Genomic DNA, 72,089 nt, shown 5'->3' with positions numbered 1-72,089 from the left:
TTAGAAAAGCGAGGTTTTGCCTGCAGTGTAACAGAAACTCATTAGCTCGCAGCTCTTACAGATTCTGGCGATGGGGCTGGGAGGACGATGCAGTTGCATTAATTTGTAATCAACGCTTTGACAACATTGTTTTTTTTTCTTCGTTATTTCTTTGGCATAGGCTGAAGAGTTTCGGGTTTTGCAATCCATTTAGAGGAGCGTTCTGCTGCTGTGGTTTGGGTCTGATTTTTGGTCCTTTAATCAGAGTAGGTCCTATTTATGTTGCAGCTCTGTTGTTTCAAATGTACATTAATTTACACTTCACAAATGTTGTTTCTAATTCTGAGGAACTCTGTCACCACTGCAAGAGACGGGAGAGTTGTGGACGATGGTCGACCTGCTTGGGACGAGAAAAGTGCAGATGACTGGAGTCATACAATCATTGCGAGAGCTGTAGTTGGTAGAGAGGATGGAGAATCTTAATCAAAAAGCGAAACATTATGCAGTCTTCTTTGAATCATTTTTGGACTGGAAATTATCTGACAGGAACTGTTTTGATGAAAGATGATTCCTGCTGAGGAACGTAGGAATGTGAAATTCTAAAATAATTTCAGTAGAAACACAAACACGTGTTCGGGTGTGTTGGGGATCGCTGTGAACAGAGATTATTAGCTACGGGCCTAATTTGTTTGAATATACAAGCAAAGAACTGTTTTTGCCTGCCCCACATTTGTTTTTCGAACCGCTGACATGTGTTTCACCTTTGACACAAGCGCGTGTTCACAAGGGCGCGGTACGTCCACCGAGCGCTGTTTGTGTTGTACCCTCGAGGGGAATAAGTGATTAGTGGTATCCTCAATATAAGGTGAATGTTTATTAGATTTTTAAAGAGTGTATTTTTGTTACAGCATTCCTGGGTTTTATCACAAACGTGAATACTGGCCCCAGGGGACCGGACACGGGGGCGAGAGTTAAACTCAGTTCTCACTACCCTCGTCAACAGAAAGTTGCAGGGGAACCACACTACAACACTCACACGTCCATCACACAGTTTACCACGTGGCTCACGAGCCCCCACCCAGAGTCTTGCCCTCTTGGCTTACGTAAACCCCTTCTGATGGGGTAGGAAGTGTTCAGGAAGGTAGGAAGTATACTATACTTGATGGTAAGCAGGATAAGAATTAAGATTAGTGCAAACTTAAGATAAGTCAACACACACACAATTCCTGGCTACGCAATCTCACGCATCCGCCCGTAACCGGCAGGTAACCCATACACTGACTCTATTCTCTCCCCTTGCAATGTAGTGAGTGTCACGTGTAGTTGGATAACTCTTGTGATTGTAGCATTCAAACACGTGATTCACACGTGATTTAAACACTCATTCAGGTGAAGTGTGTGTGTGTCCCTGGTCACCCTTTGATGTTGGACCGAGCCAGGCAAGCTATCACAACTTTAACATCGTCAGGGTCAAGATTTATGACCTCTCTCTCCGCTTTGACCATCCTTGCAGGTCATTAATGGAGCGGTGGCATGGTTATTGGCCCCAAACATGCTTTAAAAATAGAAAAAAATACTAAATACTTTTTCTACACCCTTGAAGACCAGCAGCCTTTGGCCTCTAACCTTTCTACTGTTACCATCCTCTGCACAGACATGGCGACCCCCAACAACTAATCCCTCCCTCACCCACCTCTCGCTTCAATTTTCATGAGAAAGCCAGCAGGTCCTTTCTTCTTCGTCTTAGCAAGATGAACAGCTTCGCTGAAGCGAGCCAGGCTTTGTTCCGCACGAACCGCATCGGTTCCAGCCCGTTGCACGCGTAACTCGCTCCGCATCACCACTGAACGCTGGGACTTCACTAAGCTCAGCGCCACCTGTCCATCGCCACTGGTCGAAGTTCCGGCGCCGATCTGTCTGACGAGAGTAGGGGGGACAATGGGTGGTGGTGGTGGTGGGGGGACAATTGGTGATTGGTGGGGGAACAGGGGTGGGGATGAGTGGGACGCAAGGACGATACACAGGCTGTCAGCACCCTTGAGGGCCTTGACCCCTTGACTCACTGGGGTCGTTGCGTGCAGGACGAGAATAATTAAACTTCATTATGGTGGTGCACGTGAAGTGGTTGCAAAGTTGTTTTTTTTTTTTTAAAGTCATGACACCGTTGTTCTTCTTTCCTCATATATTTCATTATTCAATGTTCAGTTCTTCTCTTCCCCTTCTCCAAGTAGAAAGACGAACGAAGGAACATTGATATGAAGCCAACCTCAAAAGGATTAAGAGATTGTTTGTTGAACATTATTTATACAGGAGTAAACACTCTGTTCAATCCATAGCTACCTTTCCAAGTTTTTCTCGTGGCCGTTGTGACTTTGCTCCTCGAAGTTGTGCAAAACATGACAATCGGAATAATATTCCAAATGTTGTCGCCTTAGTTGCGATCCTGCCGAGTCCGAGGTTGCTGGATGACAAGCTTGGCGCGACACCGAGTAAGTTCATTGGTGTATTTTCACGAGAGTTCTGGCTACTTGCTAACATTATCAGCGATAAGTACTTCGTGTTTTTGGTTGGTTGGATGGTTGAGTAGGAAAGTGCTTCCACCTTGCGGTGATTTCGCACTATGGGGGTTGGGGAGGGAACTGGAGTACCTGGAGAAAATCCCCAAAACCAGCCTTGAGAACAGATGTCACATACAGAGAGTGTGTCCCGAGACGAGATCTGAACCATGAGCCGCTCACTGCAGTGGTGACAAGCGATTGTTTTAACCACTTTACTACTGGGCACACTTGCACTTATAAGTGGCACCCCTTGCCATACTTGCACTTACAAGTGACACCCCTTGCCACACTTGCACTTACAAGTTCTCCCTCCTGCACACTGCCATTTTCACGTATTAACGTGAGCACTTCAGGCGGGAGGACTGCAAGGTTCAATACAATTCAATAATTTGTTCAGCGCATGTTCCCAGGAGGAGGCGAGCTCAATGTGCTGTAACCGTTCACAAATGTTTCCAGTTCAGAGCATGTTTCGTCCTAATGCTCCCCACCCACCCCGTACTCCCATGATAAGACAACTCTCTATAGAATGTCACGGCGGGTGAAGGCAGACATAAATTCTTGAATCCCGTTAACTGCCACCAGCTTCCGCCTCTAGCCCTATCTTTATCACTTATGGTCGCTTATTCTAGGGATAAAAAAATGTAAAAAAAAAACAGTTAGGAGCGCAACCCACATCAGTTTTGGTATTTCCACTCCTAGGCTACCCGCCTTCTGTCTCTCCAGTTGAGAGCATGTGCGATGGAGGAATCAACTGTACAGAACTGCTTTTCATTCAAACAGCCAACCATTGTACAGTGAGCCCCGGACAATGAAGGTGTCTTGACAAGCTTTCCAGGCTGATCCTGCTCCATCTGTCGGCAGCTCTAGACGAGAATTGATGACAGGCGAACAGAGGAAAAGTAGAGAGCGAGAGACGGACGAGGAACCAAACCACTACTTTGCACGTCACGATTGTACTGACATGGCTGCCAGCGGTCACGTGACTCTCTGGTTTTCATACCCGAAAGTAATGGATGGAAGGGTCTGTTGAGTACCTCCTCTCACGATGCATATCATATGTTGTTTAATTACTTGTTTTGAATAAAAGCAGGAGAGATTCGTTTCGTTTCATTTCGTGCTGCGTCGCGATTTTCTTGGTTCTTGTTACTTCATTCCTCTTTGCGTTTTCCTTATTTGTCTTGTATTCGTCGCGAGTACTTTTGTTTATTCTTCCGTCCCTAGTTGCTGTCCATGTTGTTCATGTCTCGTTCTTGTTTGAACGCTAAGAACGTGCTCCTTGCGAGTGTGCGCATGCGCTGTGCAAATCTTTCATTTATTATTATAATTTTTAAAGTCCTGCAAACTTATATTTCGAAAATGTCTAAAGTTTGTTATCAGATAATCTCTCTCTCAACTTCTGAGTGAAAAACTGTGTACTTTTCACTTAGTGCAAGCCTTTCAACAGAGTATAGTGATAAAATCACGCTCGCTTGTCACCATTGTCTAGGAAACCAAAAGGTCATGGGTTCAGACGTCTTTATGAATGTTCTTGAAACAGAAGCTTTTCCCTCCATGGCTACCTTTTTTATCTAACCTATGCTGGTGTTGTTGTATCCATTCTCAAACAAACCGACATTGTCATATTTCTTTAAATTATTACTTATACCTAATTAGATTAATTATACTTAGTTACTAAATATACAAATTGCTTCTGAAGTAGTTGTAAAATTCAATATGCTTTTGTTATTAACTCTTTGCAGGTTAGTCCATCTTTAGTCAAAAAAACATTTACACAGTGGCTCAGTAAGAGAATATAAAGGCAGCCATCCACCCTATGAGAAAAGTCTGAACTGTAAAGAACTGTAGGGGTTAATTTTAGATAAATTCAATCTTATTTATTTGATTTTTTTTAATAGAAGATTAGAGGACTTTTGTTTCAAAATCAAAAAGGTAATTTCTAGCTCTTCCTAAAAAAAAAATCTGTTTCGTGTTTCAGTCTCTAACAGGGTATTTCTGGGTGTAAACCTGAGATCATTTTACAGTAACTTTGCGGCAAAGTGCTGCTGACTGGCTTTTCTGCTCTACCTCAGGAAGTCAGCAAGGACACGAACAATTTCTACAACTGCTACACCACAAACTGCGAGTCAAAACAACGAAATAAAAATAATCAGCATAGATCATGTGACCAGCTGCAAGAAAGGATGGATAGGGACAACTGTGTGGACCTCATTAACGATGGCGTCCCTTGAAGCAGATGAAGGCTCACACAAACTACTAGAAGATATGATAAATAAGACTCCGAAAAATATCAGAAACTGTGGCTTTTGTTTACTGATTGCCTTTTTGCAGACAATTGTGCTTTACACACACACACAAAATGCGTGCATGTATCTACCATAAGAAGCCCAGGGTAACTCTAACCCACGAACAAGGCTTCGGTCTTAGGCGGACTCCAGACAAGAGCCTCCTGAGTTTCCCCGATACAAGGCTACAGTAATCAATGGCCTGAGTAACACACAGACCTGACAGCCAAACCACAAAGGCTTCAGGAAAAGCAAAGTGAGGAATATATCCCCCTCACAAGTCCATTACAGTAAGTGGCGAACACACCGACAACAAAAACAGCTGAGCGTGAAGTTTATTCATCATTACATCTGCATTCTTACCCACAGGAGTCTTTGGTTTTCTTTTGTCTGTGTGTCCTTTTTTATCGCATCAATTATTCCTTCCTTCTTCCTTTATTCTAGACTTGTATATCTATTTTTTTTAACTCTTTATTTTATTTACTCATGATGCCTATCCAAAAAAGTCCCACTGGAGACTAATAACTGCGACTGGTCAAAAGCTGTGGAGCTCTTGTGTTTGATGAATTCTATATCAAGGGTCTCCTAGTCATCAGGAATGAGTTAAACACAGGGGACATTACTAGAGGGTTTTTTTTTTTTTTTAGAAGAAGGGAGGAGGGAGTACATTTTTATCTTCATGAATATCTCTTGTCTCGTGAGATGGAAGATGGAGCAGAGACACATCCGGGAATATCCTCAGACTTGCCCACTTGACCTTAATTACGACTTCAACACGACATTGAAGCAAAGTGCTCTCCACTTTCTTCCCTTCGAGGCGTTTGTGAAAGGTTGCAGAAATCGTGTTAAATATTGAGCTACTGTACGCATCAGCAAGACATTACCCAGAGAGAAGACTACAAATGGCTGCGGCGAGCGAGCTCGGAGAATTCCCCGAGGTCGACTGGATTTATTAACCAAGGGCTCTGTGCCCCGTTTAAGCGCAGAAAGGATGCTGACTTCTTGTAACCTCTTTAAGCCCGTCGCACTGACCCTTATCTGCCAGAAGCCAGCAGCCACCGTACCAGATGCTTCCAGTCAACGACGACTCGATGACAAGCTGTCGGCCATATCACTGGGGCGCGTGCTGAGGGGTGCGCCTCCTGTACACTGTTTCACTTAGGCCGCTAAATGTTCTTAGCATAAGCTTTTCACTTTTTCATCAGCACTTACTTCTGGGAGAAGAATTTCTCGGTAGGAATATATAAGATCCCTCTAGTCCATGCAATTCCAAGAAAATTTGAGATACCTTTGATCTCCTTTCATACTTTATAACTTAAAAAAAAACACTTCCCCCTCAATAATAATAATAATAATAATAATAATAATAAAATGATGATGAATGCAATGTCTACAGCCTTACTGAACCAAGAATCTTTTCTGGACATGAGGTGGGTTTTATAGGATTCGATCTTTGCGCGAGTGAGTGCATAGGATGCTAACTGCCATTTTGGTTGACTTCAGGTCAACACATAGGTCATAGGAGTGATTGTGGCTATTTTGCATTCGTCTGTCACTTTTTCTCACCACAGACCTTTGTAGTCAATGTCACAGTCACTGATATTGAGGTCAAAGGTGACACTTCTCTGAGAATGAAGAATCGTCTCGGAGTTTGCTTCAGATACTGTGGACATAAGGATTAAGAACCATGTACATGTTTCTAGAAATAGCCTGCATGCTGTAGGCTTTAGAAGCATCCATGCAATGACATAAGCAACATATATCTGAATATTTTCTGTCGATATTTACGTTCGCTGCCTTTCCACCAACACCGGACTCGACCTTCGCAAAGCGAGGATAGGTGTAAGCGATATCTTGAATTTCAAATTCAGCCCAGTGAAAAGAATGGTTCGTCGGAATAATTCATTTGAAGTTGAGAACAGAGCGGCAGCGCAAGCTGTTTTAAAACTCAAGGACCATGCTAACTGCTTTCACGAGGTGGGGATATTTCTCTATGGCTTTGTTCTATTCTCACTACAGCGGACAGACCAGTGTGTGAAACTGAACGCGTAGCCGGTTCGATACCCTTATGACGCAGCGTTTTGTCTGGGCGTTCTGGGATCACATGGGTAAAGCGATTGTAACCACGTCAATAACAATCGAAGGATCCTGTGTTCAGATCTTTCTTAGGTTTGTTCACTGGATGTGAGCACACCTTTGCGCTTCATGACCCAAGTACCTCGCATCAAACCAGGTGATAGGACTGCGAAATTACGATGAAAGGGAAAATACTCTATAAGAATATGGACAGCAATGGGCATTAGTAGCATCCCTTGAAAATGTCCCCCTTTTTTTTCTTTTCTTTTTTTTTTATTTACATTGTTCCCATATGATCCTGTCAAGTACTATCTGGAATATAGCGTAAACAAAATTTTATAATATTATAGAATGATTTACAACTTGACATTATTCATGTTATTCATGTTCAGAGCGACAGAGCAAGAATTCAGTTAAGAAAAATATCAGAAAAGGGGAAATGTCGGCTATAATAATAATAGCAGCACATTGTGTAGCGCCTTTTTTCCAGCATCAGCCAGACTCAAGGCGCTTTACATATAGGCATGCAAGCACATCATATTAAATTATGCATATAGTAATAATTAAATAATATAATAATACCGGTATGTTGTTTGCATGTCTTCGAATCTTTTATTCGTCAAACCATATATGGTCTACTACATGTCTTCATGTCGAGTTGCGTCCCTTGGATTGATGGTGACATGGAAGCGAAACTAGCCGAGTACAGAGCTAAGAAAGCTAAGGAGAAAAATGATACTGACATCAACTACAGAATTTTGCAGAGAGCTTTTTACAAATCTTCTGAGATCAATGAGGTGAACAGTTATTATAAATTAGTATTTACATGTTTCTGTCTTATCGCTACATTACGTAAAAAAGTAACCAAAGAAATAACCCCAAGAAACTCTAATTATTATTCAGTGAAATAGCTTTCTCGAAACTTATTCGAAAACTTGTTTACCTTTTAGATACTATTACAAACATTTAATGAATAAATAATATGTTCTGTGCATTGGCTTAAATTTGATATAAGAGGACCATCAGCGGAAGGCACATTCTGCCCAACCGACTTTAGCAATGCTGCGGGGCTATGGAAACGAGCGTGATGACGTTTGTATTGCATAAGCCATGTGATCTTTTCTGTTAAGCGATGATGTGTTATCAGTTCAGCATTTTTATTTTTGTTTTGATGGGTAATGCAAATTCGTCTTCTCTTGTCAAAGATGAAGTATTAGTACATTTGTAGTGTTTATTCCTGATTTACTAATTAGTTTGGATGAAAGTGTGATGAAACCATTTATTCTCACTGTAATAGAGCATTCTGATCTATTTTTCAAGTTCCTTCTTCGTGGGATTTGTGTGGTATGGAGATGACATGGCGGAAATGTTATAAAAATTAGATGCTTGAATAAAAGGGAGGGTGAACAGATGGTAGTAGAGGGGCCTGAGGTTGAGTGTCATCAATGAGCTGCTTTTAATGAACCTGATGATAGGGATGATTCAGATTTTTGCACCAGTAAAAAAAAAAAATAGGCATAGGCCTTGTACAATCACTTTACTAAATTTTAAGCTCACCGATAATTAATAGGGGGAGGAACATTGGCTTTGACTGCTGGGGCCCTCTAAATCCCATTTGTTCCGGCCATTTTTCTTCATTGCTGAAATTTGGGGTTTGAAATAATGAATGAGTCTTTGGGACTTTTGGATTTTGAACTGTTTATAACAATGTAACAATCAAGTATAAACCATATGGACCGGCATATAAAATCCTAGATAAATTTTCATTTAACCAATTTTTTTTTCTTTGCGAGAAAATAATACATGTACTTTGCACAGTTCATCCTCTTGGGTATTTTTACATTTTACTTGTGTCCAGACAAATGAAACTTCCTGAAACCTTGCAAATTCTTACAATTTCAGAAATCAGAAGAGCATAGAACAGAGAACACTACACCAGCTTCATTCAAAGAACCAAACAGTACAAAAAAGGAAATGGAGACCTTGCCTTCAGAAGAAGAATGCAAAACAACAAACACACCTTTCTCTTGGCTTCTGCTTTTTCTCAAGATTTTGCTATGGATGAGTCTCTGGAGAATATTCATTGAACTTCAGTTTGGGGCTGTCTTCTTTGCTGTGTCTGCTCTTATTTTCATTTACTTTAACACACGGACAGGGAAAAGTAAATCCAACACTCTGAGTGCATACTCAGTGTTTAATCCAAACTGTGAACGGTTGCAGGGCACCATCACTGCAGAGCAATTTGAACGAGAATTACTACATAGACCAACCCAAGATACAGTTTCTTAATGCCATAATGAACCATTTTGGTGGAATATTGGAATCTTTCATGCTAAAGAAAAGCACATGATAAGAAACTGTTATATAGGTTTAAAAATTTGAATGTTCAGCTGAATTAATTGAGTATATGAGTTTGTCATAATAAAAAAATGTGTTACTTATGTATGCTAAAATGCAGATGCAGCTTGGTTTTCATAGATATAGAAACAAAAAAGTTCAGAAGCCAAAATGACATCAAACTTTCTCATTAACCATAGACAAGCAGGTCATTTCTTTCTTTTTTTATTATTATCTGCATTATCCCTCTTGTACAGGCATTGATGATATAATTCTTTATGTGGACCCACCAACGATGAGATGTGTAATATAGTCATTCTACTGGTAATACATATTCATGAGTAAGATATTCTTAACAAGATTCTGCCATTTTATCATAGTACAAAGTCTGTACCAAGGCTACTAAATCAGTTTCAGTATAATAATGTCATCAGAATGATTCTTTAAGTTGGAAGCAGATATTTCATTAAAAGTTTAATCCAGTCACAATAATTGATTGCAAAGTCCTTTATACCATTAAAAAGAAACTAATTTTATTAAACATGAACAGAAACTAGGTTTCCCTTTTGAACACCAAGGTGGTCAAATAATCTGTGTACAACCTATCTTTTTAACACTTAAAAAAGTAGTCTGTAGCATTCTTGCACTCATGTGACAATTCTGTGATAGAAATAATCCTGCCAGAATTAAACCAGTAGGATTTTAAATGTGGTGAGTGGGTGATATTTAAGATATGCTAGCAATGCCCTGTAGACTACACTCACTACATAAAACCTCAGCAAGCATCCTTGATAGGCACATTCTTCATGATCATCAGCTAACAAATATTTTAACAAGATTTACCTGTCAAATATTTTATCCTAAAAATGTCTAGAGAAGGACAATGCAAACAGTTGTCATTAAACCACCTATTGTATGTTGCCCATCTTTTTATTACTTATTTATGTAGAAAGATGATAGAATCTATGTAAAAAACATGACAGAACATTAAATGCTCTGCAACAGTAAATGAGAATAACAAATTTGGTCCGAACAACAACCAAATTAGTATTTGATTGTAGAAGTGTTCAAATACAACTGAATTAAAGAAGAAAGACTGCAATTTAACATTAAACATTATAATTTTAATAACACTCCCAAAATATGAAATACTGTACTCTTGAAGGGGTAACAACTTTCTTCATTTGCCTAACGAGGGATCAGGGCAAAATGAAACTATATACAGTTACTTTTTAAATAATCATAAACTTTATGTGAAAGATATAGCATAAATGTATTATTTTGTTCATAAGCCTGATGGTCATGAGGCTGAAAATGAGGTAAAGCTAATCCTTTATGTATAGCATTCTGTTCCTACCATCCTTGTTTAAAACCATTCTTGAAAAAATACTTGAAAACAAACTTTAGACATCATACTAAATGATAAATCTGTCCCCCAAAAATCATTTCCATGACAAATCAATATAATTTTCCCCACTTTGTACACGCGTAACAAGATTCTATAGATTGACAAAAGAATCCTATAACACAGTTCATGTAGTGGTCATTTCTGCTTTAGCCTCTTCAGCCAGACTCTGAAGTTTGGTGAAGCCTGAAATGGAGCTGGTATCAACACCAAATGCTCAACCTGCAATGAGAACATAAACATCACAACTTCAGTGCCAAACATGACACAAGTTATCATTTGCTAAGAGGCTAACTGATGAAATGAATACGAGTGTAAGTAAATAACCATAAAGTGTCCCATAGCCTAACCCCCACAGATAATGTGAATGTTAGTGGTTTACATATGTCTAGGGCACGGCATGTGGAAGATGGAACCCTACCCTTTCCTTCAGCTGCATTTACCTTCCCTACAAAATTGGACAGCCTCTAGGGCAGCGGTTCTCAACCTGTGGGGCGCGACCCCCTGGGGGGTCGCGACGTGCCTACAAGGGGGTCGCGAAGGTGGTCATTTTTTAAAAAAGTTTCTTATACTGTATTAGTGAAATTAGTTTACATGTGTAACCGAGTTATGAGGCGATCAAACTCAAATCTCTTCTCCCTATTCAAGTACACTGTCTCGGCATGCAGTGACTTCTCACTTCCAAAACTCAAACGACAATCCCCTCTCAACAATTAAGCCTCCATCTCCCTCTCTCACCTTTTGCCCTCTCTCTTCCCAATCTCTCATCGCTGATCCCCTCTCCCTCTCCAGTCACACCTCTCTTTTTTTTTAAAACATCTAAAAAGCACGCATTCAGGAAACGTCCATCATTACACCCTTTCATTCGCACGTGCTTAGTCCTAGTACTCTATAGGTCCCTGAAGAAGGCCATGACAGACAAGGGAAGGACACCACCATATTAAAACTGACAAGATGAATGCTTTCGTCCGAAACATTTCGTTGTGGACGCAGAAGATACTCCAAGAAAATATTTTTGATTATGTTTCCGTGCTTGTGTAAGTGCAAGGCTGACTTTAACTTGAATCTTGATCAGGTGAAGAATGTAATTATTGCCCCTAAGCGGACTGCAAGAAAGGTTTCAGCATTATTTCGCTGAAATTGATGTGACTAAATACGATTGGGATTCGTAATCCATTCTGGGCTGATCACCCACAAGCGGGTTTGTCCACGCAAGAAGAAGAGCAGCTCATCGACTTTCGAGTGACAATCCCTGAAAATGGTCTTCCAAACAACACCAGTGCCAACATTCTGGATTAGCATCAACGGTGAATATCCTCTCCTTTCTGAGAAAGCAACGAAAGTTTCTGCTGCCATTTTCAACTTCATATATGTGTGAGCAAGGATTTCAGCATTGGCAGCACTGAAGTCTAATACAGAAATCGCGTGGACGCAGAGGTGAGCTGCGAATAGCAGTGGGTACGAACATCGCACACAGTTCGCTTCTCTATGCAACAGCAAGCAGGCTCAACCTTCTCATTAATCAAAGTGAGTGTCCAATAAAATAATATTTATTAGCACACAGAATTTGCTTTAGTAAAATTTCATTAACAGTCATACTTTTGCAGATACGAACTTTGTTCTTCCGTTGTTTGAATTGCATTGATTTCCTCGACGCGGAGTTCGGGTAAGCTAAGGCTCCCCCCCCCCCTCTTCCACGCGACCTAGCTGCTAAGGGTCGCGGACGTACCGGTGTTCGTCAGGGGGGGTCGTCACATGTAAAAGGTTGAGAACCGCTGCTCTAGGGTTTTTTGCAGGCACAGGTCTACTGATTAATTATAACTTCAACTGTCATTTTAAAATAAACTGAAAGTGCTGAAATGGAGTATGAGCCCTTGTGTGGCTGACAGTACCCAAATGACAAAAAAAATGGAACCACTGCCCGAATTATCTTTTATAAAAAAAAATAAACCAATCAAGGGAAGCTACTGTTATCATATGACTACTTTTTTTCCTCTTCTCTCCCTTGTACCACTTTACCATAAAATCTACTGCGACCACCTCCCACTTACAAAATCAATGTAGGTGAAACTCCTACCTTTTTACCAAGTTCCTCAATGTCTAGTATAATCTGCTGGCGAATTTTGTCATCATCACTAAGCCCCTGGTTGGAACTGCTTCTCTCTGACCCTCGAACCTTTTTCAAACGCTTCAAACTCTCTTCCATTCTTTTTACTGATGTAAGCACCTCGCTGGTAACTTCAGAAAATCTGCATGAAATAAGCTAAAAATTACTTAACGATATAGTCTTCACACAAAGGTAAATGAAGCGCTTCCAGAATGCATTGAAAAGACTGGTCTATAACCATTATACAGCACTAAGATTTGAGGTATTGTGCAAAAATGCGAACTTTAAGGAGTGACATAATGTGCAAATAAAGACCAGGTACAATGAATTTTCACTGTCAATTCTAACTAAACATTATGAAAGAACTTTGTAATCTATTATCAGCAATACAGTGAGGGTTGGCTGTTCTGGGTTTAGCTCCCGTCTTAGGCACACTGTTCTTTCTCTGCATCTGCTTACAGGGCTGGCTGCTTGCCATTATATAGCGTTGCTGCTGGCTTGGCATAAAACACCAATCCCATCCCCCTTTCACAATGTATATGCAAATAAATAAAGAGAATTTCTTCTTTATAAGAGAGAATCTGTATTCTTCAAAAAAAAAACCTAACTCACTGGTCAATGAGGGATGAGAAGATAACATTAAGAATATGTGAATGATGCTTTGGTTCAAGGGTTTTCGAATACTCCTCACAAAAGGACTGAAGTGGTCGTAGCATTCCACTTAAATAGCCTGATGGCTTACTTGGAGCCTAAAAAATAAATAAAATGTTATGATAAAATTTTTCAATTTTAGAAGATACTTTTAACAAAACTCTCATGGTAATCTTTCAATTTACTCAAAGAACTTAAATTGTTCAGAAATATATTTGTTTCATATTTTATGAGGATATAAGCACTTCACTTTATGAAACTATTTTTTGAATATGGCACTCAGACATTTAACATACCTTCATCAATTGTTCTGGACAGACGATCACTGAGACTGACACAAAGTTTAGTGACTTTTTTTAATAATATTGTTTTCAATACTGCCTTCAGTGACACAAATTTTAATTCAGTCTGAAGTACAAAATGACATCTCACCTCACGATTAGTTCGTCGATACAAGCGAGGAATATCGCTGACTTGACGAATAAAAGCAGAGCACTGCATCTGAATTTCATCTGTGATGATAGCACAAAACTTTGGCAAATGCTCTTCTAGTGACAGCATGCTCTCTTGTAAACACTCTGCAAGAGAATATTGCCCATGACTTGTTACCCTGTTAATAACAACAATAAAAATGTGGAGGCAGAGGTCCAGAATGTTTGAAATAAATCTGTAATACACTCTTTTAACTACCTTTTAGCACAGCATCATTCTGAAGTCCAGCAGCAAGTATCTTTGGATGGACAGTCTGCTCATACATTACTGAAAGCTGTAAAAAATAAAATCACTCATATTTTTCCTGTTGCCATGATATTCAGTCTGACATAAATTAGACACATAGAGAAGGAAAGAAGTGATCCCTTAACCTGACATCTTGTTTGATGCAAACTCTTCACCATATTTGGCAAGAGAAAACACATCTGTTTGTAAACATGTTAACAAAACATCAAACCAGCACCCTTTTTTGCCTTTGTTTTTAGAATGAAATAATTAACCACATAGATTTATGCCAAAGATTCCCTGTAAGTGTTTCTCCAGTTTCTAGGTAAGCAGGTGTCACTACCCTAGAGTCCCCACATGTGAGCAGTATCAAATCCCATCCTTTCCTGAAAGTCCATAAAAGCAGACACAATATAAGTTGTTTTCAGCTCAACATAAATATTCTCTGTTTTAAATTTACCAGTTATTTCGATTTCTGCAAAGGATACTTAAGTCCTCAACAAAGGATGATATTTCCTTGTTTTATTGTCTGCTCATTACATATTGTACCTCTACAAGATACACGTGCCACTGCAATATAATCGTTCATCAAGAGCACAGGCAAGGAACAATGTCTTGTAACACATCAAGCCTTTGGTATTCCTGGAGTTTCACGATACTAAAATGAAGCTGTAGGTAAAACAGTTCTACTACACTTCATGTTGAAAGATCATCAAAAGCTGTGATTAGATATTATTAGATACTAGATAAGAATGTGATTCTTAGATACTGATTCTAGTAAATAGAGAACCTAATGGCTTGCTGTCTGCCTCCCAGGAAAGTAATGAACACTTGCTTCTAAAATGCTTGCTGGGTCCAAGAAGCTTGCCACCCATGTCACGGACTTGCTGCTCAAAGATTAAAGACTGACAGCCTCACACAGCTAGCAGCTCAGCCAGCATCATCTATCAGACCTACCTTTGCTTGCAGTGAGCAGGAATCGCAGAGCAGGAACACAATCTGACCAATGGTGATTGGCTGTTTGGTAGTAACTGCCTCCTGGTGATGCTGTGGTTGTGGTGAGCTAGAGCGTGGAACTGGTGACTGTGAACTTCCACTGTCACCAGCTCCTAGACTGCTAAGCTGACTAGTGCTGTAGGAGGATGTAAGTGTGTTCCTGGAAGGTTTGCTAGCTAGAATCTGGCTCCTGTGTTCCATCTGTGAACAAGTCAGACCATGTTTATCCTCAACTTTCTGGAGTTAGTTAAGTATCAAGCCCACACAGTTTCACCTTATCTGTCTGCTTCAGACTGCAAGCATTGTAAACTCATCATTACTGCAACGTAACACTCATTACAAGGAAGGTTGAAAAGAGCTAGAAAGATAATCTGCTCTTAGCTGCTTATTGTTAGCGACATAATTATAATCAGTCACTACAAATAAATCAAAAGTCAACTACCACATTGCTAAAGGGTATGGTGAACGCAGTGAGGATAATCTGAACATGTTTTTGTTAGGTCTTTGCAAAAACTTAATGAAAATGACTAAGTAACTTATTAAAGGAATTTTCTTAATTTTATGCATCCTAGTACTTTGCATCACATTTACTCTCAAAAAATGTAAACAGGGAAGCTCGCTCACTAGACACGGACAATTTACTGACCATTACTGTGCTATTGTGAAGTGACCAAAGGTCCCATGACAACAATAGATGCATGCAGGGGATAAAAAGATTATGGCAGTGGCAAAAAGAGATAAAGAAAATAACAGAACCTCCTCCTCATAAAGCTGATCAAGCCATAATGTGTGTCGTGACAGCTGCTGCAAGGTCAGTTTCCAGAAACGATGTACCAAAGCTGGTACATACACATCATCATGCCAACATCGCTCCAGTCCTGACCACAGAGTACTGAAAGCTTGAAGCTTCCATAGTCCATCATCTGAAGTCCAGACAAATGTGATCCATTTAAAACCATAATAAACAAGGTATTTGATATATTGCTGTCTGATGATTTGCACAACAAACGTCTAAAGCTTCTTCACAGCAACATCTATGACGGACAGTCTAATTTCAGGCAGTAAACAAATACCAGTTGCTACATGTTAATATGAAAGTACTACTTGTTTAGTTCATCTTCAGTTAAAGAGTGAGGGGGGGGGGGGGAAAATTGGTGTTTTACGCCGTGTCAGCAGCTAAGGCTATATTACGGCAAGCAGCCAGCCCTGTAAACAGATGCCAAGTGCAGAGAAAGATCAGTGCCCGAGACGAGAAATGAACTCAGGGCAGCCAACCTTCACTGTATTGGTGACAGGCGCTAACAGCGCTAACCGTTGCGCCACCGGACCGCTAGAGTTAAAGAGTGAAGCATTGCACAAGGAAGCTGATAGCAAAGTGAACACAGGTGAAAAGAACATTCGAAGTAATGCACCTACTTGTGGTAGTATTCAAGCCAGTGACCAATGCTGTTTCCAGCGCACCTGCAATTTCTTGGAATCTGAAAGTCACAATGCAGATTTCTCAGGATTTGTGTTGCCTGTGCATAACATGCTGAATATTCTTAGGGATATTTAATAGCAAGTGAAAAAGCAGTTCTATACTAAAGATTCTTACACACAATGTCCCCACACATCTACACAAATACAATGACATCCATGCACGCACAAACACCCATCATGCATGTGCACACACATATTACACATTCACACTCATCTCATCTAAATGATGACATCAGCATTAAAAATCTCAGGATGAAATTTATACCTGATCTGGAAATAGACTGGCAGGCTCCACTTTGTACAAAAGCTATGGTAACTTGGATGAGTTCGTAGGCGCTGTACGCTGGCTTGAGTTCCACACAAAGACTCTATGCTGTTCAGAAACTGGAGGCTTATCAAGTATTTCTGCAGAAAAACAGTTACGAAGGCTGCAAATTGGAGCAATTTTACATTTTACCTGATGCCTACAAGTGTTAGCTAAATGTAGTTATTGCTTATAGGATACTACCTCGACAGCCAACCCCCACAAAAACTTTTCCATCATCCCTTCCACTCATTTAAATATCATACACCAAATTGGCAGCAGCACTTGTTCCTTCTCATTCAGATAACCATCAAACTAGTCTCCAAAGTTCACGATATCATTAAACGGCCAAGTAGTTATAAATGGACTTTCACATAGGTTCTGTACATTAGTAAGGATGTCAAGATTACTTGAAATCAGGGCTTCAAAATCACCAATGATGCATACACTAGAACCCAAGGGAAACAACTTTTATCACTCATGCAAGCAAACATATATTATGCAAAAATTACCAAAATTAAAAATTAAATTCATGTTAATCATACCTTGTGGAATACTTCAGGATTACCAGGTGCAAATATAGATGGAGTGCGTGCCTCCAGGTTGCTGACAATTTCAGGCCACACTGCATTCACCAGAAAATCATAACCCCTGATGACCTCCCCTGATCTAATATGAATCACAGAAATAAAAAATATTAGTCTAGAGATGTATGTGTGTATGCTTTGTCTCACTCTGCCTACCTCCTCTTACACACACAATTATTTTTTTCTTGCTGTCTCTGATTTGGTCACCTACTCAAAAAAACATCATACCCTGAGCTAGGGCATGTTATCTTCCTCAAAGTAGAGCAGTGTGTAGGCACAAACTCAAGCACTTTAGCAAACATTCCCTCCAGACCTTGATTGCAGGACCGCAGAAATGACTCTGAGATCACCTGCAACATATAGAAAAATATAAACATGTAGCTACAAAGGCTACAATTGTTAGAGTTGGTGGGAAAAATAAGTAACCCAGACCACAGTTGTTAAAATGCAAACATCAAGTAACTGATGGCAAGCTGTTTCGCTTTGATTCCTTTTGAAAGTAAGTTGATTATAATAGAAATATAAATTGCCTGCCTAAATTATGAATCTACATCAGGAAGATTTATTCTTACCTCTTCCATGTAGGGTTTAACAATGTGCTGCCGGAAGAGATTCTCTGCATCGTGTATCTTATCAATAAGAGCATACGTGCGAAGGCACTGCCTCAGCATGGCAACATCTTCTTGCTCCAAGCCCTCTAAGAAGGAACCTTCTAGACTGTACTGTAAAGTTGTCGTGATGTTGGCAATGCGCTGAAACAGCAGTTTTGAATTAAAAATCCACAGTGAACACTTTCCTCTCTCTTTGCTGTTGATTCTGTTGAGCATTGGAGTAGATTTGCATGCAGACACCATGCAACTGCTATCGTTTCTCAATCAAATCTAATTAGTACAGTGAATTAAGAATAAACCACTTACCTGGCAATTAAAGATAAAGAAGGCCTAAATCTGTCATAAATTTATCACAAGGCCAAAGTAGCCCTTACCGGCTTTATCTTCTCCACAAGCGGCAGTCCTTGCTTTTGGAGACATAAAACTGCAACTTGTTAAATTCTGTGGCCACACGCTCAATCAACTGTCCACTCAGCTGCCTGGAAAGAACAACACTTGGTAGCTGGTACTCAAGTGGTTTATTAACATCTATAAGCAATGATTTATTTAGGTCTTTAAATGCTGTAAAAAGCTCTAAGATCTATGAAAATACATAGGCTAGTCAACTTTTTAAACCACCATAAAAATGTTGCTTTCACCTAAATCCCAAGCACAGGGTGGTACATAGACTGCAAACATCAGGACAGTAACCTTCACACTCAAGATTCTTTTTTTTTCAATAAACTAGCAGTCAAAATTAAACCATTTACAGTAAAAAATATCCTGTCTACAATCAAAAGCATGTCTTCTACAGAATTAGAACTCCATACATCATGCACAGAACAGCACATCTCGAAATAAATTAATGTAGGCACTTACCCTGCTAAAAGTGTTCTCTTTGTTGGAGAGCAGGAAGGGCTTCCACTGCCAGTGCTGTGTATACCAACCAATTGTTCAATTTTCTCTACAGAGTGTGTGATGTTGATCAGCCGTTGTAAGCATGCCTAATGCAGAAGCGGAAAAACACAGACACGCTTAAGGGGCTTCTTAACCAGACACCGGCAGATATGTGACAAATAAGGCAAATATTTCATGTGATTTTCATGTAAAAATGTTACAACCACTATCACATAATGTGTCAATATCTGTAGTTAAGAAGACTATCTGGGGTATGGAGTGCAAATAGATTAGACAGTTTTGTTCATGCATGTTCAAGACTGAAGCATTAACATAATGAGACAGTGTCTTTCCAGTCTCCTCTTTTAATCTCGTGAATACACAATGTTGTCTACATCTGTGATCACCTTTTTTTGTTGAATTTCTTTCTTCTGCTTCATCTTCTCTTCAACTGCCACCATGGCTCCATGCATTGCAGTACGCACACTCTGTGAATTGAATATAATCATCAAATGTCTGCTTTAGATAACTACTTGAAACTACTTATAACATGGGTCAAAAACATTTTATCAGCAAATGTACTCATGATTCAAGAAAAACTGAGGATGGATTTTAAAGTCCTGCTCTGTTTCCATAATCTATTCTCTACTTTTCATTGCAAATATAAAAAAAAGAGATAAAATAATCATGACTTATGATAATTACTTTGATTTGAATGCACTATCATGACAAACTGCAAACCCTTTGAATTAAAAGCAGTCAGTGTTTTCAGCAAAAATAATAAAGAGCTGAGTAATAAGTATGGTAATAAGTAAGCAATATGGTAATAAGTAAGCAAGTGTAAATATTCAGTCGATGTAAAAGCAAATGGCTACCATAGCTTTAAACTTTGCAATTTATATTCAAGTACAGTGATTCACATTGAAATGAAATAATTTATAAGCATCTTACCAGCACTTCTTCTCTCAATTGACCTAAAGGAACTGTCAAATTACTGATTGCCTTGTCCATTCCAACCTGATAATAAAGAAAATAAAACTGTGTAAATGATCTCTAAATGACAGCTTTATTCATCCATAATTTACAGAAACTGATAAAATTTGCTAGACATGAAAAATACCATTTGACTGTCAGTAAAATAAGTATTGCAGAAAAAAACTACACATGCATTTGTAAGATGTCTTCTCTGAATGTATATTGTAAAGTCTTTCCTCCCACAACTTCATAAACAAAATTCCACCACAAACAATAGTCTCACTTTGCTTAGGTATAGTACTTGATACAAATAAAAACTTCTGTCATCAGTGATAAATTCATCGTTTGGGCATTGGTCAATTCAACTTCTGACATTGGGAAAAGTTTAGGGGGGGGGGGTAGGTTGGAATTTTACGCTGAGCCAGCAACTAAGGCTATATCATGGCAAGGCGGCCAGCCTTGTAAACAGATGCCACATGCAAAGAAAGAACAGCGTGCCCCAGATGAGAGCTGAACCCAGGAGAGCCGATTCTCACTGTATTGGTGACAGGTGGTAACTGTTCTGCCACCAAACTGCCCGTCATTGGGACAATTTGGTTTTAAATGGGTAGATATTGTCTTGGTAGGGGCCGATTCATTTTAGGCTTGAGGTTAATATAGATGAGTTGGAGTCACACAGCCTTACCACCCCACCCCTCTAAAGGAATGAATGAATGTTCATGAATGTGTGTGAGAGTGTGCATGCGCATATGATAATTTCATTCTATCAAGATATACTTTAATTGATAATGAATCTGTGTCAAGAACATACCAAGTTAGTGGAGAGGTTGACAAAGTCTGCATAGTCTTTGTTGATGAGTTCTATCATTGCACTTTTAAGAATCTTGAGATAGATGCCGAGGTCATCCCGGAGAGTTTCCAATGGCACTTTCTTTCGGCAGTCAATAACAAACTTGTCGACATCAAAATCCTTCTGAAATTTATTTTATAAAAAATTTTCTTATTCCTTTAACACTTAAAATAACGAAAACAATAAATTATAGGAATAACTTTTGTAATTTCATCTAACCCTGAAGTATTTTATTTACTGGTTTTGGGGGATCGGTGGTGTAGTCGTCTAATAGGTATTTTGCTGCACACTTTTTTTTTTAAAACTTAGTTTGGCTTAGTTCTATTAATAATACGCAACTGCTTCATTAATTTCCACAATTCGTACAAAGTAATCGGCATGATATAGACGATAATACGTGGCTTATTGTATTCTTTTCTGTTAAGCTTTTTTACCTTCATAAATTCCTCTTTGTCAAAACAAAGAGAGGATGGCCCTGATGGCAAAGAAAAACCCTTGGCTACATCCACAGTCATTTTATTTGATGTATTTACTGACTGTTCGTTTCAAGATCACATAGTAAAGGGAGTTTGGTTATGGTTACTGACTGGAAACCATGTTGCTGCTGTAGACGACAATCTGAAAATCACAATAATCAAGAATTTTATAAACAAGAATCAAGCTATTTGAAGATAATTTCAAACGGGGTAGTTGAAATGAAAACTGCTTATTCACCAACCTTAATTTAAATGAAGGTGCGTGTGTTCATACTTAAGCACAGAAAGTGTGATCATGAAACATTTTTTAAAAGAAAGAACTCGAATTTAAACTTAATACAATGGAGTGTTTGGGGCCTTATTAAAACACTTTGCCCCAGTCAGCCCCTTCTTCAGTTCTTGTAAAAAAGATAAGAAAACGCAAAGGGATTTTAATAAAAATATATTTTAATACATTAATATAAATTTACAAAAGCTTGTTTCTACACTATTTAGCATCAGATCAACGTGCTTTAATTTTAAGCAATATTAAGCGAAAATCAGTAAAGGGAGACAAGTTCATATCTTCGCTAACGCCTTCAGTTGTGTCCCCTTAAACGTAAATTGGTACCTCAGAGGTTCTAATTACATGCATTCACTTGATATGTGGATGATTATTACTTATTCAGAGTTATTTTTCGGTTAGGGTAAGGGCTAGGGCTCATTCCTTCCTTCATTACGCGACGAACAAAACAACTTCTTTCAGTGTAAGCTCCAACACTATCAGGTTTGGAGAAAAGTAACGAGAATGTATTTCATCGTCAGACATTGCTTCCGCTGGTGGAGAGAGATTTGCAAGCGTTAAAATTATCATTGATGCAAGAAGATATATGTTAATAAATGTAGAGAAAAAAAAAGTGTGTAGAATGTTTTGTTTGCTGTCTCTACGTTTCTGCGATAACGTATTTGTCAGATCATCAACATATATGTATGGCTATAACAAAAAAGGAATTTGTTTTAATGTAGAAAAGCAATTTTACTAGTTACAAAACACATACACACACAAAGATAGTGGGGAAAACAGCAATAAGACGGGTGTCAATATATCATTTAAGTAGATGAAATATATTGTTAAGACACAAAGAAATATCAGCATCATTGCTTTAAACTAGGTAGGTCCTTGGCCATTGTTCTCGCCTACAGTTCTGCTTCTTTGCACGTGAGACTCGAGGCGCATAAAACTCATTCTCGCAAGTCCTCGCCATCTGTGAGATCAGCAGCAGTATGATCTAACGATGCCAGGAACACAGTTTGACTTCTGAAGGTAGGTCTTCGATAATTTCATGGAAGAATAGAAGCTTTACACATGTGTTAAATGTTCCACCCATGCGGGCTAACATAGACTTCCTGCCTCACCTGTCGATAAAATGGTCTGTTGGTGTTATTTAGACGGGTGGAATCGTGTGCTTATCGCACCCTTTGACAGCCTCCTCGTCCAGCAGTTTGATGGGATTTTCTTTCATTCAGGCGTTTGAGTTTTATTCCTGCACACGCATCTCGACTGCGAGGCTCTCAGGTCCCTGATTCCAATCAGCACCATGGTGCTGGTGTCGGCCATTGTTCGGTCAAGGATGACGGTTCACGGAAGAATGGCTCTGTTCGGGATAAATGAAAGAACAACATTTGATTGACATATTGTCCTTGCTGAATCGAACCGTAAACAGCGGAGACGAAGGCCAAGCAACGAATATTATGTAGCAATGAAAAGGGCGTATTATGGGCGACTATTATAACACATCACGGCGGAATTGACTTCACCTGGCCCATGGTGCGGACCAGCGAAGGCATAAACATGTATCGGTCGCCTGATAAGAGAGCACAATGCCTGGTAATTGTCTGTACACGGGTAGAATATCGATACAAACGATGGGGGAGGGTCAGGCGGAAGAGGTGGGTGGAGGATGTTTCATGCATCTGCAACCGTTGTCGTTGCAGCTGCACTGCTGTCGTTGTTCTGATCTGCGCAACAGTGAACGTCTCTCCTTCGTCCACTTCTTCTTTCGTCTCCCTCGTCCCCTCACTTTACTTACACTCTCTTTCTCTCTTTTCTTCTTTGGGGTGATTCCGTCGTGAATCGGTAAAGCGCACGCTTGTTACCAAACAGGTGAAGTTCGTGGTTAGAAGATTCGAATCTCGCCTCCGGCTCATTAATTTGTAACTTTATTTTGAGTTATAATTCTTGTAGAATTAGTCAGCTATACTTGCATGTATTGCAATTTAGTTCTTTTTAACTTATCTCAGGATGATCTCTAACTGATCTCTATCACACACACAAGCTTTTCCCTTTTTTCTCATCTCTCTCTCTCACGCACAAAGAAAGAAAGAGAGAGGATAGCTACGCTAAGTCTGTCAACCTTTCCAAGACTCGTGCCTCGTGCCATGGCCGCCCGGCGTAAACCCAATCGATCGTGACGTATACAAACAACACTTGATGAACGTCTTGTCAACGTCTTCCGCTCAGTCCACCTCCAACCCCCTTCGTGAACAGTCTTCAGGAGATTGCCGCTTTTCCACCCTCCAAACCTTTCTTTTTCCATGTAAGTGCCTCTCGCAGGTGCTTGCAGGTGTGGAGGACCGCCGAGTGTTCTCGAGAAGAAACCCACGTCACAGAAGCTTGCTTTAAAGGCCGAAGTTTTCTGTCAGGACAGAAGACAGTGGTATCGCCCGTGCGAGGGAAGGTAGGAGTACACGCGATGCTATTTGTGTCCAGTCGTCTCAAATTACTACTGTACCTGGACAAAGGCGGGGTAGAGATCAGAGACACCGCCGACCAGCCTGGCAATAAAACTTCTTCCTCCTCCGACCATTGTACTTGCCGCAGGGTCTGAGCGGTGAGGCGAAACGACTTCTATGTGAACCTACTGTCACAGGCTCTAGCCTAGCAATGCAATGTCTTTCTGAGCTGAGTACTTGTGTTGGCGGTCAGAAAGCTGAAGTGAAAAAGTTTCCAACTGAACACACTGTCAGGGTTCGGACTGAATGTATTCTCCACCAACAAACAAAACTAGAATATACAAAACAGAGAAGAATGAACAGCGCAAGTGACACAAACATAAAAACAACTGAATTTTCAAACAAATCAGTGGCTGGAGGCACTGCCGTACAGATTGATACATAACAAAGCAAAATCACCAGTATAACAATGGAAGCACAAAATTTAACACTATTACTCATCCTTCAATTGATATCACAGAATAACAAACATGTAAAGTGAACAAGATAAAATCAGCGATAACATACGAGTGGGTCTTGCAGTTTTAGACTGGAAGGAACATGTCTATATAGACAATACATTTATCGGTGTGGAGCTGTACCGTGGTAACAACAATTCAGTTTTGAAAGTACAAACATTGATGGTAAATTATTATCTCATTAATGAATGATGGTTGGAATTTGTTATTTAAATTATATTATTAATTTCCGAATCTTCATCAGAACTACTGTCTGTTTCAATTAACATATTTTCCTCATGTTCGGAATCAAATTTGTATTGTTCACGACACATCTCCAGATATCCTCTACTAAATTATAAGTTTTCTTTTTTAAAGTGCGTTGTCCAAGTTGTCTCCGATTGTGCTGTACACTTGCTTTGTTGTAATTTGAAGTAGAGTCTCTATCAACGTGTTCATTCCAGTCTAAAACAGCGAGACCCATGCGCATGTCATAGTGCATCGTGTTTTTAATATGAACACGCTTAGGCAGATACATCAGACATATATTATTAAAACTTTCAACATAAAATGTGTCCCTAGACATCACGTAGTCCTCAGGATGTTTATACAGGACATGGCCGTGTAGAAAGTCGCTCAGCAGCTTGACAGCAGCAGGATCAGTCAGCACTATTAGAGATGGTATATAGAGCGATTGCCTGCAAGGTGAGCCTTGGTTACACTTGTCATGGATGTTTTGGAAATGTGTAATACATCCATCCAACAAGTGCCTAAGTCTCACAGGGTCGCCATCGCAATGATCTATACACCAGTACACATGATCTCTGACCGCTGCTGTCTTGTCGCTGAGCTGAGGATGCACGTCTTGCGATGTTGACTTTACTACCTTGCGCCAGTTTTTTCATCCCAGCTTTGATACTCTTAGCGACGTGCCACCTCTCGTTGATGTTTCTAACACTTTATTTTTTACTAACTTATTTATTGTCACGTTACGATCGTGAACGTGTTCTTGAATTCTAACACCTGACTCATTCATACTTGCATACATCCTCTCGCATCCCACTGCCTCGTGCCGCTGGGTGCACACGTCGTCCTCTTTGGTGATATGCTGGAGGTTTACAACCTTGTGAGTCGACAGTCCTAAAGTAACATGATCAGTGTGATACGAATTTTTCCGACAAGCGTGCCGTGCATCTGTCATCACACTGATCCCGTCGGTCAGAGAAAACTGTTTTGTTTGAAGTGAAACTGTTACAGACTGGCGCTTTTCACAAATGTATCATTTACATGTCCCACATTGGCACAATAAACATTTTTGAAAATATTGAATGGCGATAATCCCCGATGTAGTGCAAGGTACATTCTTTCACTTGCAAAATAACTGTCACCTAGCGGAGACTAGTTACAAAATACAAACGATATTATGTCCGGTAGGACAACCAAAGATGATCAGCACGTGTCCACCCATTTTTGAAATGTTCACTTGAAGCCAAGAGGTGCACGAGACTGAATGTGCATGAACGTGACCTACAATTTTATTCACCTTGTACTCACCAACAGACAAACATGGACTCTGAGTTACAGGTGTTACAGGTGTTACAAGTGTGAATTGTTCCCCATTTGTAAAGGTACGAACATTGCACTCAAACAGATGTACTTTATGTCAGTCACCAGATGAATAACCTGAATATTGTGAATATTATCAACCCTTATGAGTGAAGAAAGATATAGAGAGATGAAAAGCATCAAAAATAAAGTTTTAAAATTCAGTTGTCTTTGTGTTTGTGTCATTTCCGCTGTTCATCTCTTTCTCCCTTATTTTCTTTTTATTTTATTTTATTTTTATTTTATTTGATGGAGAATACATTCAATTGCCGGTCCTAACCCTGACTGTGACAGTATGTTCAGTTGCCAACCGTTTCACTCGGCTGAGAAAGACGGTTTATCGCCTGCGATCTCAACTTTGCCTCGGGGCCAGGGTAGCAATTAGGGAAGACTGACCGCTGGTACTGACCCCGTGTACTCCTACCTTCCCTCGCACGGGCGAAACCATTTGAAAACACGCCCATTTCGACTTCGGCCTTTAAGCGCCACGCCAGGCTTGTTGTCCGGCTCTCAGCTGAATTCGCCAGCGACTTAGTCGTCCTCGGGCTTGTGCAACAGGCTTTACTCGCCCCGGTGACTCAATAGCGCCCCCTTTTGACACTCGTCAGGGGCACTTAATCAAGTGTTAGTGTCAATCGCGCGCACACGCACACATTCCGATGTCATGACGTCAGCTATGTCCAACCCATTAAAACCGATTTGACAGGGAGGCCAACTGCTTCTCTGCAAACGAGCATCTAAGCCACAAGTAACGAGTGAGTGAGTCACCGCGAGGTACTAAGCCGCCATTACACCAACGAACCTCTTCCTTAGCAACCATCTCAGAATTCTTCGTTTTGACACCAGCATCTTTCTGCTTGTACTGAAGCAAGCTGCGCTGTCATAAGAGATTATCCACCTCCCACCCACAATAGACTCAACCTTCCAGAAGATGTACCCTTTTGGCAAAGCCACCTGACAATCTTGTCACCAAGCTGTGACTTCGCCTGGATGTACCTCGAGAAGCAACTGTAATGGATTCAGTCGGACCTCCAGTGTGTGTAGCCCCAGGCACCGACACCAGCTAAAGGGGTGGAAGGGGTGCCGGGGGGGATGCTGGGTTCACGGCCGTAGCAGAGACACACCCCGAATGCTGTAACCCTTCTCCACCCCACTTCCCGAGGTGGCAGCACGTGCGGGCTGTTAGCGGACGAGTGTGAAAACGACGGGCCTGGAGGCTGTAGGAGAACGGTACTTGGGTACCCGGCAGCGGAGCGCTATTTGTCTTGCTTGACTGATTTTCTAGTCGTTCTGAAGGCTGTTTGTCATCAGCCTCTCGTAAGAACCACAGTGACAACAGCCAGAGGACTGTCGTACCTACAATGCACAGCATCAACCGGTGAAGACATAAGTCAGTGGGAATGAGGGAAGATGTCACTCGCCTTTGTTCTCTCCACGCGACAACTGATTTTGCCCGCAGAAATTTTATGAACACTGCGATAACAATCGGTTTAGTTACCGTGTAAAAGCAATAAACGATTGTCACACAGAAGCGTAGCGGTTTGATGGTGGATGTCATCCTCGCGCCGAGCTGTAACGATCCTTTAGCACAGCGGTTCTCAACCTTTTACATGTGGCGACCCCCCTGACGAACACCGGTACGTCCGCGACCCCCCTTAGCCAGCTAGGTCGGTGGAAGAGCGGGGGGGGGGGGGGGGGGCAGCTTTAGCTAACCTCGAACGCAGCGTCGAGGAAATCAATGCAATTCAACAACGGAAGAGCAAAGTTCGTATCTGCAAGAAGTATACTAAAGCTAATAAATATTATTTTATTGGACACTCACTTTGATTAATGAGAAGGTTGAGCCTGCTTGCTGTTGCATAGAGAAGCGAACCTGTGTGCGATGTTCGTACCCACTGCTATTCGCAGCTCAGCCTCTGCGTCCACACGATTTCTGTATTGAGACTTCAGTGCTGCCAATGCTGAAAATCCTTGCTCACACATATAAGAAGTTGAAAATGGCAGCAGAACTTTCATTGCTTTCTCAGAAAGGAGAGGATATTCACCGTTGATGCTAATCCAGAATGTTGTCACTGGTGTTGTGTGGAAGACCATTTTCAGGGATTGGTCACTCGAAAGGTCGATGAGCTGCTCTTCTTCTTGCGTGGACAACCCGCTTGTGCTAGGATCAGCCACAAATGGATTACGAATCCAATCGTATTTAGTCACATCAATTTCAGCGAAATAATGCTGAAACCTTTCTTGCAGTCCGTTTAGATGGGCAATAATTACCTTTTCACCTGATCAAGATTCAAGTTGTCAGCCTTGCACTTACACAAGCACGGAAACATATCAAAAATATTTTCTTGGCGTATCTTTTGCGTCCACAACGAAATTTTTCGGACGAAAGCATTCATCTTGTCAGTTGTTTGTAATATGGTGGTGTAATATAGGGGAGTCAGCGATGAGAGATTGGGGGAGAAAGAGGGCAAAAGGCGAGAGGAGGGAGATTGGAGGTTTAATTGTTGAGAGGGGGATTGTGTTTTGAGTTTTGGAAGTGAGAAGTCACTGCATGCCGAGACAGTGTACTTGAATAGGAAGAAGAGATTTGGAGTTTGAGCCCCCGCACCACTCGGTTACACAATGTAAACTAATTTCACTAATACCAGTATAAGAAACTTTTTTTAAAAAATGACCACCTTCGCGACCCCCTTGTAGGCACGTCGCGACCCCCCAGGGGGTCGCGACCCACAGGTTGAGAACCGTTGCTTTAGCAGTTCTCAATGTCATTTCAATTTTTTGTTGCGACATTACACAACTGGGGAACTCATAGATTCTTGACGATAGTTAATACAATTTTCTTTCTGGGTCTGACATCGAACTATGTTTATTTCATGTTTGCATCCTTCTCTGACATTAAGAAAAGAAAACAATCTGCGTTATACGCTCAACCCGGGAATGGCAAATGACATCCAGCTGTTGCCAATAGTGTTTTGGTGGTCAAGGATTTTCGAAAAATATTGTGTGTGTGCGCAATAGTAACAATGCATTTGTGTGTGGGGGAAATAGTTGACTTACTTGGAGCTGAATTTTTAGTAAGGCTGCATAACACTGGTTTTTATTGTTTTGTTATTTTTTTATTAATGTTACGGCGGACTATAGTATTGTTTTATTTGTCCTTTTAGCTCCCTGGCTTGTCACAAATACAGAGAGCGTACTAAGGTACCGGATGTTGATCTTTATGCCTCCACGCTGTTCATATGACTTTTGTTCACTCTACTGCCTGTCGGCTTATCTTCCCCCCATCTCTCTCTCTCTGAATATTCAGCTCTAAAATCAGTGACACTAACTATCAGCATGATAGACACACGAACTTGTATGACTGGACTGCTGGCAGACGATTTTTTTTCCAGTTAACTACTAAAACGAGGCATGAGACTACAAAGCTTCCGGTTTAGTCACATTCTTTGTTTAGGCTCGCCGAGACTAACGGAGAACTTGGCAAGAGGCTAAGCGTTGGTCTCGGCAGACAGACAGCAATCCACCTATACACATCCATGGGTAGACACGGCGAGTCACCTACATCTTCTAAGCCATTAACATGGAATCCTATACATCTTTCTTTTCGTTCTGATTCTTTCTCTCTACCATCATATCTTCTCCCCGTAGCTACAGGTGAATGCATTTTCCACTCAAAACAATTAGATCCGTCACCTCTACCTGGATTTCACCTTAGAAGCGCTTGTAACCGACAAATCTCATCCAAGAAGGACTAACCCTGCCTGAAGATATCCTCGTGTTTGTACAACGAGCACTTCCCATCATGCCAGCACCGTCCTTCTCAGTCTCAGAGCTCATTACGGGTAGAAACCACGCAGGCGGTGAATGGCAACCGAGGCGTAAAGGGACGCGGCTGGGGTGGGTATTACGAGGGCGAGAGTAAACACAATTGCCGCTAACTGGGGAGTCCACCCATCCGATTAGTGGCAAGCCACCCGGCCGATCTCCCGTGAGGAGCGTAGCAGCCACCCGATACCCCACAAACGCATAGAATCAGATGGGCATGCGCACCTGTGCGGGGTATACCAACAGGCCGACGCTGGAATGGAATGGGATGGCAAAACGAGGAGGGTGTGGATAGAACGAAGACGAGGGACTACCAGCACAACATGAAAGGGACATGAGAGTATCATCTCTCCTTCTACTCTCAGCTCTCATTCTCCTCCGCGCCTTTTTCGCGTTGATAGGAAAACTTAGAAGGTCGAACGATAAACTCTATCGGAGAGAAAGATAACAACCAGGGAGTGTTATCCGCGATAGCAGCCACCCTGGTGTGTTGGTGCATAGACGGGGAAAAGCAAACTGACATTTTGACAGAAGAGAAAGACCCCCTCCTCATCAAATACCTTTTGTTTTTAATTCCGTGTATTTACCAAAAGATTTACGATACTGTAAATATCAGATATAGCATCAGATGTGTAGTATCTACCAAACACATATCAAACACATTAAAATGTCAGAACAATTAATAAATGTTGTGTTGATGGTGTAGCATGCCATGTGTTGTGTCCTGTAAATAATTGCTGATATTTAGGTCCTGGAATATTTCTTTTCACCGTTTAGCTTACCTGAACATTAACTGGCCTTCACCTAAATCTTGAGCTACATTCTAGAATCTTCTTGGACACAGAAGACGTTGGCAGGAGCCATGGTTTAACTACTTCCGGTGCAAACTTCTACTGTTTCTGTCACTGAATGCATTAAACCGATGATTTCTTGATTGAGAGATTGAAAGAACCTTTCTGGTCATACTCTGATTCAGATCATCCACGAAATTGTTTCGTATTTATCGCTAATAGAGGTTCCAGCCTGAAACTGATGCAGGCGTGACAGGCAGACAAGTACTTCGCCATCTGACAGACAAAATAAATGTTTAAAAAACTTTGTACTCCCCTTTCTTCTTTTCCTGCACACCATGGTACACGTGGATCAGTGGCTTTAGTGGAAAAAAAAAAAGAAAACTACATTGAAAGTATATATCATAATTATGGCATCAAGACGCCACTTATCTTGTGTTGTTTATCATACATTCTTCGTCTCTATCTTGTGTTATTTGTCATACCTTCTTCTCTTTTGACACGAGAGACCAGCTGATCAGCTGCGAGAGTCGACTACGAGACAAGAGGTACCCTTCATGTTATGAGAATTTTTCCCAATCCTGAAACTCGAACTGAGGGTCGGAGCGGAGTTCTTTCTACTTAAAAAGCAAACTGTGATTGCCGATGATCGTTGTGAACCTACTCTAGGTGACCTCTTGGATTCAACATTTAGCATTCAACAGTAGCTAAGATAAAGAAGCGAGGGACAACTCAAGCCTGAAAGCGGGACATCACTGCTGTCAAATATTCGTCTGTACAAGTTATTATTACATTTCTTCCTTATTTGTATTCTCTAGCGGCATTTTTCTGTAAATCTTTCTTCCTTTTTCTGAAAGTTCTGTTTTCCAGATTGAGATTCTGCTTGGTTAGAATGTGATGTCGTGATTCACCACGAAATACAACAAATTTATTTTATTAAACATGTACAATTAACAATTAACGTTTAAATAATAAGGAAGGTTTTCTTTAGGAACAACAATGAATTCAATGCTTGACAGTTGTGTGTGTTTTTTAATTGAGCAGCGAACAGGCTATCTGCCAGTGACAGAGATTAATGGTATTAGAGTATGCATGAAACAATGCTCATTGTATTGGATTTTGTTGACCCTGATGAGGTTTTTTTTACTTACAGATGATTGGACAGTTTGAAGGGTAATGGCGCGATAAAATGTGCATGCAAGGAGACTTGGCCTGGCGGACATATTGCTTGCTATAGTGAGCGCCCTGTGAGGTGGAACCACAGACAGAGTGCGGCAATCACAGGATTGACAGAGAGGCAAAGAGACTGTGTAATGTGCTGTGAATGAGCCCCTCACCTTGGTCTGAGAGAGAGAGAAATGTGGGAGGGGGAGACAGAGGGAGGAAGAACTTGGGTGGGGTATATGGTAAGAAAAGGAGGGAAATAAAGTAGAGAGAATATGTGCGTGAGTGAGTGCGTGAGTGAGTGATTTATAATTCACAAATGTTTTACTTTGCTTTAAGAAAACGACGAATTGCTCGTTATTTTCATGTCTTTAAAGCTAAATTCAATCCCAAAATGAGATAGGTTATATAAAATTATGTGTAAGGTTGCCTTCTACCCAACTTCTGACTCCTGTCCACACACACAATTGTTTAGCTTGATGTGGAGTCGCCTATATACATCTTATGAAAGCACAGACCATGGACTCTACGCCTAAAAGTAGTTAAGCTTTTCACCTTTTGTATGCATAGACCTTTTATCTTCTGTGTATATTCTGTAATTGTAATTGTAGCTGAAAATTGTTGGTATGTGTATCACATGTACACGAAGTGCTTGCTTTCTTCATGCTTTAACCTCATCCAGTCTTTTCGCTTGTTCTTCGTTCGGTCTTCCATTGTTAGTTAAGCTTGCTCACAATTCTGTTGATGTGGCTACTCATTCTTTCAGCAAGTTTCGTAGCTTAAAAACGAAGAGAAAGGGAGTTTATTTTCAGTCCTCCATACATGTTGAGATGATGTCTCTCTCTCTACGCATCATAGTGTTTCAAAAAAGAAACGGTATCTTTCTTAACTTATTTTAAAGTTATGAATTTCTGTGAGCACTTATAAATTTCGAAAGGATGTCACCGTTTGCAAAATTCTGAACAGTTTGAATTCGAATTTCCAACCCGTTAAGATGCTGACGTCATCTAGGTGGTCTTATCGTCATGGTGATAAGGTCTCCATTTGACTGAGCTGCCGCCTTCTCTGATGGGTTAGTCACCACGCTCCAGTGTATTTAGTATCTTTTTTGTGTCACTCGTTTATTGCATCTTTCAGCTTCGATGTCAGAGCGACGAGAAAGGGGGACAAGTGCACGAGGTGGGTGGGGTGAATCGTGGAGGCAGGGGAGGAGGGAGGGAGTCCTCCATCCACTGGCACATCCTAGTGCACGAATTAGTGTGGAGGGAAGAGAGATAAAAAATAGAGAGAGCCAGCCAGTCACATGCTGACAGGAAGTCAGACAAAATGGAGGTACAAAGAAAGCACTGCAAGACAAACAGATGGGTGGTGTACGGATAGACGGGTAAACATACAGAAACCGAGATAGGGAGTAGATAATAAGGAAAGAATGAAAAATGAAATAAGAGACAAAACGAAAGCAAATATAAAAGAAAACAAGTAAAGGAAAAGAAAAATGAATAAAACAAACAAAAATGGAAAGAAAGACAATAACTCAAACATTTGTATGATGCAGAATGATTGATTAACTTTGTATAGTGTATATACGGTCTAACTGAGCACAGGAGAAAGACAGAAAGAAGAATATAAAGCGGTTTCAGCGAACAAACCAACTTAGAAGGTTATTGAAATAACTTTTCAACGTAAGGAAACCTTGTCATGATATCATTGTAGTATCAGTCAACAACCACACTACAGTATGGTGTACAACTTTCTCTTTCTCTCAAGTAGAACAGTAGGATCGCTTGCTCCATGATTGTACTCTACATCTATACACTAGTCAACCATGCCGATGGCATCAACTGACTTAGTCAGACATCTTCCCACAGCACCATGGTAGGAAATAGTTCAGAAGGTCTGATGATAGACGTCGGGCAAGGACAAGGACGAGGACACGGCGATGATTGGATCAGTGGCGATGCAGACAATGTAGTGTCATCGGCTTGCATCAGTCTGTGACATCGAATCAGGCTTCAGCAGCAGCAGCAGCAACCGCACAGACACAGACACCAAGCGACCGCACACCAACTTTTAAACTACAAAACTCAGACTTCAAAAGGAGTTTTGTAGTTTTATGCATTTCTCTCTCAGGGGAAATTAAAATCGTTATTATTATTGGTGTGTTATGATTATTAAAACACATCTGCATATTTTTTAAGATAAAGAAAAATCTCTGATGCAATCTGTCTCTCATAATGCTATCAAGCATTTCCAGTAAATCATTAACAGAGGTGCAAAGTGGAAACGCAAATCCTTCAAATTTAATTCCTATAAAATCTGATACTCCGTTTTGTTTCGCCCACTCTACTCCCCCTGTAGTGTACCCAGAAGTATGTTCTCTTAAGTGTTGTTTTGTTAATGGTTATAACTTAATGCTGGTTTGAGCTTTTGGTCATTAACACATCTGAAACATTTTTTATTACTAGTCACTTCGTTTCATACCAATAAATAAATATTACCATCTAGTGTCTATCTTGTGTTTTCCCTGGAAACAGTATAACTAATGGTTTATGATATTTCTTGAAGAAGTTTGGAACAAAAAGTAACCCAGGCGGAAACTGCCGAAGTTACTTTTGTTATACATGAATCTGCATTCTTGTTATCCTGTAATCTGAACCGCCAGCATATCAGGCAGACAGGATAATATTATGCACTCTGTTCATCAATTCCATGCAAATAAAAAGAACATTTTTACAACGCTGTGAATCGACCCCATTAAAGACCTCCCCTTCCTCAGAAAATAAAATTGAATTAATTTTTATAATATAATCACAGTAAGAAGACAATTTATTTACTTTTTGTGTCCACTCAGCTGAAATCTGGCTGTTGCTGTGGCTCAGTCAAACCAACCTCTGGTTTGTGTGTTGGGAGGCTGGTGATAAACTCACAGTGAGTCGAGTCACTTGTAGTGAGTGTCTAGTGAGTAACTCACACGCAGTTCGCGACTTTGTTATCGCTTTTCCTCGGCTAGAAGATGTTTATGGTAGATAACAGCATCGCTGTGTTGGTGGAGTTTCAAGGAGTACACACAGAGTACACGCGCTCCATTCAATGTCAGTCAGAGATAAAACACAAGTCAGTTTGAACCCACCGGAAATTTTAAAAATAATTTAAGATTATCTGTTGAAGGGAAATGTGCAAGGCATTATCAATTTTTGTACCAACGAGGAAGGTTTGACAATATTTAGGTGAAAATCTGTTGTTGTCATTAAATCGTTGACATTTTGCAGCAACAGCTGTTGACGACGACCTGGACATCCGTTAAATTTGCTTTTAACTTGTTCGCTGTGTGACGTCACAGGATGGGTTTGGAGACTTGCACGTGCAGTTGGTGGCAGACATATTCTTGCCTTCCTTGTACACAGAGACAATGCTCACAATTTTGCAAATTATTTTAATATGTAAATCAATGGCCTCAATCCGTCAGTAAGAGACATCATAAAAACTTTGCTTTGATTTATTTTAAGTACATGTTTTGCATTGTTGTATTAAACTCAATGAGAAGAACATTCCAGCTAAACAAAAACCGCCATTAGACCTGAAACCTCAAAAAGTTATAGGTACTTTTTTTTAAGACTAGATGACGAGTAAAGTTGCTTCGCTTGAATGCATCAGGAAGGACACAGCAACTTGAGTGACTTCAAACACTTCTTTTAAAAACAATTTATAGCAAATAGTGGTTTCCTCACACAAAGAATGGATAAAAAAATTCAATCACAGCTCTGAAAATAAATCTTTGTACTGCTTGTTCAGCAAAGTGTAAGAACAGTAACTAAAGAGTAACATCATGTGTCTACCTGCTTGTCCTAGAAGCTTGCAGTACAGCCTGCTCTTAATGTTCTTGACAGCCTCCCTGGAATTCACAAGAATTCTCGTTGAGAGAAAAACACAACCACAGACAGGATCGGGTACCTATTCCGCCATTTTAAAAATCTATAACATTATTCCTTCTTTCGTCTGCACATTTTTTCAGAGCTGTTTATAATTTGACAAAGTTCATCAGATCTCTGTCTTCAAGCTCCAGCGGAATTCCTTGGTATCAGAAAGAGATGGAGAGGTCCTGCCAAGCTTTAAACGCTAGATGACGGCGCGCGTACACACACCCCTGACCCCTCCTGACCTTCCAGCTCCTCCGTGATGGCGATCAAAATTGATTCCGCATTCGTCGATTAACTACAAAAATAATAACAAGCGACACATCTTGTTAGGAGTAGAAGAGGTACAGACCGAAGCTGACAACTTCGCTTCCCGCAAGCAAATGACTGACTGGGAGAGTTTTTAGACAGGTTGGACATGTTGTGTTGGTGTGTGAGATAATAGCCCCGCCTTTGTCATCACGCGCCGGAGAGAAGACATTTCACGGCTCGCAGCGGAGTGGGCGGAGCTACGATCCGCCGACAGACATTTGTCCTTCTCGTCGCCCATTGCGCGGCTTTCAATCGTAGCCCCGCCTTCGCACGGCTAGCGGTGGGCGGGGCCAGGAGGGAAGGAGCGCCTGTCGTAGCGGAGCTCCGCACGCGCTGGTGATGGGCTTGGGTGTTAGCGCGTGATTGATTGCCTCGTGAGTACAAGGCGAGAGCCGCTATGCGCACGCGACCATTCGGGTACTCCAAGAGCCGTCTGGCATAACTAGGCACCCCCTTCTCCTTGTCCGTCAAACTACCTGTGCGCAGTTCTTCAATCCTCTTTCAAAGCACAACAGCCGCCACTTCTTCTACTAAACAGCAGTTAGCCGCTCCGCCGCCTCGGCTCTCCAACCACTACGACGACTTTTGGAGAGCCTTCGATTCAACTTCGTCTGACTCCGTCGTCGTCGTCGCTTGGTGGTTCCAGCAACTTTTGCATCGCCAACAAGGCATCGACTTTCACAAGTAGTCATCGGCGATGTTACTTCACCGTGTCTGTTTCCTGGACGGGTACTTGTGAGTTCTCGGCGCTTCAAGTGCTGCCTGACTTTACGACACGAATTTCACGATTGAGATTTTGTGTGTGCGATTTTATGAACGTTTTTCTCAGCATCACTAACTTCCTCATTTTCAACTTCGTAATTAGAAGACATCATCTTGAGTGTCCATCAGATCCTCTAATTTACACCCGTGTCTGGGCTGTGCTAACACCTGGATTACTTGACCACAACAAACCTCACACAACCGACCAAGGTACCTGTGGCTCTGATTTTTAAAACCTACCTGTGTGAAAAACCAGTGTGGACAATTTAGAACAGTGGACTGGGACTCGAACACAGACCTGCACCACGACAAAAAAATTTCGGACAACGGAAAGATTGATCAAGACAATCCGAAGGTGAGGCAGACGGCAAGTTAACCAATCAGATCGCCTCGGCGAGGTCCAGTGAAGCGGGTGTGCTGACCCTTAGTGGTACCCGAGAAGTGGACTTGCATTCGACAACGACAACGACAACCAAAGTGGCGGCGGCAGTAGACGCCAGCGCTCTGGCCTTCGGCGGACTGACCGCAATGTCCCTGAGCCCCAAGCACGCGCATTCCACCCCGTTCTCCGTCACGGACATCCTGTCGCCGCTGGAACACGAGTACAAGAAGACCATTGAAGCTGCGATTCCCCGCTGACACCCTACCGCAGCGCCGGCGGACAGCATCATCATCACCAGAGCATGAGTGCCATGGGGGGCATGGGGGGTATGTCCGTACCCGTCACCAACCCTTACTACAATGTCCCGCAACTGACCCACCACACCGCGGGATTCCCGGCTGCACAATACTGCAATGGCTCGGAACTCGGGTACGACCCCACGGGTCGCAGCTCCGCGGGATGGTACAGTTCCAACCCGGATCCCCGCTTCGCCTGTGAGTACGGTAATGCACGTTTGATTTTTTTGTTTCGTAAAAACTGCCCCAGGTGATTGCTCTTCACATCCTTTGCCTCGGCTTTTGTGGTTGTTGTTATTGTTTTTTTATGTTTTTTTGTATTTTTAGTATTTCTCCTGCTTCAGCATGGTTTTGTCAACGTACGTGTTGTAAACATAGGTCAACAGGATGTAGGTGATGGTTGGTATATTTATGAGCGGTCACAATTCATTTTACTTTTGTTTTCAAACTAAGTTCTGCCTTTATTATTGCAGTCTGTATGTAATTTCTGTGCTCACTTCTCGGCTGCTTGTTCTCGCCAGCCTAACATCTTCTGGGACTTTCAACTCATTTAAATAAACTTTCAACTTTAAAATTCGGTCGTTGATATCAGTTCCAGTTTCCCCACTAACTCTAAATAAACCGGTGTTCATTGTATTATTTTTCAGTTTTCGTGAGGTCCAATATGTGACTTTTATTTTGTTTGCAGATAATTCTTTATACTTGGGGATTGCGCAGGTTATTAATAAATTCAAGTGGTTTAGAAAAAGTCCTTGCTGTACACTTTTGTCAGGCAAGTATTAGTAGTAACATTTCTATATTTAGGTGATGGTGCAAGGTTAGATAAGATTAATTAAAATTATATCGTCATGAATAAAATAGTAAATGCTTTTAAACATTTATACCAATAATACACAACAATTCTATTCCTATAAAAATAAAATACGTATTTACTTTTCTTCTCTTAAATCTCTTACACAAAATCATGTGCATCCAGAGAGCACTCAAATCAGTCGGGTGGCTGTTCACACCCGGTTTCAGACTTTCGGGGGTTCCGACAAGCGACTTCTCCTTGAACACCTTAAGCAATTGTCTCTCCATTTCAAGTTGAACTCAGTCTCACACCCATCCATCCATCTCCTCCCACCGTTTGCATCCCTTAACAAATCTTCTCACCCCTCCCCCAAACCCCCTACTCCTCCCTTTTACCAATGCTTCGGAAAACCGCGAAATGTTCTCTTTTATCGGGGTGCTAACACAAACCGTTTCCTCGTCGATGGCGGCATTGTTGGCATTGCACGAGTCTCACAAAAAGTCCTTTTACAACAACTTCAGCGACAAACAGCGTGTCGGTGCCGGAGGCACTGCATGGGTGCTCAATACTTGTCAGAGCATGGCGATGGATTAAAGCTGAAAAACCTTTTGAAAAATGTTATTGATCCTTATTTTTCCACTTTGCTTCACGCCTCAGTGGCTAAAATAGTATTATTCTGTGTCTGCATTACCTTGGAGTGAAAGACTTTTGTGTGCGTATATCAAAGTATTATCCAAAGATGAATACATTTCTATTATAAATTATTCTATTATTCTGCAGTTCATCTAAAGAGGAAAAGATGCAACAACATTGCGAACAAAAGCCCGTTTAATCCATATCACGCACTAACCAGAGTTTAATTTAGTGAAACTAAATTTCAGCAAAGACAATTTTATTGAAGTGCAGAAAATGTTTGATTTAAAATTTTGTATTCATAACGAGGTAAGAGAATTTCTTTTATAAAATAAATACAAACTTCGCAGTTTGTTTAGAAATGTTCCTTTAAACCAAATAAAATTGTTTATTATTCTTAAGAGACTTTTGACGGACTTCAGGAAGATTAGCACGGACATTTCAGATGCTATGATCATCTGCAGTCTAGGAAAAAAATTGGGTGAGAAAAAAAAAAAAAATCCAGAACCATTTTTGGTAGCAGAGACTAAACAAGTTATGAACCTTCCTGGCTGTAATAAGAGCCCTGATGTAAGGTGTGCGTGGCCTCGATGGCCGTATCACCACATCCACCCCGACCTACCCCACCTACCTCACCCTACCCCGTATCAGCGGGCTGACTGGGTTTTTTAATTACAGTGAGCTGGAAAAGTTGTCTCAGCAAGTAGGTGGATAAACACTGCACTGGAAACAGCAGGCAGGATAATAAAACTTAGACCACGGATCAGAGTGACTAGGCAAAGATTGATTTGCCCCCGAGGTAAACAGCGGGCAGGTCGGTGAGTCTGTGCTCACCGTGACATGAGCACATCGTGACACGAGGACAGGAGAGGGCGGAAGTAAAGTTGTGACCCGGCGAGGTACACAACTAAGTTGTAACAACATGCTGATAGCTACTTACACAAGTCCTGGGTGGGTGACAAATCAACATATAATGACACTATAATTACACTACCCGACTACCCGAGACAGAAATTCCTGTTCATTAAATATTTATTTATTTATTTATTTTCATCCGTGTAACAAAAACATGAGGCTGGAGTCCAGCTGTGTAGAACGGATGCACGGGAAATATCAATATGCCAAGCTTTAATTTGTTTCGCCATTAATCAGTTCTAGTGAATACATCAGGTGTTTCTGTGTTTAAAAAAGTGTTTCATGTCAACTGTTCCAAACCACAGAGGTTGTATATCATCACTGGGTGAATTGTTTAGAAGAGACCTAAGTGTAGAGCATCTCAAATGCTGCATTGGGATCGGAATAAAGCAGAAATCATTTATCTTGAGTGTAAAGATAATTAATTATTAATTAGTAAAGCTAATTACAAGGCTACCACATATGCTTAAATTAAGAAGAAATGATGATCAGGTAAAAATTAAGTGGCGGCCCGTTTTAAAATATTGCAGAGATGACACTGAAATACGAAACACACACACCTACACACACACACCTACACACACATACAAATCAGAGTGAATTTCTATGCGTGGCTGTACTAAGTATGAAACAAAACATTTAAGCACATTTGAAAAATCAAACTCAGCTCTGTCTGTGGTGTTGCTGTTCATCACCTGTGAGCGGTTACCTACTGTTGTAACGGTGCGCGGTGCCTGATGTTGCTGGTGTGTGAACACACAGTCACCTCTTCATCTCGTGGTTTGTGCTCCATTTGCTTCATCAGCCCTTTACTGAGGTCCCAATACTTTCATAAAATTAATCATTCTCTTTCATTTCGCTTATAACTTAATAGTTTTTATTCACTTTTTAATTTCTTATTCACTAACTTTATAATCTAAGTTATATAATTTTTTTGTCCACTCAAATGTTGCATTCATGCGACGGTTTTTGTGTAAACATGTTTTGATAGGCTGTGACAGTTTGTTTGGCGATTAAAAAAAAAACACTCATTGCACGAGGGGAATAATGGAGAATAAAAGTAGTCTATCCAAAGGTAACTGCAACATCAACTGATGCATTTGAGTTTTCAAAAAACAACAAACCACCGCAGACTCGCTAAAAATGTATTTAAAACATGTTAATTATTGACAAAGCAACTTGTCATGGTGGGACAAGGAAAAGGATGAAGTGACAAAAGATCTTTTGAAGGAAGATAAGTTGCAGGCGAGTTAAAGAACTATCTTAATCAGACACATCGCCGAATGTGTGACTGTGTTCCGACATTTTCATTTGACTATCATACATGCAATTACTAAATATATTCGACAACCGTATGGGACTATGATCAGGATTTTTTTTTTTTTTTGTCTCACAATCAATTAAAAAAAAAATTCTGTATTTGATGACAGTGTGTGTCGCTTAAAGACCCTTCAAACAGGCAACTTTAATAAACAGTTTTTCTCTAGCGGCTTTGTCCCTTTCTAAACAGAGCAGCATCGGGAATCGAACTAGCAGGTGAACAGCTCCAGTTGGCAGAGGGATGGGTGGAAGTGACCCTTTTGTTTCATGCAGGGATCGAACCGTAGCGAAACTCTGCTGAAGCGTGTCGGTGACAAAAATCGAAGGAGATCCGAGTGGTGCGGTGCAGACGACAAAGGTGCACGGCGGACCTCCACGCCCCGATACCCGGGGTGGCGGTGTTGTCTCTGAGATGAAAGAAAGGCGTTAGGAGTATACTTGGCGTTGGCGAGCGCGCGCTGTAGAGGGCGTCAAGCACTCTTGGTCCGTGATAAAGTGAACAATGAGGTATTACAATCTACTTCTCCTACAAGCCCTCATTAGCCGGCGACGGCTCACCTTTGACCCTTAGGATGTGTTGATTAAATGAGTCGCGTCTATGTAGAGACAGCTGCTGCTTCTGTCCTCCTTGCTATCAACCTCTCTCCATCTTTGTCACATCTTCTCTCTCTCACGTGTAAATCTAGTGAAAGGTTAACATTCAAGTTACAACTAACCCAGTTTACGGGTTTTTCTCGTTCGTTCACTTACTCATTTTTCTTCATTATGGTTTCGAAAAAAAATTTATAGACGGATTTAAGGCGGATTATTGATATCCTAATGGTCTGGTGCTTCTTACAAATATTATCGGTAGCTCTAATCGTTTCTTATTTCCAGTTCGATGCTAAAATAAAAGTGAGTATCACACTGTATAGTATGGTTTGAGGGAAACACGATGGAAGGGAGTGTGTACCTAGGTGTGCTTGGCTGTGGTAGATAATATCTGAGTCTGTGACCAGGTGAATAGAACTCCCTAGTGTTGTAGTAAACAATGATTTTAGCGGGTTCACAGCTTAGTGTCGGGTTTTACACCTGGCCTAAGGCCGTTGCTGTGTGTCCCGGTGTTGTTTGCAATCTGAAGACTGAGATTGTGGTTGTGGAGCTGACATTGCTGTAGGTGTAGACAGCGAAACATCAGCCGCTGTCGTGCAGTACATGGTGTACGCAGGTGTACACCTCTCTCCATCATTCACTCATTCGCACATTTCTCTCTCTCTCTCTCTCTCTCACACACACACACAAGCACTCTCACCTACGCACGCATGCACACCTGACGGGCAAAACCGATTCATCATATCCACAGCTTACCTGTCGATAAAGATGGCAGATACGGTAACTCTCACCTTGCTCGCGGTTTGCTCAGCGGTGGAACAGTGAGTTTAGCGGGTTTCAGGGGCTTTTTTTTTTTTTTTTTAAGCAAATGCCTTCGTTTGGAAATATTTGTAATTTACAGGTTACTCGAGTAGCATTTGTTGGCTGTAATGAGAGATCAGATTGTCGATTGATCAGCCAGCCTGTGATAGCCTTCGAAAAGTAATTTTGTCCGATTTTCAAGATTTTTTACTTTATATACCAATTTTGTATCTATATATATTATTTTACTTTTATACAATTTTGTGTGAAATCCGAAAACATGAGATAATACCGACAGTTGTGTAAGATGAAGTCAGATTCATTTGACCTAACAAATCATCATTGGAGTGGCAATAAGCGGGTATTCAACCCAAGCGCTACCGGGGCAGACAAAACAAATCCCCGGCCCCCTTCGAGAAACTATGACAAGAATGCTTTAAACAAAATACACACACAAAATAAAACAACAACAAACACACACATATACAAAAAGAAAACCACGTGTCAGAGGGTCTTTGAAGGCAAGTCATTAATGTCACTACTTGTCGGCTTACGAGGAGGTAATCAAGTGTCTACCCCGGTGGTTACTCCACCATCTGTCAGATGCCTTTTCGTTTAACCCTCGTTTCCTTCTTACAGGGGCTGAGAACTTGCGTGTCCTGAGGCAAACTGACTGACAGGTGTAAGCGCCTGTGTCCTACGACCTATCACCCTTTTGTGACCGCAAATACTTGTGAGTCAGACCTCCCGAGTCTGATAGTCTCCGAGGATAAATATAAGACAACAGCTCCCCGCTTCCATTCTTCATCCAACATCCACTTCCACAACTTCCCTTCCATTGTTCACCTTCCGCAGAATCCAACTACCCGAAACAAAATGTCTTTGCTATGGAGACGACAGGTGACCGACAAAGGAAGACGGCGTGACACAGTCCATCACTCTTTCTTTATCCTTCTCCTCTCTTTCTCTCCATAGTTCTCCCTGCACGTTCTCGTCCTGCATGAACAGACGATTTGTAAAATCTGATTTGCGCGGATAATGATTTTCTTTCATTTCATTTACAAATCATGTTCATAGTCTCTGGTCATGTCACGACTGTCATTCTCCCACTTCAACTGTCATAACAACAAAACGTTTTGAGTCGAAACGAGGCGAGACGAGTGACGATCTCCGTCTTGTGTGGACGGTGACGAAGGTCGTAAAAGCCTGGCGACAATATTATTAAAACTATTGAGGGAGATGAAACGGGTGATGAAATTGTGACGTGTACGTGCGTGAGTGTTTCGCTCGACAACGGTCGGGTGGTTGAGTGGAGAGGGTGGAGAAGGGGAGAAGAGGGTGGGCATGCTATCCTCACACAGGTAGTAGTGTGTAGGAGTCACGTTCTACAGGTGTGTGGAGTGAGGGGGCGCTGCATGGTTCCCATCCCTTCACCCTTTGCGTCAAGGAAGAGGTACACCTATAGTTTAAAAAAAAAAATTAGTGGAGGTGTCAGCCAGGCATGACAAGGATTCCAGTGTGTCAGTAAAACACACACACACATGTATATAAGATTGAGAGGAGGAAACGAGGTTAGCTGATTGTGTGTGTGCGTGCGTGCGTGTGTATTTACACCAAGAGCCCGTATTTACGAAGCAGAGGTACACCTGTACTCTCGGGATTCTCGTTACCTCCGCTGAATACTTGCCTCCCTGGCAAGCCCTCGAGGCCCACAGCTGTGGACTGTAAGCAGGCCAGGGACCTACATTTTCCGCCGACCTCCGACAAGACCCGCAAAGACTCCGGGGGAACATTACCTCTACTTCTTTACTTACTTCTGAGCCGAGGAGCTTTAAGCCCTGAGACCCTTCAGGACATGATGCTCGGAAGGGAAGTCCGTCAGTTATCTCCCTTGGTAGTTACGGATGCTTTGTCACAGACAATCTCTATATCTATCCTCTCCCTCCCTATAGAAGGTCCATATGATGAGCAAAACGACTGCCACTTTCTAATTTTAGAGGCTAAAATATTTATCTCCGACGTAAGAAAGTTGCAACAGTTTCCCTCCTCCCTCTCTCTTTCTATCAACTATTTAAACCAGCATTTCCCATCCTCATCCTCGTCTACTAGTTAATACTTTCTGAATCAAACTCAGTGCTCAGATTATGGATTGAAATATAGATGAGTTGATGATGATTGTTGTTAGAGAATCCTTCAGTTCGATGAAATGTGTGATTCGGGGAGGTCTCTAGCATTTCGATATCTGGGAATAATAAGATGATTTTATTTAACAAAAAATACAGATGCGCACTTTTGAGAGAACCTTGGTGAAACTCTGAGAAGGCTGATTATTCATTGCAATATATTATTTCAACCATAATGAAAGCAAAAAAAAAAAAGGTGAGGAAAACTTCACTAACTTTTTATTTCCTTTTATTTATTTATTTCGTATCCTTGTTCGTTTGAAAAGCAGCCGACACATACAGACGCGCGCGCGAACACACACACAAACACACTGGGTTCCTTCCGATGTCCTCAAAGCCCTGGGGTATGTCCATAGCTTGTAACAGGGCCAAGCAAGTGTCTGTTTTCTCAGGTGATGTGAGCAAAGAAACAGAGAATTGGACACGACACTCAAGAGCCGCCCTGAAAGGCGGCGAGGTTTGCCACCTGATGAGGAGAAGAAAGAGATGAGAAAACATATTTTCCCTCTCACCTGGGAGGTAATTTACCAATCGTAGGCGACCGCGGAGGCAGGGGGGATGCCAGGGATAAAGGGGTATGGAAGCGAGAACGCCCGTATCGCAACGGGATTTACCTGTTTTCACCTGTCGAAGGTGACAATTGAAGACGAGCTGAGAAGGACTTGTAGGTGCGAATGTGACGCGCGGAACAATACAATAAGGTGACTGTGAACTCAGGTTTACTTACTCTCATCCGCCCGAAAACAAGAAGAACGTGTGGTGAAAAGAACAGACAACTTTTTTTTTTTTTTTTTTAGTATTGTATGATGGGAGTTGTAGAAATAATTTTTACGGAATTTCTTTTAAAAGTCATCTCTATCTCTCGTCTTTCTTTCTGTCTGTGTCTCTCTGAAGTCACCGAGACAGGTGACTCAAAGGTTTGCCGTCCATTTGTTGTTACCTGGATAGCCATCAGAAACTATTCAGATATTTTAAAAAAATCATGTATTATAAATAACTGTTCAGGAATAAACCTTGATTGTTATTTCCATTTGAGAACTGCTGTACAATGTGTAAGTCCCACGTAAAGAGTGTCTTGCTCATGGTTTGTGAGTACCTGGTGGTCAAGCAAGGGGTAGGGTGTACCTTATCTCAACCTCGAGGTTTCACCTCAAGAAGCGAGATATCTTGCCTTTGACTCCGTCTCCCTGACTGTCACGATAACATTTATCATCGTCCTTCTGTCTTATTGTGTCACCGTCCCTGGGCATTGTCACACTGCTGCTCCATTTTGCTGGCTTCACACTTTCCCAGTATAAAATACTAGGAGATTTTATTTAAATTTTGTACGAAATAGTTCACGGTTAACGATTCCTACCTGTAACAAAATATTACCTACACAAGTTACCCTGTTCTCTCGCAGTTCTCAAGGCTTGGTTGATATTTATGGTGTAGTTTTAACCCAGGTGTGCTCTGTTTCTGTTTCGCCCTGCTTTGTGTTTTTGTTTTGTTAGCGTTGCTGTAAATGTTTCATGATATTTCCCTTTACAGCAGCTACATGTGTTGCGTGAGATTGATTGAAGTGCTAACTGTATGTCACCTTGTTTACCTTGCACGCACAGCCCTCCAGTTCTCTCTCCATTCACCAAAAACTCCATTTTTTCCACAAGTTACAAAACTTCACGGGTTTCAAAGACATTCCTGAGCTATTGGCACTTCAACATTTACTATTCCGCTCGCCTGTTTGAAAAAAAAAATCGCACACTGGTTTGATTTACACCGACTGCTCCCCCTCCTCAGTCCTCCCCATCCCAGGGACCTCAGTGAATTTTATTGTACATTCTCCTCATGTAGCTATGTAGTGATCCAAAGGACAGTTTTGTATTTATTAAAAGTATTGTATTTCACTTCTTTCCTTGGACACGTGGCGAAAATAAACGCAGAATTTAAAAAAATAAAATGTCTCGACATCTCGTAGATACAGCCTGTCAGTTATCTCTCCTTTCCTGACTCCTTCCTGGGAAGGATCGAAGAGAAAGAGGAGGGGAAGGGAGAAATGCGTACAACAATTAATTAATTAATTCTCTCTTATTCCTCTTGAGTTGTAGGCACTGGTTATTGTTTGATTGTTTCTACAATCTACATGCTTTTAATTTTTTCTAGAGTATCTCTGTAAAATTATTGTTTACATCGATATTTTATTTTATCGTCTACTAAGAAACTGAAGGAGGGTAGCCTGTACAATACAATGATACAAGTAGCTGTACTCTCACCCACCCGAACCCGCAGTCACGTGGTACGGCTGTTACAGTGCACCAGAATTGTGCTTTATTTTATTTATTATTTATATTTATTTATTTATTGTTATTGCTCCTTTTTCGATTGATAGTGCCTAGAATGACAACATGTAGGCAATCTTGCATTATAAGGGAAATTCGGTTTCCTGGCAACGGGTCCCTGCCTCCACCAAGGCGGCGTTCACAAGGAAATGTTCAGTTGGAAAAAATATGACAATACAAGGAAAACATGTTTGAATCATGTCGTTTAACGATAAGTGTGCAGAGCACAGCGAGGATGAGACAATAATAACGACAAATAAAATAGGAATTTTAAAAACTATTTTCCCGGTCATCATTTGCATTTCCATTTTTTCCCCAGATTTTTCCATTTGATGATAAACATCTCCAACGCGTGTCTATTTTCTGGCTGAGATTTTACTCAGAAGCCATTGTAGAGATTAAATTTACTTTTAGTTTTTCATCATCGCTCTATGTCTCTCTCCTTTTTCAACCTTTCTTACATACCCGATACATTTGTTTTGAAATTTGTTTTTATTTTATGTTTGTGTGGGGGAAGTGGGGGATTGAGGGATACAGGAGAGTTGGAAGGTGGTATCCAAGCAAGTCTGTGATCAAAGCCAAGCTGGTTCAAACAATAGCTACCCTGGGCAACCCAGGTAGTCGGTCTTTATGATTTCTTTCTAATTATTGTTTTAGCCAGATTCCAAAAATAGGGTTTTAGTTTCCTCGCAGTCCATCTTTGTCTCTTAAGGCTACGCCGTCCGAGCTCGGACAAAAGAGTGCCATCAATTATTCAAAACTCACAGCCGTACACCTAAGAACCTCGCGAACAAGTCTTTAGCTTTGTGAGAAGGAAAGACAGAAGGGAGGGAAGAGTACGCGGCTCCTGTGCAAAATCAATGTCGCCTTTTTTGTCACGTGGCGATGGATCGCGAAGAACACGAGTCGACCAAGTCACACAAGAAATTAAAACAATAAACCGTGACAAAACAATACAGCTTTACAAAACAATACACCTTTACAACAGACTCGCCAACCTGCTCACAAGCTTGCTCGCCATGGTCTTCACTCTTCGCTCAAGCCGCGCCTCGCTTGTCTTTGAACATTTGTCTTCCGGATCGCTCTTCAAAGTCAGCCTCGGCTTCCATGTACAGTTCATCCTTTTCTCCTCCCTTCATCCATCGCCTCTGTTCTCTGTGGGTTGGTTTCCCTCTCTAGACACCTCTTCATCTTATAATAACGACTTTGTTTTGTTTAATTTTGTTTTAGGTAGGATTTGTTTGCTTTGGTTTTTGTTTGTTTGTTTTTGTTTTAGGCAGGGTTTTAGCTTTGCTTGTTTGTTTTGTTGGTTTGTTTGTTGTTAGTTTGTTTTTGTTTTAGGCAGGGATTTTTGTTTGTTTGTTTGTTTGTTTGTTTGTTTTTATGTTTATTTGTTGATTTGTTTTTGTTTTTGGTTTTGTTTGTTTGTTTTTTTGTTTTTTTGTTTTTATGTTTATTTGTTGATTTGTTCTTGGTTTTGTTTGTTTGTTTGTTTTTTTGTAATCGTTAGACTAAGTAGAAGATCGAAAAAGCAGGTGGAATCACTGGACTGAAAACTGGGTTGTCTTTCCCTTACCTCACCTACCCGACTCAAAAACAAAAGAAAACAAAAACCGACGCTTCTTGAGATTGGCGTTTTATGTCCGAGATTGGAGAATATTGGAGAGAATGAAAAAAAAAAAGAAAAAGAAAATGGAAAAAAGAATAAAAATGAAATCGTGATGTTGTAGTTATGGATAGTGAAGACTAACTGGCCAGGAAGGAGTTGAGAGTTGGAGCTGTAGTTTCCTCTTGCCTGCAAGTGCTGCACACACTGACACACAGGTGAGGAGAGAGAGAAGATGGCAGCAGAGTTCTGTGCAATGAAAACTTCAAACACTGAGGTCGGAGGTGCGCCGGGGGGCAGCTGTCGTCGTTCGCTAACGCACTGATCGCTAATGACTGGTCGTTACCAGCCAACTAGACGCCTGTCCCGGAGCTGGATTGATGTCAGCATCACCAGCACCAGCACCAGCACCAGCCTCGTTTTGGCAGCATGCACGGTGCTCATCAGTCTGGGCTTATAGCGGCACTGACAGGACCTGGCAGAGACTATTCTCAGGCGCTGCCCATCACACCACAGACAGCTTTCCTTTCAAAACTTCTTTGTCGGTTCCTTCGCTGTCACGTGTTTACCGTTTCCACCTTTGTTGGCGTAATTTTGTTCTTTAAATTCTATTAAAATCAGAGTCCAGGTTTTAAAAAATGTAGTTGCCGCTTTCCATGATGCCGTAAAGAGATAAATATTATTTGACATGATGCACGCGGGTTATCAAATATTTTGGGTATGTGTTATCTGGCACTTGTATATATAGACAGGTGAGAGAGAGAGAGAGAGAGAGAGAGTAAACACGTGACATGACAGTTCATAATGACAGTTTTGCGCAATTGCACACACTTCTGCGTGGGATCAAAAAGTTTGCCAATCGAAGAGAAACTGATCGTTAGCTATGTGTTCCTTGTCTCCCAGCCTTCAAAAAGGTCAGACGATTAACCAAAGAAAATGTACGAAAACAAAATACACCCGGACAGAGTATTTCACCTCATTTCTAATATTAGGAAAGGACGCAAAAAAGGACTTCATTCACCACGCATCATGCTAATAATTAAAATCTGGATGAGCTGAGGTTTATTTGATTAGAAATGTTTTGAAAATAAGTTTCGATTGAATTAACAAGTATACAGTCCTGTGGGTGAATCAGTGACCAAGCAGAGAAACAGTTTCCGGCGGGTGATGTGAGAACCACGAGAACTCTTGTCTCCATTTTTCTCACCTGCGTGATTGATGGCAGCGCCGCTGGCAAAGGTGCGTTCCTCGTGAGGGACTGTGTCACTCGGTGCGTCTTACAATCAATTATGGCGATAGCATACCTGGTGGAGAGGATCCCAGCCAGGTGAGCGTGCTCAGCCCCGAATCCGCATTTCTGGATGCGACGATCTGCACATGAGGCTGGTGATTCTCTTAGTATCCTTTATCCTGTATCCTGACTTTCATGGGGCTTGAAGCTCGAAACTCGCAGGGACCCTGGCGGTAAAATATGAATGTATGCGGAGTCTTGTTATCTTTCTCTTATTGTAAACTTTACAATACACCTTTATCCTCTGTGTTTAGAAAGTAGCCCATTGTTTTTGAGGATACGACTCAATATGTATGCATTATTATTTCATGCCCTTTCGTCGGTCAGGGTGTTACTAACATTTGCATTGTACATGTCCAGCAACCCTTCCTGGACGTATTCAGAATTCAAGATTTATCCCTTATCTTTAGGTCGCATACACTTTCCCAGCTCCCCAGGGATCTGATACCATGCCATCAGAAGATTACCATTTAAATTCCGTTTAGATTATTTAAAGTCGATGTTCCACTCGATCGCGAAAACATAATCGACATAGAAATGGGGACAACCCACGGGAGGGGCGAGGAACTAGTCGGGGAGCAAAGAGAGGAAATCCCTTTAAATGTTATTATAAAGACCTCCAGGCCTTGACCTGCATCACCTGAAGTAAAGTGTGGGTAGAGGTGATTACCAAACACCTTTCAAAATTAATAAAGTGCCTAATATTATCGCCCTGTTATTGTGTAAGTTTGTAAGCAAAGTGCCGAGCCTGTTAAGAACTTGTGATGGAAACACAAGACTCAGGCCTTTTCAGTCGCCACCCGAGGGTAACGCGTGGCACCCGTGACACTTAAGGACACTTGCGTCCTGTAATGATGTGACGAGTCTCCACCCGGAGTCTACCACCTGCTGGGGTTGTATCCACTTGGGATTGGCCAAGTACTTCGGGTGGATTTGGAGGATGATCGCTATCGACGAAGACGAAGGGACTTTGCGAAAGCGAGACAGGGGTCGTCACCATACCTCGCGATTGTTATCGCTTCTTTTAGTCAAACTGTCTCACCTCTCTAAACACCACCTACCCGTCTTCCTGTCAAGGCGCTGGGATCTTTCTCTCCTAGTAAAGTTCCACACATCTCAGGTAGATGATTCTCAACTGCAGCGCACTGTCTTAAGTAGGGATCATCGTCGTCGTCGTCGTCGTCATCATCTACACACTCTCTCTCTCTCTCTCCTCGTCAATAAGATACGGGTGATTCTTCCCACACACTTACCGATCTGTGCTGCAGTGCGCCTGTGGAAACAGAAACCAATTACCTTCATCGATGAGCCGGAAGCGAAGGGTTTCACTTCAGGTGTAAAGAAAGGAAGAAGCGAGGCGCAGCAGGAAGTAGGGGGGAAAGGGAGGGATGCTAGTCTTCTCGTGACGCAAAGCAAGGATCCAGACGCTTCTCTCTGTGAGTGAACTTTGCTCACTTTCGATTGGTCCCCATTAGACGGGTGCTTATTTGTCGCCAATCGATTGGGTGTTGTCTTGCGGTGCCACCCGCTCCACAGACACACACCGCAGTTCGATGCTCCGATCTTTGTCGCAGTTTTTCTCACACACCCCTGGGAGGAAAGTCAGCCGAGCAGGCCACTAACAAGGACAATTTCTTCAGATGAATCTCCTCGCCGCAAGGCATTATGGGAGGCGAGGGAATCACAACTACAGACGGCGAAGTGGTTTTAGTGAACAGTGTGCCAGGGACAAGCAGAAGTGAACTAAAATCCTGCTGTGGGTGTTTGTTTGGTTGTTTGTTTGTTGGTTGTTTGTTTGTTTTGTTTTGTTTTGTTTGCTGTTTTGTTTGTTTTTGTTTGTTTTGTTTGTTTGTTTTTTGTTTGTTTTGTTTATTTTTAACCCCGTGCTGTGGGTGCAGGTTAAAGGGCAAACAAATAACGATCAAAGAAATGTTAGGTACTTCGTAACAGTTCTTCGACTATGAGATAAAAGACAGGCTGTGGTTGAACTTTAACCTCTAATACCCCAATAAAGATTAAAAGTTTGAATATTCACTATAAAAGACGCAAAATACAAAGTTCTTGGAGGGTAGGATGCCTTTTCCGTCACCAGATGGATTCATAACATTGTCAACCCTCGTGATAAATCGTTGTTAAGTGTGTCTGGTTGTAACAATATGAAAACCGGTGCTAATCACAGAAGTAGAAGATAAAGAAAGATTGACACAACATTTGCTGGTTTAAGGAAAGTCTCTCCCTTTCCAGAAAAGTTTTGCAGGCGTCATGCCTGACTGGAGCCCCGCCCTCTGTGGCATTGACCCCGTCACCCATGAAACCAAGCGACAGGCAAATATCGCAAATGAAATATCACTCAGCAAAAATAATAAACATTGGTTTGAAGACATGCACAAAAAGGCGATATACCAGTGTCGGGTATCAAATATTCGACACCAAACTTGTCTTCACTAGAGCTTGTCGGCCCGGACACCTTTCATGTGGCTTCGTTTTCGCGAGCAGTCCTTTCATGCATGAACATGCTCGGCAGGAAAGGGAGGGAGTGGGGGGACAGGAAGATGGGGGGATAGGTGGAAAGAAGAGAACAGAGATGGAAGAGACGACAGAGGGAGGGGAGGGTTAGGGTGGAGGCGGGTGGGTGGACGAACAAAGCAGACAACAATGCTGTTGGGACGCGGGAGGATAGATGAAAGGCGTTTAGTATACGACTGTTTGCACAGCACCTACCCCACAGTCGGCAGGTGTGCCTTGCCGATGATTTAACAGTTCTGCTCCGTGTCTTTGCTCTTTGCGGTTCCGACACCTGAGGCGCAGACTCGCGCGTCAACTGTTTGCTTGTTGTCCTCTCTTTGTTGTCTTGTGGGCGCAGAGCTCGTGCTCTAATTAGATGTGCGCGTGACAAATATACTCACAACAAGAACGCCTGACTGTGCACGTGCCTAACCTCTCTTAAAAAATAAACAAACTTAAAAAATTGTTGCAGTTAGGGCGTATACTGCTGTACTCAGTTGCTATGTATGCATACACAAGCCTCCAACACTCAGTACAAGTAGGGTGGGCATACCCTGTACAGTCACACAGAGGCTGTTGTCTTCAAACTCTTGCATTTTGAGGCGATGACAAGGTTTTACAGGAATAATTCTAACAGAACTACACGTGTACTGACACACCTGCCTCATACAAAGACACAGTAAGCAAAGAATTTGAAGTTCAAGAAGAAAAGTGTCATAAACTATTTTTAATGTGTAAATCGGGTAGGCACCCGTATGATCCACCCGCCCTCGTGTTACCTACAGGGTAGTGGGCATGTGAAGCACGCGCATCCTGACGCCACAGCAGCACGTGACCCAAGTCGTGTCGCGCACTTGACCCTCCCAGCATATTGAACACCACTCAGCCTGTGGTGACAACGGTACCGTTCGTCAAGAGCGTTTGCTCTCATCTCGTCCATCAATACCTCGCGCTCTTGTTCGATGGAAACCCGCCAAAGAAAGCCTCGGCTTTGTTGAGTTTCTAGGTAAAGGCAAAGTGTTGACCGCCATATTTATTTATTATATTTCCACTTGGAGTGGGAAACAAATGCAGGTTGGAGGACTCGACACAATGGAGCACGTGCATGCTTGTTCACGAGTGTCAATAGACCTACCCGAATGTACTCCGGGTATCAGGCTGCGCGTGCATGATCCAGGTAAAACCTATTCTGCTTCTTGTATCCAGGTGTAATCCACTGACTGCCAACCCCAGTGGTATGGGAAGTCTTCAGCTCTAATGTTACTCGAAATCGAGATGCTAAATTCTTTGTCTGGCTGAAGGGTAGGATGAAGACGAGAAAGGAGAAATATATAAAGATGAGGCTCAGTATATTGAGATTAAAAGAAAGGTGGAGAAATTACAGTGAGTGATATTTTCTGCGAACCCCAGACAATGACCACCTCTCTCTCACTCAGATACTTTATGAAACACTATCAACCACAATCATACCAAGAAAAAAATTATTTCTGAAGAAAAGAATGCTGAACGCTGATTTCAAAACCCTAATGCTTCTTTTCCCGAATATATATTGTCAAACACATGACTACAGCAATTAAAAAGAATATGTCAAATTTCCTCAGTGATATATCCAAGGTGTTCACAGGCTGTAACTGTCGCCCCACAACACGGAGCGTGACAGAATTACGATTGGACAGAAAGCTCTGTCGACCAAAGACCAACTTTCTTGTTTTCACACGGCAGCACGAACCACGGACTCCCCCAGGTAGCTCTGAATATGGAAAGTGTGTGTTCAGCTTCGTAAACAGTGATTAGCCCATCGGATCGGTTTGGGCCGGGGCAGCCGCTGGACCAAAGTTTTTCGAACAAATGTTTGCCCTCGTGTCAAGTTCACGCCGCATCGATCGCTTTGAAAATAATTAGGGTTTGTGATTAATAATCCAGGATGAAAGATGTCTGATCGCCCGCACCACGAGACATGGCGGAGTTTGTGCGCGAGGAAACGATTCGCCCTCCAGAGACAAATAAATGTTTTCTGTGATAAGAGTAGGAGCTTCATGTCTTGTTGACATTAATGAGTGTTGGATACAGATCATGTTTACTATTGTGTTGGTGGGGATGTCATACTTATTGTTGTCCACCTGGTCCATCCGTCTTTCCTGGATGTTATCCACTAGATACTAAAGGCAAGCTCACTTTCATGTTGCATGTTGCTGTTGTCAAACTGTTACATAATCTACATGTTGTCTGCATGTCTGGTTTTGTTTCCCAAGAATCATCCCCATCCGGTATACACTGTTATGTACTCAAGTATATTTTTATAACATGAATAACTGAGGCCATCTTTCAAAGCTCGAGGAACACACTAACGCCATTGACAAACCGTCAAACTGTCCTCTCCTATGTCACGTGACATGTTAGAACTGAGGCTTGAGATGCTTTAGACTGTCTAAGATGTTCCTAGATGTACCCCAGACATTCTGAGATGTCGTCTGTGATGTTGTAGACCATCCGATGAGATGTTGTAGACGAATGGAGCGACCTGACCGTGGACATGGCTGTTCACTGTTTTATTGGTGGTTCTGAATGTGTGTTGTGCCCCGCTTGTGTACTTGCAGTTTCCCGCCTGTCCATGAACCCAAGCTCTTGTGCAATGTCCTCGATGTCCATGGGGTCTATGTCTTCAGGGATGAACCCGGCGCTGGGGATGCTGGAGCAGCACAAGGGCGCCGCCATGCAGTTCCCGTTGGCCCAGCGGAGGAAGCGGCGAGTTCTGTTTTCACAGGCACAGGTGAGAGACATGCACACCTTGTGACAATTAATCGGGTGTCGATAAGAGTCCCATTATTTTGGAGGTACGGATATCATCTATTTGTCTAGCAACAGATTAAGTTAGAAATGTACAGATTACATTCAATATTTACATAAAAATCCGGTCCACAAACATAATTAAATAATACTCTATTCTTGCTTCCCTTCCTGCGTAACCAAGTGTAAATTTTTGTGTTTTGTGTGTGCGTGCGTGTGCACTTGCTTCAGCGCTTACAAGTCGGGCAGTTGTATCTTATTCGCTCAAGTGTCGTTCTATTTTCAGGTGTACGAACTCGAGAGAAGGTTTAAACAGCAGAAATATCTGTCTGCACCTGAGCGAGAGCACCTGGCCTCCATGATCAACCTGACACCAACCCAAGTGAAAATCTGGTTCCAGAACCACCGCTACAAGAACAAGCGAATGCAAAAAGACAAAGAGAAGTTGGAAGCCGGCCGAGAGTCCTCGGGATCTCAGTCGGGAGGATCGGGAAGTCAGAGTTCCGGCGGTGGTGGGGGATCCGGAGGGTCCTCTCAGAAACAAGGCAACGGGGGAGGCGGGAACAACCCTTCGCCTCGCAGAGTGGCCGTCCCTGTCTTGGTCAAGGATGGCAAGCCCACCAGCAATGGGGAGGGCCCTACCGTTGGTGGAGGGCAGACCTCAGCACCACAGGCCCACTCCTCCTCTTCGTCCTCGTCGTCTCATTCTTCCGCCTCCGCCCTGCACATGGGAGGGTCGGTGCCCTCTCCCGTGGCCCAGGTCTCGTCCCTCCACTCTTGCGCGGTGCCGTCCAGCAAACTGTCTCAAGGGGGATCCCTTAGCTCGCCCACACTGCCTGAACTGTCCGCCAGCGCCATGGGAGGTCATCACCATGGCAGCGGACAAGGGATGGGCTACTACGCTTCAGCTGCAGCGGTGGGCGGAGGTTCACTGACCAACTCCCCGTATCTCATCAACGGCCGGACATGGTGAGATGGGCAGCAGGTAGGACGTGAGAGCGAGAAGTGAACGAGTTGCATGAGGGACAAACTGTCTTCTGGATGCTCAGGCCCTTCGTTGACGAACTTCCGGTTGCACGGCAGACACAGCGCTTAACTTTCTTCGTGCGGACGGGCACAGGATTCTACCTCCGGCTCCAAGGAATCATGACCACACTCTTTGACTTTTCACAGCCTGGAAGTCTTGTATATACACACTCATGAATGTTGCAAGGTTGAGACTTGCAGACCTTAGGAACAAATGAACTGAAGCAGGTGCAAGCAGGTGTGGTAACGGACAAACCGCTAAGCTAGTTACCTGGAGTTTGAGCATTTCCACCAAGTTAACATTTGACACGGTTCAGTTCATCAGCGCTGGTCTAGGGAAGAATTCGAGGAACGCCAGCAGTTGTACCAAGAACAGAGAAGTTTTAAACTGGACAGATATGTCCAAAATATTTTCAACTTACCAACAGCCTAATAGTCTAACTGCCTAACCAGAAAGATGGAGAGTGAAAGACGATGAACGCTCTGCTTTTCAGATAAAGCTGAGGTCATGTGACCAGCACGGGACTTCCTGACCAGGTTAGGGACACTCTCCCCTTTGTCTCTGCTACCTGGCGAACCACCTTGATTGAACCCTCTTTCTCAGGATGCATGCCTGACTTGAATCGTCGATGGGAATTCAGAGGTCCCGCCGGACAGTCAGTCGATGTTGCTCCAGTCTGTGACTCCCAACAAGAATGTTAGGACCACAGCCTGGTAATAGCCGCAGTAGAGAGATGTTACTGCTGCTGCTACTAACATATATTTTCCGTTGGAAAACGAAAACTTTCAGCAGTCTCTTCAGAACGACTCATTTTTCACTCGTTTGACAAGAATTGTCAGAGGTCTCGACTATATCTGCTTCATCTGGTGAAGACATCGCAGTGTTCTTGAAGTCAATGTGCCATACTGGTGTCACCACCTACTGACCTGTACAAAGTGGTAGTTACAACCAGGCTGTAAGGAAAAAAGGTAATGGAGCATCACAATAATTCATAATTATTTTGAACTACACCTAGGCCTGTTATCCCGTTCCCCAAGAAGAAAAGGTTCTACAATGTATCCCCCTTAGTGACGAGCTCTCCATGTAACAAAAAAGAAACCAGAACTGTATTCAAAAAATGAAGACACTGTGACCGGCCCCTCTCTTACTTGCTATTCGCTGATCTGTGTCAGAGAATTATTCAACATTCACCCACATGGTGAAATATTCAGCAAGGTGAGAAGGGTCAGCGACTAGTTCAAGAAGTAACCAACAGGGAGGCATCACGGTTACCTGTCCGCTCGTTAGTTCTTTGATGTCTAAAAAAGCTTTGTCTTTTTTCTCCAAGGCTTTGTAGCTTCCTGTATGATTACAGAAACCAAAATCTGAAGACTTTGAAGAACTCACTGGTTTTAGTTTTCTATCACACATGCCACGTCTTCAACATCCACCAATGTCAGGTGAGGACAGACTAGGAATTATTTCCTGCGAGTTTCTCTGGACCCAGAAACTGCATTCAGAAAAAAAACTACATCGCTCTTAAATTAGAAATCTCGCATGAAAAAAAATGAAGCATGTGTAGCAGACGAACCAGCATATACAGCTGTCTTTTTTTCAAATATCTGACAATTTTTAATCTTGTGCAACTGAATTCAGACTTTTCTTCTTTTATCTTTTAGTGTAAAAGGTGTAAATACGAGATATTTGTTTACTGTACTGTACAGCAAGAGTACACTGCATTCATGAGGTCAGTGTAGACAAGACTGAACATTTTGCATGTGTGCATGAACATTGTCCAAACTGACTTTGGAATAGTATCCAGAACTATTTCCTGCATCGTCTGTGTTTATCCGCGAGTGTTGTGTCTGTTCAGGACTACTGTGTGCATCCACTATAACTGATTACCGCAAAACTTACATCATGTCTCCTAAATTATCTACTGATACATCATGATCTTTTTGTTTGTAGATAAATACTTCTGTTCTGCATCTGCTTCTTTGTTTATGTGGCACTAAACAATGTACCCTAGCATTTATTTTTAATCAACACTTTCATTGTGTGGGACCTTAACTTGGGTGGAGTGAGACTTCCTCAGGCAAGGGGTTAACTGAGGTCAGTGACTGACCTTTGGTATTTTATTTACTGCGAAGATCATTTCTTCAAAATAATGTCTTCTTTTGCGGATTATCTAATAGATTAACAGAAAATATTTTGTAAACAAATTTGAGTAAACAAATTTTTATTCGCGACAAGGGGCTATTGTGTTTGTCATTCTTTCTACAAGAACTTCCTCGCTTAGAGTGAACACGACTCACTCCTTCCCCATCTAGAGACAAAGAAAAAGGGAGAAATACTGCTGGCTATCTCTGACAGGGCTTGGCAGTAGGAATTTAATTTTAAGCCTTCATCAATATAGGACTTACTCGATAAATGATTTTCTGAAAATCATTTATTTATGTTTATCCGTTAATTTATTTATTTATTAGCAAGGACGAACATAAATTAAATAGCTTTGAATGTCGATTTGCTCAATGATTTTATAAATACAATATGCGTAAACATTTTAAAAAAGATATTTGTGATCTATGCGTATGAAATACGAAAACTATAAAAGATCAAAGGTCAAGACAAAGGCCATGTACACGATTTTTCTGTCGATTTTATTTATCTATTTTATTATTGTCTCTTCTGCCATGTTTTTGATAGCGAAATGTCTTGTCGTTCGCCTCTTTCTTTCTTGACCAAAAACGCTCAAGCAAACTACTTTCCACTCCTGAATAATTACAATGCATACAGCAAACTATTTAACTAAAATATTTCCCAAAAGAAAACTCCTTCCACAAACATTTCTTATCTCATTGCCATATACTCTCGTTGATGACAAACGAAGTGAAATATGTCGAGGTAAATGGTGTAAAAGACAAGCCTGAATCTCTAGCTAAAACTTTTGTTTTTTCCTCAAACGAGTTCGCAGTCATTTAATTAATTAATCCACCTAACAATTGCTCTTGAAAAATAAAGCCAGCGTTAGACAGAAAATGCGAGAAAAGGAACTAACTGATCATAAACACTCGCCGAACAACAAACGAAATAAGTAAAAAATTTTTTTCCTTTTTTACACCAATTACAGAGAAAAATTAATATGCTCAATTAATTTTTAATTGACCATTTTTTTAGAAACACTAAATCCTCAATGTATTTATCAGCATATCATAGACGCAACTTCACTTTAATAAAAATAATTATTATTATTATTTTGAAAAAAAATTAGTTACCCTCCCGTTTAAAATGCCAAATATAAGTTTAATATATCGAAATGCATCGCTCTAATGGTAAATATCGTGGACAAAAGAAGACAGCATAAACAATATCAGGTAAAAATCAAATCTCATTTTTTGGAATTATTGTCCTTGAGTGGTTCTTGCACATCATAACAGATTTCCCCAACTGGCTCCTGTTTGTTAGAGGCTTGGTTTACTAATGCTTCACCCACCACAAGAAAGTCAACTTGTTCCCAGCACCTGAAAAAATCACTGGTCTGCCTCTTTCCTGTGTTTTTTAAAAGTGAGTATAGGTATACTTGTTTCTGTTGTATTTTTTGTTAAAGATTTACCATCACTAACATTAGTTTACATGATTAGAATCAGGATCCGCCAGGGATAGAAGACAGGACTTTCTCGAACACAAATCGGTTCTGATTTTCCCGAAATAAAAAATTAAAAATAAAAGTTAAAAATGGATAGAAGGAGAGGAGAACTATTGGCGGAGAGCTCGAGGTCTGGAAGACACACAGCTCTTGGCTGGGTCAAAACACGCCGACATCGAAGCAAGTGCCAGTCAATTAGTGCCAGGAAAATCAATCAATCCTTCGGTTTGTCTCCAGCAGCATCCACTCGTCTACAAAGCCACACCTTGTCTGATCACGTGACATGACATCATCCTAGCTTTTTTTTTTTTTTTTTTTTGGAAGGCGGGAGGGAACGGTTATGCAGAGAAGAAGTAACTTATCGTCACTGCTCAGAAATTCTATTGATTATTGATCTTGATTCGGAAAGAAACCTTTCTACAAATAGTTAATTGGATTTTGTTAAAGGTTCGGTGTCTTGTCATTGTGTCAACTCGCCCTTCAGACATGTTCTTGGCTGTTCCTTTCTCTGTGAATCATTTTCCGTATTATCAAGTGCATTCCTGTGACTAATCTGAGAGAGTTTTGTGCTTGGAACTCAGTAGGAACAGGTTCCATTGTTCTGTCAGTGCCAGTGCCAGTGTCAGGACTGTATAACTAGACATTGTCAGTGTTCGTACAACTATCGTATATCCTGGACTTCAAAGTGACAAAGCCATCATCAACTACACTTTTTTATTTGCTGTTTTAACTGTTGTAGACGATGAGGTTGATGGCGATGAATATTGTGAAAAAGAACAGTGCATTCTGCAGTGTAGAAGTGGTCAAGAAACATGTTTTATACAAGTGTGCTCAGTAAAATGTCGTCTATTGAATACATTCTTGTCTACTTATTAACATTTCTCGCGGGATTAAGACCAGATTAATTAATTGCGTGAATCCTAACCTATTTCATCATCCAAATATAAACATTTGAGGTAAGAAACTTAAGTTTTCGAGGCATACAACTTCGTAAAGTTTATCGCACTGAGTTTGTTGGGGAGGGCATGTGCTACAGTGTAGTTGTTTGTCAATGCCAGCAACTGTAGTGACACAATTAGTACAAACATTCCTGATTATTTTAATTACTAGTAGTAGGATTATTATGATTAAGGGGCGTTAGGGCATCTAAAGAAAAAAATTGGAAGATTTTAATTTTTGACGAGGGCTGTTTGTTGACGACGAGAGAACGAGAGTGGAGGCAGTCATCTTCTCCAGCAGCTGTAGCCAGCGAGCATCTGAGAATATTTCACAGCTGACCCCTCAAGCTTAATTATCATTTTCTTAACATTTGTGCTATTTTTGTTACTGAAAACATGTTCAGATGTAAGGTTTGTCTACGCCGATGTACATGTATGATATCCTCTCCGAGAATGGCATCTGGTATCTGCAAAAGTCCTATAAACGACCTTTTTAAAAAAAATTGCGATGCTAGTCTCTGTATGTCCATTTTATTCCATTCCATATTCTACATCAATATTCTTTGATATACTGTCCTTTAGCTCACGCCATTCGTGTCTATATATATACATGATTTAATGTTCAAGATAAAGTTGTTTGCACGTGAGCAGTCAGAAAACAATGTCACGTGATCCACGTGACTCAGGTGTAGAATCACTCTGAGCTATTGCGCACATGTATTGCGCAGCAGAGGTGTTGTGAGATCAGAACGCACATCCAGCACGCACTAATGTTGTTTATACACAACTGAGTCCATCTGAGTGGACTGGTTGCTATTAGCAACTGTAAGTCCAGTGCTAAGTGACTCAGCACCATTGACCTCTGGCGACCTGACCACGCAGCCTCGCCATTGGCTCGGCATTCTGTCTGATGTTTCTCGGTTGTACAAAGCTGTCTTTGCCTGATGTTAATTAAAACATTCCTCATTTGTTACCAAGCATGTACTTAGTATTCACCTTTTCATTATGGCGATGATCTCTGGATGAAACAAATGACTTATCACCTGTAGACTCTTACCTGACAACTGTATGTCATTGTATGCAGGTCTACACGTGGCTCAACTCTTTTTCTATTCGCATTTTATCACAGAAAATTGTGTTAATCAGTGTGAAAATTGGGCATGAATGAATAAATGCATGTGTGATGGATGTATGCAGACTTGTATCTGTTTGTGTGTGTGTACACGCATGCATTAAAGTATGTCTGTAGCAGATGTGACAATCACTGGTATTTGTCTTGACAAGTTTATTTTGATTTGTGTATCACTGTTACAAGCATGGAATTCCTTAAAGCAAACAAGCTGCCAAAGTCACTTTTCTTTGTGAAAAATAAACTGAATTGTACATTGTAAGCATAGAATTGTTTGGTCTCGTTTTATTCACAGACAAGATTTTTGTGATCCACTGACATTATTTGTTTAAGAAAAACAACTTCATCGCCATGAAAATAGAAGCATGCGAACATATAAGAAAAATGACAGACATATCCGGGAACAAAGCAGTTTTTAGCCAGCAATGGGAGACAGACAGACAGACAGACAGACCAGACAGACAGACAGACAGACAGACAGACAGACAGACAGACAGACAGACAGACAGACAGACAGACAGACAGACAGAGCAAATACCAGAGAGAGAGAGAGAGGATGCCGACATTTTATCCGTTTCTCCATCATGGCGGCGATATCAGCCAATTAGAGACACATCTGGAATCGATGTCCACCATTAGATTCTCACATCTCTCCCTGTAGCCGACAAAGCACAAGAAGCAAATTATGGTTTTGGCCAGAAGAACCCGCCATTTACGCCAATCGTCGTCACTAAGCAGCTTTTGTATCCTCAAGATGTCGGCAGCGCCCCAGCCTGTCTTTTATCGACTTCTCTGGCGCCGAGCCTCCCTGTCACCTGACAAATCTTTGGCTTTCATGGCGTCTGCAACTCACTTTCTTCCTCGAATTTGTCTTCGCGCTCTCTGATTCCACCTCTCGTGTGGGTGTGTGTGTGTGTGCAAGAGTGTAGACAATCCTGCATACCATTCTCTGTGTGTGTGTGTGCAAGCGTGTAGACAACCCTGTATACCATTCTGTGTGTGTGTGTGTGTGTGTGATCAAATCCAATTCTTTAGAATATTTTTAATGCGTGGTCTCAAAAGACTCCTTGCATTGAAGTTAATATTATACCTACATTGATGGAGGGGGTGGGATAATCCCAAACCTTACATCAGTTTCACCTACAATATACTTTTGCTGAATTTTTCGGAAGATTAGTATTTTATAAAAATAAATATACTTCGTTAGGGAAACGTGGAGTTTTGAATAAAATTACTAAGAAGAGTAGTTTCTGATTCATTGGAATATGATATAATTCATCGGATGTCACCATCAAAGCCTTCATAATCTAGTATAACCAATCAAAGCCACCATAACGGTCTTCGATGGCGCTAAAATTATCATTTATTTTAATCTAATTGTGAAATTTCTATGAATACAGGTAAAGAAAATAGCAAAATTTTGTGAAAAAATAATAACATCGCTTGACATCGCCAAAAAACAAATTTTGTCAGCAATTTTTTTTTATGTTAATGTGGTAGTTCACGTGTTCATCTCCATGCTACAGTTTTTGAAAGACTTAAACTTGTAAACGGAGACCAAATATTAGTCTTGAAATGTCTTAATTGAATTAACAGAATTTCTGATCTTCAACTATTTTAAGTACATTAACCAAAATCAAGACTTGAAATTCCAGAATTGTTTTGATTGAAATTGAAAGTTTTCCCACAAGTTTTACTTCTTTCTATTTGAGATATCATTGTGACTTTTGTTTTGGATGTTTCCCTTCATACCCAACCCCGAAATATCTTCTCCAGCACTTTATTTCATTGATATCCATTTCTGTAAACAATGAAATGTTTGTAGAAGACACTCGGTATACACGGCCTGCTATATACCAGAAACATCTGCTGGCCGGTTAATACCAGTAAACATCTACTTGCCAGTAAACATGGCCAAGTTGTCTTCCCAGTTTTCTTGACTGATGTCCTCCCGCAGCTGTGGGCCCACCTCCCATCTCTCCCCGAGTGCAAACATCTACATAATTCATGGCCGCCTCCTTGTCACCGTGTGAATGTAACTCTGTTTGCTGAGCGCCGTGTGGCCGGGCCTGTGGCCGGCTCTCCCCAGTGTCCCCCGTGTTTGGCCTCGGTCTTTGCACCTTGCTGTTTATTAAGATTAAGTAGGGGGGCGTTTTGTTTCGTGTCTGTATGGGAGGTTGGTGCTGATGTCATGAGTCTTTGATGTTGGACTGTGTCTAGAACATCTCCTGCCTCGCTAACAGCTCCATGTAGATGTTAATAAACACTAATTTTTTAATTTCCTTTTGTTTTATGCTTTCTTCTTTCTATTTTTCCTGACTTTCCCCGTTGCGTTTTTCTCCACTTCCTCCATTTTTTTTTTTTTTTTTTTTGGACGAAAACTCTGTATAGATGAAGTTAAACTTTTAACTACTGTGGAAGCGACTTCTTGACAAGAAAAATTTCCCACAAATCCATAAATATAACAACAGTATTGTATACAAAGAAGACGAGATAATATATAGAGAAAGATAGGGAAGGAAGGAAGGAAAGCCAACTTTTTTGTATCAAAACTAAAGACCGGGCTTTTTTTTTTTTTTTTTTTTTTTGAGAGAGAAGGGCCCCGACTCTTCATTGCGAGGGTTGTCACAACCATCGCCGTGTCCTCCTTGCCGACATCTCTCGCCGCAACAACCGAAGCCAAGCTCGCGCCGGTTGAGAGCAAACATGAAGGGTGCGAACTGAAACGCCTGGCAGTTTGTGTGGTCGGCGCATTAATTATAGGAACTATTTGCACATTTTGAAACTTCGCACACTGGCCTTTTCCGTTTCGATGCCTGGAATCTGAAGAGCGAATTTCGATTAAGCTTTGCTAAGGTGTGGGAAAGACTTTAGAAGGAGTGAATATCGGAGGCTGGAGAACTGTTGGTGTGAGATGTGCTGGCAGGATGGGGCAGCGGGTGGGGGAGCAGACTAAATGACACCCGACGATGAGAGAAGAGTGGTGAAGGCAAAGAAAGGGTTAGACTGAGCACGTGATTACAAAACTAATCGACTTGGAAATGAAAAAAAAAGTAACAAGTAGACAAAGAGAAGAACGAAAAGAATTAAAAAAAAAAACACCACGGATTGATATATGGAAGGACGGACAGACATACAGACAGGCATGTTTTAAAACAGACTTAATGTATCTGCAAACCCATCTCCTGGGCTGAGAAGGCAACTGAGTCAATATTACAGTGGTTAACCTGGGCAAACTATCCAGCTGTCAATATTACAGCAGTTAACCTTTGACAAACTATCCAGCTGACAATATTACAGCGGTTAATCCAGAGAGGATATCCAGCTGTCAATATTACAATGGTTAACCCAGAGAGACTATCCAGCTGTCAATATTACAGCTGTTAACCTGGACAAACTATCCAGCTGTCAATATTACAATGGTTACCCGGGCAAAATATTTAGCTGTCAATATTACAGCGGTTAATCCAGAGAGACTATTCAGCTGTCAACATTACATCAGTTAACCTTTGACAAGCTATCCAGCTGTCAATATTACAGCAGTTAATCCAGAGAGGATATCCAGCTGTCAATATTACAGTGGTTAATCCAGACAGGCTATCCATCTGTCAATACTACAGCAGTTAATCCAGAGAGACTATTCAGCTGTCAACATTACATCAGTTAACCTTTGACAAGCTATCCAGCTGTCAATATTACAGCGGTTAATCCAGAGAGGATATCCAGCTGTCAATACTACAGCGGTTCACTGAAGCAGAAACTCCGAACACGAACTCCCAGCATGCACCACGAGGCGATACCCCACTGACTGTCAGACACCTAGCCTTAACACCTAGATCCAATGGTGTCTCATTTTCTGTGTTATGTTCCAGTTTCAATGGCGTGCGGGATTCTATTTTCTCATGGCCTGGGGGGTCTTGCGTAGCGGAAAATAGCTTTTCTCCTGGCCCCTGTCGGCGGACCTGTCGCTTCATTCACGCCTTTTAGGCCCACTGAAGGCGAGCCCGAGTGGCAGTAATTTCCATCTTTGGCGCTCAAATACCTGCTTCTGTAAATAAAATGCTGTGAAGCCTGTCCACACTGAGGCAAGAAAGCGCAGGCCTGTGAAAGGAGGGAGATGCCAAGTCCTTTGTGAGAGACAACTATGGAAATGGTGTCTGAGCAAAAGGGGTGCAGCGAGAAGCGGGTGGAGAGGCGGTCGCTGAATCCGTGAGACTGAAGGTGTTCGGGGGACAGGAGGAGGGTTAAATCGCAAAGGAAAGCACTCGTCAGCAGGAAGAAATGGTGAATCTGACACAAAAACAACAGTAAACAATAACAAGCGAAGGTAATGAAAGAGAGTGGTGAAGATGATGGCGAGAAGTGTGTTCGAGTTGTTCCTGCAAATACTTGAGCAAGAAAGAACGAAAGTTGCTATCAACACACCAAGAGGAATGATTGTATCAACCTCGAGCAGACATGCACGCACGCACGCGCATACACGCTCATACAGACACAAGCTCTCAGTGTAGCGTGTACCCAGTGATGGAATGAACGGGTGGACTTGTGATGGAATGAAGGGGAAGGCTCCACGAAGCAAGTACTCACAGAAATGAAAGCCTGTCTCGCCATTGAAAGACAGGCTGTCCAAACACTTGCAGCCCATACAATGGACATAAAAGTAAAGAAAAACATGTCTAAACACGGTGAGCCTCCTACAAACTCCGCCATAATCGCCAGCCAGTCTCTGAACGCCTGTGTCACCGGTAACGAAAATAGTCCCACAGCCTCGAAGTTGCTTCGAGCATCTGTCAATGGGGTACCCGACACAGGTTAGGGAACACCTGAGAAAAAATTCTTTGTGGAAAAATTGAAAAAGAAAACAGAGCCACGACTTCTTCTAACGGAAGAAAACTAACTGCAACTAATCCCGACTGTCATCAAAATTCAGGCAGGTATAAGATGAACGCATGATGATGATGGATGAACAAACTGATTGCAATATTTAGAGACAGGCTATATCTCCGGGTAATTTCATAATTACTTAAATCATTAATTGAGTAACTGTCATCTTAAATATGTTAACCTTTTACTAAGAATAACTGCACACACTGATCTATTTCTTTCTTAATTTAAATTTTATTCAAGGGTTGGACAGTTTATGAAAGATGTGTCTGCAAGGTGTAAAGGTATAAAAATGTTGCTTGAATTTGTTCTCGTCGACCGTCGTGCGGACATCAAGCGAGGTTTTAGTGTCATGGCGAGTAACAAAATGTCAATATTATTTATAATCATGTCCTGAACTCCATAAACACTTGCTTTGCTCAGAATGTCGCGCCAGCAATCAAAATAACTGTCATATCTAAATAGGACCTGTAGTTGTCTCTGTACGACAAGAGACAGAGAGAAAGGAATGGAGAAACAACGAATAAATGATTAAAAAAGTGAAAAAGAGACAGTGAGAGAGAAAAAAGGAGAAGTAATAACAGATGTTTACACACCTGAAAAGCTGAGCAAAGATGATGCTGACTATCTTAAGAGTTATCTTCCCTGATAAAGGTTACACAGGAGGAATAGGAAGAGGATCGTTGCCTAAGAATCGACATATTGCTGAGCCCGTGAGGACTGAACTCACCCTACACCTCACACCCGTGCTTGCTGCAAACACACAGACACGCACGCAAACACACACCCGGACAACTCTGGTTACACAGGTGAAGGTGAAGAGAGGTCAAGGACGCAGTCCTGTGTGTGACCTCAGTCTTTGTATGTGTTCTGCACTCATTCAGATGCCGCCTCCTTCTTTCATCTCTCCCTCTAAGCTGTGCTTGATTATCTTATTTTTATGAATGTAACATTCCACTCAGGTAGCCCCGTACTCTCCTGTCTGTACCTTCCTGCAATATATTTTACAGGGTGAGGCCGTGTTGAGGGTGCTTGGTGACAGGTACTCCTGTTGTCATAATGCTCAGTGACACCCTCTTGTACAAGTCTACAGACAGCTGCAGCAGGATGGTAGGCCTACCCTGACCAAGACAGGATATAGGTCACATCTTTCAGCATCGATTTCGTGGAATCCGCTTTGCTATCACAGACAACTGGACAGAAGACATCTGATGGCATCCAGATCCTCTTGTCCTCCCCTCTTGATTGGGCGACTAGTCAGCATTGCCCCTTATTAATAGCCGACAATTGACCGTCTGGGTGGCTTTGTAGTCTCATCCTTTGAAGTCTTTCTGTCTTCCTTTCTTTCTTTCTGTTTTATTCTTCATAGTCGCTCTTACTACTATCAACTTAGCTGTCACAATCAGTCTTAATACAGTTATTCTCTCACATTCGTTTTATTACAGTGTTTCCTGTCGTCAGTTTTATTATTGTTAATGTTATCTCTGTCAGTTCTAATAAAGACTGGGAAGACACCTGGCAAGAAGTAGCCGCCTTCTGGCTTATTTGAAGACACGCCGCCATTTTCTTGCAAATTCAAAGATTTCAATAGTCGAATGGCACAACAGTTCGTGTTAGTATTCACCAGTAATTCCAACAATTACTGCAAACAGTTTTCGTCAGTATTCACCAGTGGCTGTAACGATCTCGGCACGCAGACGGCGCATGCGCGGGGGCCATGTTTGGACAGGCGGAAGCGTGGGGCCAGTGGAATGGAGCTGCCTTAACCTCGCTCTCGTCTTAATGAATCATAACTGACGCTGGCAAAAGCTGTGCAAATGATCCGTTGATCGGGACACAGCTGCTGCGTGGTATCGCCCACATAATCGGACCGTAGTTAGGATGGATTTTATCGCAGTAAAATAAGCTGGTCAGGAGAGATAATCACCAGGGACACGCGGCTCAGATACCCGGGGACAATCAAAGGCGTAAAGGCGACAACACACAGACGGCGATTAGAAGCTGCTAGAACATTTTCCTCAAAAACTATTTCCCTTACTTCGATAGTGCATGCATTTAATTTATTTCAGTCGAATTCTTTTTCAAATTTTAAAACATTGACACATTTGTCATTTCTTTATTTTTGTTTTTTAATTTTGTTTACTTCCTTTTTTCTGATTTTGCTGACTATTTTCATCATTTGTTCGTTCTTTCAATACTTTTTAATAATATCTTGCTGTCACAAGTTTATATAATAACTTACGAATAAACCAGTAAAATCATAGTTATTCTGTTTACAAAAAATTTAATTACAAAAAAAAAAACTATCACGATCGACAACACCGGGAGCGCAGAAGAGCCAGGGACATGCGCAGTCCCCGTCACGCTCTTTCAACCAATCATTAGTCTGCGCCATGACCATCCGTAGAAACACTCAGGGTTATGTGTTATGCAGTGTGACCCCTCATGACCTGACTATTGTCCGCGTGGTGTCGTGGACATTAAACACATCGAGTCACATGACATCACATCTACGTGTCTCCTGGACGTTTGCTAACATGGACGAACCGTGTGCTGAAGTTTCCAGAACACATCCTGACAGGCAAAACGAGTTTGAAGTCAGCATCAGGAGGTGGGTGATGGTCGTTGGTTGACAGCAATGAGGACGACCCCGGTGAATGACGGGAGAGTCTCCCGAGTTGTGAGCACAGCTCACCCAGAGGTGGTTGTGCGGTGTTATCAGTCTGCCGACTGTTGACTGTGGATGGTGGTGGAGGTGGTGGTGGTGGGGTGTGTGTATGGTGGGGGGGTACATCGTCAACACCGCCCTGGCGATAGCGTTGCCGCGGCGCCTGATAACCCCGCACTATCACTCCCCTCAGACAGTGGCACATCTCACCCTGTTTATCACACACCACCCAGCATCTCATCCCTTCAAAGTGTTTTGTTTCTTTTGCTTCTACCTGCAGTTGCTATTTGCAGTGTGAGCGCAGATCCTTCTTCAATGAACTTATAATAGACCACATCGTCCTAATTATACACCAGTTTGTCTTTATTTTAAGATTTATAAAAGTGAGGTCTCTAGCACATTCCCTAACAACCTGAAAAAAAAGACATCGGGCGACTTTTACCTTTATACAACGGTCGTGGCATACATAGACCGGTATTTTCGGTATTTCTACCCTGAATCAGCAATCTGAATCACCTGAGAGTGCAAATCGTGAAGTGATGTGACTGCAGCACGGAGCTGAGCTTGGCGATTCTCTTGATAATGTCTCGACAAACTGTTGTCGCGTGCGACTCATAATAGCCTCGCTAATTGTTCATGGTTCTGTGTGGTTACTGTTTTCTGTCGCCGGGTGTCTCTGTCGTTAAAGGCCACGAGACATTCGCTAAAAGCCAAGTTTGAATTCGGGTCAGATACGAGGGTGAGGAGCGAATGGAAGAAGTGAGTGGTACAGCTTGATGCCGTGGTTTGCGATTTGTTCGCGGGATGGATAGCTAACCAAAGTTTAGTGGATATAACAGCTTAGCATCTGGCGTCCTCCCCACCCAGAAATAATGTAGACCTTGGCACCACCACACAAGACAGCTTATAGACTGATCGTTGACAGAGGAGGGCGAGCTGAGGACGGGTGATGACACGTCCCGATGGCTTTTGTTCCACCTTCAATCAGCCTGCCTCAGCCGGGTGGTATCGGGTATCGCCGGCTTGTATCGGGTAGCGTCGCCAAACACAGAGACAAACCTGGCAAAGTGCGGGCTGGGACTGTCAAAGACGGGGCTATTACGGGTGTCAGAAAGTCAAACGCAGCCATTACATGATAGGAAGCGATGCCGCGCGCGGCTACAGGCGCCGTGACGGCGGAGAGGGCGCCAGGGGCTGGTCGACTGGAGTTGTCCGCCCTGAGACAGACTTCACCACAACATCCTGAGAAAATGAGATATTTGTAAGTTTATATTTATACATTCACAAGGTGCTGGGACGTGCCTGTCAAGCAGGAGATGGTAGGGTTACGGAGCGAGAGAAAGGGCAAAAAGAAGAGGTGAATTTTGATAAGACTAAAACTGCACAATGCACAGCGGAGGTGAGTGCAAGGATTGTGGTCCAGCTGGTTAGTCCCCAGTGGGGGGAAGAAAAGAGTTGCTTGGTGTTTGTCCTCACAGACCGCGGGTATTGTGGCCTGCAGTGATCCCCCATTTTCCCCCCGGGCCACACGGCTGATTGCGGAAGGCGCTCTTTCACGAGGAAGGCGGCAACGACGGAAATGGTCTTACAAAGGGAGGAAACTCTTTCTCTGGTGCCCAGACTTGGAGACCACACGAGGCCAAGCGTCGTCGTTTCCGGTGAGAGATGGATAGTGCAAAGTGATGGGACAAGCATTTGTTTTTGGTTTAGGGGTTGTCTTGTCTTCTTCAGTGCTCAGCTTCAAAAGTCGTTGTTACACACTGTCAACAAGACGGGTACAGCGGGTACAGACGGGTACCAGAAGCCAGAAGTCAGAGCGGGGATCAAGAAGAATTTTCTGTTTTCAACAAATGTGCACAACACGCTCTTGCGACTTCATTGGACATAATTCCTATTGAATTCACAGACAGAAGTGCCTGTGTTCCTGCTGTTGTTTATATTCCCATCCTATGCGTGTCTGTCTGTCCACCTGGTCACTCGTACCCCATTATTCATGAGGAATGATTGCTCAATATCATTGTTACACTTCTAGTCATTGTCATTGTCATTGTAGTCCAGTCAATGTGTATGCGAGCGTGCAACTGTGTGTGCGCGTGTGTACATTCATGTTTGGGAATTTTGTTAGCCTTATTCCTCCTTACCACTAGTGTCTTCCACCTCTCTCTGCACACTTCTCAGTCCTTTACACAATGTCAAGCAGACACGAGTGACTGAAGGAGGTATAGCGAATGTCTCACAGCCTCCATGATGTGTGATTACTTGGGGAACTTGTTTCTCTATTGCCTCATTATTTCAGAACAAATGAATAATACTCTGCTGTGCTATAAACAGAAGAGAGAGAGAAAAAAAAAACACTAATGCTTCCCACTTAGGTAAACACCTGCCTGGCAGTTTAAAATGGTTTCATCAATCCCAAAATGGCTTTGCAGGTCGATGAAATGGCGGTGCCAGTCACAAAATGGTTTCGTCGATCACAGCATCGATCAGTAAGTTACGAAAGTGAGCCCGAGCAGATTGACCCTCACAACCCCTCGCTTCCGCAGGTACCA

At 41.9% G+C, this 72,089-nt stretch overlaps 3 protein-coding genes across 3 annotated transcripts; 2 read left to right on the top strand and 1 right to left on the bottom strand.

Moving 5' to 3' along the window:
* Positions 1 to 7,530: 7,530 nt before the first annotated feature.
* On the top strand, positions 7,531 to 9,291 carry LOC112570744 (SAYSvFN domain-containing protein 1-like). Its single transcript, XM_025249341.1, has 2 exons — positions 7,531 to 7,692; positions 8,798 to 9,291. The coding sequence occupies exons 1-2, from the start codon at positions 7,546 to 7,548 to the stop codon at positions 9,182 to 9,184; spliced, it is 534 nt and encodes a 177-aa protein (XP_025105126.1). The 5' UTR covers positions 7,531 to 7,545; the 3' UTR covers positions 9,185 to 9,291.
* A 150-nt stretch (positions 9,292 to 9,441) lies between these two features.
* On the bottom strand, positions 9,442 to 21,411 carry LOC112570743 (conserved oligomeric Golgi complex subunit 2-like). Its single transcript, XM_025249340.1, is given in 19 exon segments — positions 9,442 to 10,859; positions 12,715 to 12,886; positions 13,357 to 13,493; positions 13,828 to 13,973; positions 14,086 to 14,161; positions 15,070 to 15,309; positions 15,865 to 16,031; positions 16,525 to 16,586; positions 16,853 to 16,992; positions 17,437 to 17,560; positions 17,707 to 17,828; positions 18,051 to 18,230; positions 18,464 to 18,504; positions 18,507 to 18,568; positions 18,948 to 19,072; positions 19,373 to 19,453; positions 19,917 to 19,982; positions 20,752 to 20,913; positions 21,225 to 21,411. Coding segments are annotated over 19 exon segments (2,268 nt in total). The 5' UTR covers positions 21,306 to 21,411; the 3' UTR covers positions 9,442 to 10,775.
* A 14,865-nt stretch (positions 21,412 to 36,276) lies between these two features.
* LOC112570760 (homeobox protein Nkx-2.1-like) lies at positions 36,277 to 60,468 on the top strand. The gene is given in 4 exon segments (XM_025249362.1): positions 36,277 to 37,482; positions 37,485 to 37,724; positions 55,080 to 55,252; positions 55,556 to 60,468. Coding segments are annotated over 4 exon segments (1,206 nt in total). The 5' UTR covers positions 36,277 to 37,376; the 3' UTR covers positions 56,243 to 60,468.
* Positions 60,469 to 72,089: the final 11,621 nt, after the last annotated feature.

This window comes from Pomacea canaliculata, linkage group LG8 (genome assembly GCF_003073045.1).
Source record: "Pomacea canaliculata isolate SZHN2017 linkage group LG8, ASM307304v1, whole genome shotgun sequence".
In the NCBI taxonomy this organism is placed as follows: domain Eukaryota; kingdom Metazoa; phylum Mollusca; class Gastropoda; order Architaenioglossa; family Ampullariidae; genus Pomacea; species Pomacea canaliculata.
The sequence above is the reverse complement of the archived record's forward strand: the minus strand, read 5'-3'. Positions and strand labels throughout refer to the sequence as shown.

Excerpts from the sequence above, each read along its gene's own strand:
- LOC112570744 (XM_025249341.1), top strand. The coding sequence starts at position 7,546 with ATGTCGAGTTGCGTCCCTTGGATTGATGGTGACATGGAAGCGAAACTA. Across the intron at positions 7,693-8,797 it reads AATCTTCTGAGATCAATGAG|AAATCAGAAGAGCATAGAAC; the intron begins GTGAACAGTTAT and ends TTACAATTTCAG.